Source organism: Lissotriton vulgaris, chromosome 3_1, assembly GCF_964263255.1.
Source record: "Lissotriton vulgaris chromosome 3_1, aLisVul1.2, whole genome shotgun sequence".
In the NCBI taxonomy this organism is placed as follows: Eukaryota; Metazoa; Chordata; class Amphibia; order Caudata; family Salamandridae; genus Lissotriton; species Lissotriton vulgaris.
Genome location: NC_141689.1, coordinates 1015970775 through 1016042863, shown reverse-complemented (window position 1 = coordinate 1016042863; position 72089 = coordinate 1015970775).

Genomic DNA, 72089 nt, shown 5'->3' with positions numbered 1-72089 from the left:
TTTAAAAGACAAGCACAGTTTCCTGAACTTGTTTTTTTAAGCCGTCCACATGGGTCAGGTCCCAGGGAAACATTAAAATACATTTAGGAGAGAGGGGCAGAAATGGTCTTCCCCCACAGTCCGATTTCAGCCTCAGACCCCCCCCCCCCATACCTGGACCCTGACCTCTCAAATAAATCGGGGAGTTGGCACACAATCCCCACCAGGGGCAAATTTGGCCCTGGAGACCCCATTCTTTGGGCCATGGCATTTCTAAACTTGGAAGGGGCATACGGCCCTCCTCCCTGGGCCAATTTTGGCCCTGGAGACCCATCTCCCAGCACGCGGGTGTGGTAGTAACGGTGCCTACCTCCTGTAGCTATAGGGACCCCATCCCCCTGGGATTGCTCCTGCTATGTCCCGTGGTAGCGGTTTCTCTGCTGACAGAGGAGCAGGCAGGGAAACCTGTGTTTGCTCTCACTTGGCAGTAGTAATTTCATTGCTCCCGGCAAGCGTGAGTAAACATGAATTCTGCTCCTAGCTTGTGGGAGCTTTAAAAATGCTCCTGCCAGCTGGGAGTGGGCTTCAGATCTATTTCCCTGCCTTAAGTGATGCGGACAGGAAAACAGATATGAATATTGTTCCTGCCCCAAGAAGCAGCAGATTTTTAGCAGGTCCCTACAGGTGGGAGCAATGCCAGCTCCAGGAAGAATGCGGGGAACAGGCTAGGGCCACTGGGGCCTTGGGGTTCCCTCGCAGCCCCAACCAGGATATGGTGGGTACTCTGGGTGGGCACCCACAATTTGATTGCCGGGCCCTGGGAGATCGGATCACTGTGGCCAAACTCGGCCAGGGGAGGTTGGCCGTGCAGCACCACTCCCCCTTTAGGAGCTTGCCGGGCCCTTGAGGATGGGGTCCCTGGGGCCAAAATCAGCCCGGGGAAGGGGGCTGAGTGCCTCCCTATTTAAAAAAGGTACTGGGCCCCAGGGATGGGGTCCCAAGGCCCAAAAACGACCCAGGGTAGGAAGATGCTTACACCTTCTCCTTTAGAATATGGTCAGGCCCTTGGAGATGAGGTATCTGGAGCCTGAATTGGGCCAAGAAGAGAGTTACATGTTCCCTTCCCCCATAAATACTGTGGTGCACCCAGGAAGATGGGGTGCCTGGGGCCAAAAACAGCCTGGGGAGGTACCCCCTACCCTAAAACTTTGCACCAGGCCCCTGGGGTTTTGGTTCCCCAGGGCAATAATTGGCCCAGGGAGGATGACACATGCTCCCCTCTCCCACAGAATGTGCTGTGCCCTGGAGGATCGGGTTCCTATGCTGAAATTGCCTGAGGAGAGGGGTTGTGTGTCCTCCCTTAAATATGTTGCTTGCCCCAAGGGAAGGAGTCCCTCTGGCCACAAGCATCCTGGCGAGAGGGGCCCCATGCCCTCTTCCCCTTAAAAAATCCACCAGGCGCCGGGGATGAGGTCCTTGGGGCCCAAAGCAGCACAGGGAGGAGGCTCATGGTAAAGCTGCTTTTTGGGGGTTGGCTGTGGGAACTGGCTGCAGACCAGGCACTGTGGCCAACCAGTAAGCCCCCTCACAGCACAGCGTTTGTCCCAGGGGAACCCCTCCCCTGTATCCTGGCTGCAATAAAAAAGGGGAGGGGGTCACTGTGCTGGCAGGGAATCCTGTGCTCTCATTTGGCGGGAGCAATTTCAAAGCTGGCAGGAGCTTGAAAAATACCAGCAGGGTCCGGACTTCCGATCTATTGCCCTGTCTGCTTTGATCAGGGCAGGAAAACAGATTTGAATATTAATCCCACCTAGCGGAAGCAACAGTTTAGCTCCTCCCTGCGGGCGGAAGCAGTGCCGGCTACCACTGGATGCGCGGAGCCGGCTGAGACCACGGGGACCTTGAGACTCCACCCAAGATATGTAGGATGCCCTGACTGGTCAGCAGGGTACCCAAACTTTGTTGGTACGGCCCCCGTGGTTCGGGTCCCTGGGGTCAAAATTGACCCAGGGAGGGAGCAGCTCCCCCTACCCCTTTTGTAATTGGCCATTCCCCAGGAGTGGTGAGGTCTTCAGGGGTTGAAATCAGCCCAGGGAGAGAGGGGAATACATGGCCTCCAGCTACATTTACTAATTGGCTGGGTACTGGGGCATGGGGTTCCCAGGGCCAAAATCAGCCCAGAGGCCTGCCTCGCCCTTTAGAATATGACCAAGCTAAGGGAATGGGGTTCCCAGTGCCAAAAATGTCTGGGGAGGGAGGGTCACATACTCCTTCCCCTAAAAGAATGCACTAGGTCGCGGGAATGGGGTCTCTGGGGCCATATTCAGCCCAGGGAGGGGGACATGTGCCACCCCTCCCGTACAAAATGTGCTGGTTCCCCCGGGACGGGGTCCCCAGGGCCGAAGGCAGCCTGGGAAGAGGGTCCACAGGTTGGCTGCCTTTGGGTGTTTAGCTTCAGGGCTGGCCATGCACGACGTGGGGTTGGCTGCATGCCGGAAGGACAAGCACTACAGTAGTTGGATTAACGTATGGTAATTAAATAATACTTTATGTTAAAAAAATGTCATTCACTGAAAAAAAACAAAGTTTACAGGGATGTTAGAGTTAGGAAATAGAATTCAAAACCATAGAATTTCATTGAAAAAACCAATGGTTGCAGGAACTTTTAAGTTAGGAAATATAATTAAAAAATCCTTAGAAATTCACAAAAAAAACAAAGGTTACAATGATGTTTTAGTAAGGTTCAGATTTTACACACACAAAACCATAGAAATTCAGCAGTTATAGTTAAAGGTATCTCAAGTAACTATAACTCGTGCCCTAAGGCAACTATAAATTAAGTTTGAGTTTAAAATATTTCTTAAGCGCGCTTACACCGAGCGGTTTCATGGCGCTGTAAAGTACTAAGAACCTGAGGGGCAGAAAGACCAGGGACCAAGAGGGACGTTATGGTGAGAAGGCTTGTGCAAAAAGGAAGGTTTTGAGGGTCTTACGAAAGAGTGTGTACTGGGAGCAGGATCTCAGATGCGCCGGGAGGGAATTCCAGAATGCAGGAGCGAGTGTGGAGAATTTGGAGCCTCCCCATTTTTTACGTTTAAAGCGAGGGACAACGAGCCGTTGTTGGGTGGATGAGCGTAGCTCCCTGGGAGGAACATAATCATGAATATCGGACGTGATGGAGGCAGGAGCTAAGCCGGACCGGGCATTAAAGATGATACAGCCCAACTTGAACTGGGATCGTTCCTGTATGGAGAGCCAGTGAAGGGACTTGAGAAGGGGCGTGACGTGGTGTGATTTGGACAAATTAAATACCAGGCGGGCCGCCTGGTTCTGGACCAGCTGAAGACGTCTCACGCTGTATGCGGGCAAGCCACAGTAGAGGGCATTGCCGTAATCCAGGCGGGAAATAACCATCGCCAGAACTATAAGTTTGAGTGGGGAGAAGGAAAAAAAACTGGAAACTTTGCGAATAGTACGGAGGGAGAGAAAGGATGAGGACACAACAGAGCTGACTTGGGAATGGAGGGAGAGTTGATCATTAAGTTTGAATCCAAGGGTTTTTACAGAGGAAGTGGGGGTGGGGGGAGGACCTAAGGAGGGGGGCCAAAAAAGAGAAGACCAAGGACTGGAACAACCACCTGTCAGCAGCAACTCCGTTTTGTCGGGGTTTAGCTTCAGGTGGTTGTGATTCATCCAGTCCTGGATGAAGGTCATGACGGAGTGAAAGTTGGAAATTGGCTCAGAAGAAGAAGATAAGGAAAAGATACGCTGGAGGTCATCCGCATAGTTATAAGCGGAGACCTCCCGCTGTTGAAGGGCGAAGATGAGAGGGGCGATATACAAACTAAATAACATAGGGGAAAGGGAGGAAGCCTGGGGAACCCCGCATTGAACCGCACGGAAGTCCGCAGAGAAGTCACCCAATCGCACTGCTTGGGTGCGGTCACGGAGGAAAGAGGACAGCCAGACCAAGGCCGAACCCTCGATTCCCGCCGCTCTGACACGGGAAAGTAAGATGGTATGGTCAACCGTGTCAAAAACGGCAGAGAGATCGAGGAGGACCAAGACCCCGTTTTCCTCTTACCTCTCCTCCACGAAGGTACTCAATGTTCTGGTTACATGACGTTCCAGTACCTTCGCCAGAAAAGGTAAGAGGGAAATGGGGCGATAGTTAATGGGATCCGAGGGGTCGGCGCCAGGTTTTTTCAGGATGGGTAAGATAACAGCCGATTTAAGAGGTGGAATGACAATGCCCTGTGAAAGTGAACTGTTAAGAAAGGTAAGGGGTAGCGAGGTACAAGCAGAGAAAATCTGTTTCAGGATGTGTGCTGGGCAGGGATCTAGGGGGGAGCCAGACTTAACCAAAGGCAAAAGAGAAAGGAAGGAATCTTCTGTAAGAAGAGGGATGAAGTCGAGGCCAGCTGCGACTGGGGGGCACTGAGGGCTGATGAAGGAGGGGGAGGGGGAAGGGATGTTAACTTTGATAATGGCAATTTTATCAAGAAAGAAAGAATTGAGGGAATCACAAAGGTGCTGGGAGGGGGAGGGTTTGAGGGTGGCCCTGTCAGAGTACGCAAGGTCGTGCACAATTGCGAAGATAAATTACACCCTCATCATGCACTGCTAATTACCCCACATACTACATCACTCACAACATCTTCTATGTCATAATTGATACATTACTGTAACATTTGCTGTCAAATTATTGAGTAAACTGTACCAGCGAGCCTGTTGCTCGCCCTCTTTTTATTGGCTCAACACTGTGCATCACCAACAAAAGGACGATCAGCCTTTTCTTTTGAATTACATTTTTTGCGGACACTGGGGCATATTACCAAGCAATAGCGATAATTATCGCTATTGCTTGGTTAGCGGGAAAAAAATATCGCCGAGCACCGAGGATTTTTACCTCTGAGATACCTTGATATTATCAAGGTTTATCTCAAAAGCGGTAAAAATCCTGCGAAATGCATGAATATCGCAGAAAAATCAGCAATATTCATGCATTATCGTGACAATGCTCTTAGCCATGTTATCCACCTTCCATTGGATAACATGGCTAAGAACTGCTTTTAGCAGGCGTTAGCTTTTGGAGATATTCGCGCTTAGCGCGAATATTTCCAAAAGTTTTTAATAGGAGTTAGAGATGTTAGCGACGGTTTTCAGTCGCTAACATCTTGGCACGCCCACTTTGCATGTCATTTGCGATAATTATCGCTGACATGCAAAGTGGGCCCCTAAATGCCCGCTATCGCCTACCAGCTGTCGCTAACGGGTGTTAGCGACAGCTTGGTAATAGGGCGATAAAATTATCGCCGCATTAGCGGGAAAAAGTCCCGCTAATGCGGCGATAATGCCCTTGGTAATATGCCCCACTTTTTGTAAAAATTGTGAGATCCTAACAAAAGTGAAGATTCGTGATTTTTTTTGCTAATCATGATATGTGGGAGGTCTGAATAAGTTGGAATAAAATGGAATTTCTCGATCAGAACTTCTTCTCATGCTAAAAACATGTAGACCCCTTCCTTATTTACTAGAATTTGGCCTCCTCCACTGTAATAATGAAACCTCACCACGCTGACCCTGCCTTCCTGTGTTTTCTTTTTTTATTGTTTGGCAACATAAAACAATCTTTTTGGTTCACAGGGGAAATGATGAGTGAACTTTTAGGCAAACCCCGTGTACATCCATGACTATGAAACTGATCACTTCTAACAGAAAATAAACCACGAAAAGTTTCATTTTCATTGAAAACATTTAAATTTAAGTTGTTTCGGTTGGTTAAGAGTGTTCTGGAACACATTGCTCCCATGACTGCAGTAGTTTGTTTTCTGAATCATTGAAGGGGATCCGCCAATATTTTGCAAAAACAGAGTGAAATTATTTTTCAGAGGATGAAGCATGAGCCAATTTTCAATGACCTTGTAAAATAGAACTAATCTGCTAACTATTTTTTCCGTATGTTTTATGAAGATCTATTGTCAGTAATGTGGAACTATGAGTCATTCAAGGAAAAAAATACTAAAAAAACATGAAACCGACATATTTTCGTGCTGGCTTTCTTTATATCAAGAACATTCATTTTTTACTTTCTTTAGGAAGCACTTTAATCTCTGGAGAAGGAAGACGTGCCTGTCTGTCTTGGTAGTCAAGTTCCATTAGAGTTAGAAACAGTGGGGCTTATTTACAAGCCTCTTGCGCCGCTGGTGTGTCACTTTTTCCCATAATAAAGGTGACATGATTTTCGTTTGCTTATCTAAATATATATAAGCGGTTGATTATTCTAATGAACCCATCCTGATCTTAAAATTATAGACATTTCTGTTCTGGATTTTTCTTGGAGTCAAGGAGAAAGCTGCACAAAACCTGGCGGCCTGTGTTTGCTCTTTGTTATTTTTTTTTACTCTGAGAGTCTCCATCAGTGCTTAATTTGAGCCGGTGGTTTTCAGGACTCAGCACCAGCACTTAATCACAAACACACTCTTTTCCTGAGCACCAGTTAAGAACACATTCATTTACGGGGCGACTGAGGGACTTGCCCAGAATCACAGGATGTTGATCTGAGACCGAGATTTAAAACTGGTTCTCGAGCTAAAAAGTCAGAAGATCTGACCATTACAACACTTCCTCTCCCCAATTTCATGGTCAGTAGTTGGTTCTGTTTTAGGAGGTGCTAGCAGGAGAAGTGGGCTTGTGCAAGCTGCCTCCTGATGAGAGCCCCCGCATTTATTGTTTTGCAAATTAATCACTAGTATCCATTGGGAGTAAAGATAATGAAGGACATTTCCTCCTAGCTGAAAAATGTTACTGAAGAAGGTGTTGGGCTTGTGGTAAGGAAAGCCAGCCATATGCAAATCAGCCTTGGTCCTGTTCCAAAAAGACCAGTCCAGCACCGAACAGCTGGGTTTGCGGCCCAGATTAGTTGCCAGTGATAAAGAGTGATTGAAGCAATCCACCTATCACGTTTTTTTTTCTTCTGTGTGAGATCAGAAGTGCAAAGGGTATGGCCAGATGTGGGTACTGGGCTCACTATGCCACATGGCTCAAGCTGCACAATACTCACAATGCCCATTTAGGGTCCGGCGATTGTGGATGAAATTAGAAGATGGACTCCAGCAGCATGTGTGAAAACAATATGTAAAGGTGTCCTGCAAACAACCCAGCTGGTGGCTTGGCCTAGGCTTAGCATTTTCTATTTTCACTGCTGTTTATATGTCTATTGTGAGTGTCAGCTAATACAACTAATACCCTCCTGACTCCCCCGAGTAGCTCAGGCCATGGACAACCACGCGTCTTGTTCAATCATACCTGTACCATAACCTCCCGAGAATTGAAATTGGCCCTTCATTGTCAACCAAGAGATCCCAAGTTGATTAAATCTCTTAGATTTAATTTTTGAAAAGCCCTCTCTGTCAGGAAAGCAGAGCTACAAGATGAGGCTTGGTATGATTTATCTTGGGCTGCTGATACAGGTAAAAATAAACTATTCAGGGACACTGTTAATTCACCCTTTTTAAAGAGCGATTCTTACCCTGAGCTGCTATCTCACGTTACATATGATGCCTGTGTCTCTCACTTCACAGAAATTTTTAGGTTATATGTTATAAGGGAGGAGGTTAGATTATGGGAGATAGATGACACTTGACCTACTCTTCCACTGAATATCACCATCGAAGAAGTCCTTCTAGCAGTGAACGGAAGTGCAGGAGGCAAAGCCCATGGACCTGATGGGGTACCTGTGGATGTTTCTAAAACTGTCGTTGACTTGTGGAACTAAAATGTTTGATATGGCTGCTATTACAGAGTTCCCATCATCATGCAGAAGATCTATTATAATTCTAATCTATAAGAAGGGCAACAAATCTGAAGCAAAGAACTACCATCCAATATCACTCTTAAATTCCTCTGTAAAAGTGATGAGTAAAGTGTCACTCATGAGACTGCAAGATTGAGCAAGTGAACTCTTGATACTTTCCCCAGCACAGTTTGGGTTTAGAAAAGGAGTGGGAACCATAGAGCAATGTGTGAACCTAGATTTATTGATAGGTAAATATACTCGGGTCAAAGGTGGTAGACTGTAGCTTTGCTATGCAGACTTGAGCAGTGCATTCGACTTAGTCGACCACACATCCTACGGTCAACCCTGCTCTCTATTGGTGTGCCTAGACCGATTATTAATTTTCTTTCTAGACTATATGAGAAATTATCGAGTACCATCCGCTTAGGCCCACTAGGCGAATGCAGTGAAAATGTCAAGGCTGAGAGAGGTATTCAACAGGGCTCTGTTCTTGCCTTTTTGTTGTTTTCTCTGTTCATTAATGGGGTGAAAAGGGCCTAAAAGCTATAAATGCAGATACCCCCCAAGTTGCGGGAGTCTAGTACCAGCCCTATTGTATGCAGATGATGGTGTTTTGCTGGCCAGGACCCTGGTGGGCTTACAAAGTCTAATGAATACTTTTGGCGATTTCATAGCAGCAAGAAGAAAATTAGTGGTCAACAAGAACAAAAATGTGGTAAATGGAGGATCCTTGGAGCCAGGTATATAAAACAGGTTGGATTTATTTAGGCTCAGTTAAAAGGTAAATTCATTAGAAGAAGATAGGTAGATGGAAATACAGACCCACCAGGAGCAGCCTCCCTGCCACTCAGCCTGCATCTATCAACTGCCACTCCACATACCAGCCCGGTACTCAAGCACTCCAAGAGGTCATCAAACAATCTAACACTCATTCTAGCTGAGCAGCAGGGAAGACACATCTAGAGAAATGAAAGACACAAGTCAATTATAACAAAAACCTATACTATGATCTGTGGAACCAAGCAAAAGAAGTGTCAAACATTTTTTATGGATAATACCCCAGTAGTCACAGTCAACACTTTTTGCTTTGTGGGCATTACCTTTGCAGAAAATGGCTCATGGTCACATAAAAATAGCAATGTTAGAAGTAAGATGAGTAGGAGTATCCACAGAATTTTCAGGTTCTCAGCAAAGTTGGGCACCCGGCCCATAGAAGACATACTTGCAATCTATACTGCTAGGGTATTACCTATCGCCACATATGGGGCGGGGGTATGGGGTCACTATAAGAGTAAGGTTATACAAACTGAGGAAAATAGCTCCCTCAAATGCTTGTTGTGTCTACCTACCTCCACCTCTACAGAGGTAGTACATTGCGAGGTTGGGCTGCAGTACTTAGAATATATAACTGCACTTCGCCCTGCGCTGCTCTCGCATGCTATCTGGACTTAAGAAGAACCCTGTTTTACTGAGCCAATTATTGAAGATTGTTTATCTCTGGATAAAGCACTGTGCATCCCCAGGCTAAATTCCATCAATTCCATCTACATTGAGCTGTTTAAGATGCCAATAAAGTTTAACCCCCGATTTATAATAATACTTTCTAAATGGTCTATCAAAGATAACTTTATGTTTCATAAAAGGGAAGCCAGGGTGAGGACCGAGGAAGGGAGATCTATGACAAAATATCGATTGCAAAAATATCTACCTACAAAAATATCGCAACAAAAATATGGATTACAAAAATATCGACATCCTATCTCTAACAAGGTAAGTACAAAAATATCGAGAAAAAAAATATATAGATGTCCAAAATATCGTTTTAAAAAAAATATCGTTTTTTAATAAAAAAAATGTAATATAAACAAAATAATACTTATAATACTACTTATAAATGTAATAAACATAGTTAAAAATATATTATAATATTTAAAATTAATAAATAATTTAATAAAAAACTAATAATAATATAGATTTAATACATAGTATATAATTCATTAATAATAACTCTAAAAAATATTTTAATAACTTATAAATAAATACAAATATAATAAATTACAAATACATTTATACACATAAAATAATAATATAAATACCAATTAATAAACATTTAACAAATTTTAAAAAGTAAGCAAATGTTGGATAGGGTAGGGGTAAAAATTACTATTCCCACTCCAGAGAGTGCAACAGTAGGGAAAGTGTTGGATAGCATAGAGTTCAAATTACTATTCCCACTCCAAAGAGTGCAACAGTAGGGAAAGTGTTGGATAGCGTACAGGTAAAATTACTATTCCAGCTCCAGAGAGTGCAACAGTAGGGAAAGTGTTGGATAGCGTAGGGTTAAAATTACTATTCCAAATCCAGAGAGTGCAACAGTAGGGAAAGTGTTGGATAGCGTAGGGGTAACAATTACTATTCCCCCTCCAGAGAATGCAACAGTAGGGAAAGTGTTGGATAGCGTACGGGTAAAAATTACTATTCCAACTCCAAAGAGTGCAACAGTAGGGAAAGTGTTGGATAGCGTAGGGGTAAACATTACTATTCCCACTCCAGAGAGTGCAACAGAAGGCAAAGTGTTGGATAGCGTATTGATAAAAATTACTATTCCAACTCCAGAGACTCCAACAGTAGGGAAAGTGTTGGATAGTGCAAAGTCAAAATTACTATTCCCACTCCAAAGAGTGCAACAGTAGGGAAAGTGTTGGATAGCGTACAGGTAAAGTTACTATTCCAACTCCAGAGAGTGCAACAGTAGGGAAAGTGTTGGATAGCGTAGAGTTAAAATTACTATTCCAAATCCAGAGAGTGCAACAGTAGGGAAAGTGTTGGATAGCGTAGGGGTAAAAATTACTATTCCAACTCCAGAGAGTGCAACAGTAGGGAAAGTGTTGGATAGCGTAGAGTTAAAATTACTATTCCCACTCCAGAGAGTGCAACCGTAGGAAAAGTGTTGGGTAGCGTACGTGTAAAATTACTATTCCAACTCCAGAGAATGCAACAGTAGAAAAAGTGTTGGATGGCGTACCAGTTAAAATTATTATTACAACTCCAGAGAGTGCAACAGTAGGGAAAGTGTTGGATAGCGTAGGGTTAAAATTACTATTCCAACTCCAGAGAGTGCAACAGTAAGGAAAGTGTTGGATAGCGTAGGGGTAAAAATAACATACTTATAAATAAATTAATATTTTAAAATAATAAAAAACTTAACTATTAAATAAATATAAACCATTTACACATATCAATACATAATTATTAAAAACATTATAAGCAATAAATAATTAACTAAACAAATTAATAATAAATGCCAATAATAATAATTAATTACCAATCAATAAATAATTAACAATAATATAATTAACAAAAAATTATGAAAAAACATTATTACTTAATTACATTTAAATTGCTTCCCACTCTTTTCTCCTATAAACCCACAACCCGCTACAGAACATAATTATCAATTAATCAATTCATTAAAAATAATTACCAATTAATAAAGTTAATTACCAATTAATTAAAATAATGTATATGTCCTAATAATTAATAATTCATTTAGTATAATTAAATTACTTCCCACCCTATTCCCCTATAAAAACACAACCCGCTACAGAACATAATTATCAATTAATCAATTAATAAAAATTAATTACCAATTAATTCAAATTAATTTATAATTCCTATTAATTAATAATTAATATAGTATAATTAAATTACTTCCCACCCTGTTCCCCTGTAAACCCACAACCCGCTACAGAACATAATTATCAATTAATCAATTAATAAAAATTAATTACCAATTAATTCAAATTAATTTATAATTCCTAATAATTAATAATTAATATAGTATAATTAAATTATTATTTATTATTATTATTTTAAGAATTTGTAGAGCGCAAACTGTCGCCATTGCAGGCATCCTGGCGCTGGGGGAGTTGAGGGGTGGAACAGAGGTGGGCGTGGGCTAGCCCGGGAAGAGCCAAGTTTTAACCTTTTTTCTGAAAGGTAGGAGTTCCTCTGTGTGTCTGATCTCAGTGGGGAGGGTGTTCCAGAGTCTGGCGGCGGTGACCTCAAATGATCTGCCTCCAGATCTGACCTTCTTGAATCTGGGGGTAACTACCAATTTGGCATCAGAGGAGCGGAGATGTCTAGTAGGGGCAAACCACACAAACTTGGATTGTAAGGGGGCTGGGCCGGAGCCATGGAGGGCCCTAAAAACAATACAGAGGGCCTTAAATTGCACTCTCTGTCTAAGAGGGAGCCAGTGCAATTGTGCCAAGGCAGATGGTCCATGGGATCGCCTCGGGAGCCCCAAGGCCAGTTTTGCTGCCGCAGATTAGACTCTTTGGAGTCTGTCAAGTAGATACTCCGGGGCCCCGAGCAGGAGGGCATTGCAATAGTCCAACCTGCTCAGGATAGTGCATCTAACTACTTGAGCACGAGCCTGGGTGGGTAGGAGGGGCAGAACCTTCCTTAAAGAGCGCAGAATGGCATAGCAGCAGGCAGAGGTTTTCTGAACATGGGTTTCCATGCTGAGCTTGTGGTCGAGCATGACCCCTAGGTTGCGGACAGAGACTGCGGGCTGAACATTAGAAACTGTTTCCAGGGGCCAGAAATTGCCAGGGAACGGACGGGGGATCCTCAAGCCACTGTTGAAAAGCACCTCGGTTTTCCCGGCATTGAACTGAAGTGAATTATTCTTCAGCCACCTTGATGTCTCCCGCAGGCAATTGTGTAGGATCTCTATGGAGATAGAGTCCTCTCCTTACTTACTTACTTACTTACTTACTTACTTAATTACTTCCCACCCTGTTCCCCTGTAAACCCACAACCTGCTACAGGACATAATTGTCAATTAATCAATCAATAAAAATGTATTACAATTAATTAAAATGAATTACCAATTAATTAAAATTAATGTATAATTCCTAATAATTAATAATTAATTTAGTATAATTAAATTACTTCCCACTCTATTCCCCTATAAACCCACAACCCGCTACAGTACTAAAATAAAAAATTAATTAAATTACATAAATATATATTAAAAACATAATAAATACATAATAATATACATAAAAATAGTATAAAAATCGATATTAGTAATATCGAAATTATTAACATCGATATTACTAACATCGATATTTAAAACATCGATATTACTAATATTAATATTAAATCTATTGATATAACTTACCTTCTATATTATGTTCCTTCGATATTTAAACATCGACATTATTGTATGTCGATATTTAAAAATCGATATTTTGTCATACCGAGGAAGGGAAACCAACTGTTGCACTTTATTTCTCACTTGCTCTGAAGGAGCACTATCAAAGTTATTTAACTATGCTGTAATGAACCCTATGGAGACTGGTTGGCAGCCTTTAGTAATTTTAAGTATGTCCCTCTGGTAGAGACATCTTTGATTATAATCAATTGTCATTGCTGTTGTTTTTATTTTTTTATTTTAACTATGCTTGATCATTGTACTGTTACTGGTTGTATGGTTGTTTTTTAACACACCGAATAAAGACTTTTGAATATTAATTTGAGTGTCAGCTGCTGTACCCAACAGCAAAATGTTCTAATAATAGAAGCTTTTTCTCAAAGTGATATGTTGTAAAAGCTTAAGTAACAAAAGACATAAAATATTTTCACATTTGCCAAATGTTGGTCACAATCGGCTTGCTAAACAGGCATAGCATTGCTGAGAAGTATGAACAGCCATGTTAAGGGACTATGCACATTCCTTCCTTCCCTCAAGAAATTTGCACTATGAGTCATATTTTGTTATAATCTCATTTTCCCTTCCGCCCTTTGAAAAAAGAGTCAAGCTGCTGAACAGAAAATACTGACTTGCCCTTGCAATCAGAACAAATATATGTTGAGATTGTGTCCAATTGCAGGTGGCCAAATTAGTAGCTGAAAATAAATCACATAGAAAATGCAGAAAGCATGGTTTTACAGCGTGAAATGTTTCTCTGGAAGTACACTAGAAAGTCTGCAGGACTGAAAAATGTTAATCACTGCTCTCTCTGTGTGAGGGAGAAGGAGGGTTTACTTTGAACCAAGACTTCCAAGAATCCCAGGCACATGCCTGTGTGTTTCACTGCTCATACTGAGTGAAACCCACAGGCAAATCCACTGGAAGCCCCAGAACAGACTACCAACCTTAAAATGCGACACCCCTTAAGATACACCCCTGAACAAAGATACCAAGGGTATCATAAATGCTAAATACAGGCAGATACCCTATGTATGAGTCTTGCACATTACTCTGGAAAGAGATGGGTGTTTCCATCTGTTAGTACATCCAAAATCTACAGTGATGTCCTGACAGATGCACAGATCTTAAACACTAGGGGGCAGATTTATGAAGGGCTTGCGCCACGTTTACGCCGCCGTTGCGTGACGCAACGGCACGGAAACGTGGCGCATCCCTGCGCCCTATTTACAGCGTGACGCATCTAGGAGATGCGTCACGTTGTACAGCACTGCGCCCTGAGGAGGCGTTCCTGCGCAGGGGGGGCGTTCCTGCGCAGGAACGCCTCCTGAAAGTGGCTGAGTAAAATCTATGAGATTTCACTCAGTCACTTTCTGGCCAATGCTGCGTCAAAACCCTGCGCCTGCTTGAAGCAGGCGTAAGGCTTGAGGCAGCATTGAAAGAATAGCCCCCCCCCAGAGCATTGCTGGAGCTGCGTCGCGCTTGAGACGCAACTCTAGCAATGCGTCACATTTCCGGCACAGATGCGTCACGCATCTGTGCCGTTTTTGCCCCATGGTGCGCCGCATCATAAATGCGGCGCACCATGGGTGGCGTAGCTGTGGCGCACTGTGGCGCATGTTAACTGGCGCATCCCTCGGGATGCGCCAGTTAACATAAATCTGCCCCTAGGATTCCATGACCTTGAACAGAAGTGGTGCTGAAATATCCAAAAGCTAGAGAGGGTTCGAATTAGGCCTAACCAGCATGGCATACTGCATATCAATACGCTTATGCGCGCCATAAGTACGATCATACATAACAGCTAATTGCGTTCTTCTGACACGCTCTAGTCACTTATATTGGTGGACAACATCTGCCATGCTGTTAAAACGCAGACCCTTGCCACTGTACGCATGAAGTTGATGAGGGCCAAGGTTATGTTATGTGCATTTGTAATGTCCACTATCACCCATGATGGTATCTTCACACTGAGAAGGTGTGTGTGTCTACCCTTGTCTATGGTAGGTTGATTCATTATAAAACCAGGCCTTCGGTTTCTTGGGGAATTCAAAAAGAGAGGGGGGGGGCTCCGCTACGAAGTGGGAGGCCGTTTCATGCTTTGGGAGTGATGTAAGAGAATGCCCACCACCCTGGTCTGGTTCTGTGAATGCCAGAAAGAGTCCAGAGGAGTGGGGGTGTCTAGAATGTTGGTAGAAAGAGATGCAACTGTTCAGGTAGGTTGGACCTGAGTTGTGTAGTGCCTTGAACGGGTGTGAGGAGTTTGAATTAAGCACATTTGTATATCAGAAGCCAGTGGAGCAAGCTGTGGTGGGATGTGAATTCTGTGTGGGAGGTTGAGGGTGAGTCTGGCTTTTGAGTTCTTGATGGTTTGTAGTCTTCTAGTGAGTTGCATGGTGATCCCAATGTAGAGGGTATTACCATAATCCAACTTGCTGGTTACGAGGGTGTGAGTGGCAGTTTTTCTAGTGCTGCTCGGGAGCCATTTGAAAAAACTTCTTAGCATCTTCATGGTGTGGTAGCAAAATGCAGTGACAGTGTTGGCTTGTGATGTGACTAGTTGTGCTTGCCCAAAACTTAACTTTTCATGTAGGGTGCAGCAAAGTATGTATGTTTTGGTATTTCTAAAGCGCGAACATAGCTGATTGGCAATGGAGTGCTGTTCAGGGGAAACCCCAGCAATGGCACTGATCGTTACCTCACTTCCAAGCTCATTCATAATTCGTAAGTTCCTTATATGGATCGGGGACTTGCGTGCTAGGGGCAGATTTACAAGCTACTTTTGTGACGCATCGGCGGTGCAAAAGATGCGCCATGGTGCGGGGTATTTACAACGTGACGCATCTCCCACATGCGTCACGTTGTAAAGCCCTGTGCCAGAAGAGGTGTACCATCGAAGGGGGAGGCGTTCCGTTGCAGGAACGCCTCCTGAAAGCGGCTGAGTGAAATCTACAAGATTTAACTCAGTCACTTTTGGGCCCATGCTGCGTCAAAACTCTGCGCCTGCTTGAAGCAGGCGTAAGGATTGACTCAGCATTGTGCGCATAGGGCCTTGCTGATCATTGCTGGAGCTGCATCGCGGTTGCTACGCAACTCCAGCAATGCGCCGCTTTTACCGCACAGATGCGTGACGCATCTGTGGCCTTTTGCCCCATGGTGCGTCGTATTGTAAATGCGGCGCATCAAGGGTAGGGGAGCTGCGGCGCACAATTACTGGCGCATCCCTGCCTATATGCAGGGATGCGCCAGTAATTGTAAATCTGCTCCTTGGTTCTTCCCAGTTCGGAAGCTGTCACTTAACAGACTTTAGCCCTGCGACATTTGCTTTGTGATTTGGTGATATTGTCTGACATTCAATGGTGAGGCTTATGTTCGTGCTTCCTAGTGTTTGTAGATGTTTGTCCATAGGTTGACTTTTCAATTATCTTAACATGGCTTCCATGCCAAATAAGAGTTCAGAGTTGGCCTATCAAAAAGCAATTTTGTCAGTATACAGCCGGCCAGAGTTTATACATATATGATTAGATACTTGTTACGTCGACGTGACGCCGTTGGAATCGGTCGGTAAAAGGGTTGGTACTTCTCTCGCATTGGCTAATTTGCAACCGGAAACAGAAACGCACTGCTCGTGAAGCGAGCAGCAATTTCATGTGTGACCAGAGCAGAGAGTACGTACGAGGTCTCTTTCCAGCTGAAGAGTATAATTTGCTCGATAAAAACCAAAACAAGAAATCTGAAGCTAGCTCATGTCTGCTGTACTTAGATTTATTTAGGTAATATCCGTTTTATTGTGTTCAAACCGCGAAAAATGTACAGTAGGCCAAGTGCTAGCGGTAGGTATTCCAGTCTCCCTCGGAGTATAGTTAGTCCGTTATATGAAGGTTTCAGAGAAGAGCACGGACACGAAGGATTAGCCGCCGCAGCGCTCCCGAGTACAAGGGGCCCTTTACTGCTGAAACTCGTGTAATGTACTTTACAGATGTGCAGGTCCGAGCTTCCTCAAACTCTGTGCAGGCTTTGTGAGGAAAGTGCTTCTGCAGATGTTTGAAAATCCTGTCCGATACGTGCAATGTTTTTATAAAAGTTGCAGGAAAGTGGGAATGGATCCCTGGCTAGTATTAATATTTTAATTTAGATGGCTTGATATTGCTCGGTCACAAGAGGAGAGTGTGGATGAAAAGCCTTAACTGCTCATTTAGGGCCTGTTTTATTCACTGCTTGGTGTTTATGTTACCCACTCAAGTGCTTTTTGACAGCAAATTACATATTCAAATGGTGCGTTACTCCGTTCATGCAGTGGCCAATGCTGTTTTGCGATACAAAAAACTGTTTGTATTTTTCCTCCATGTACAAAATTACAACACTGATATGGGATTCTGTAAAACATCACTGACTGCAGTAAAAAAGAAATGGAGCAACATAACGCATCATCAGTACAATGTAGTGCCAAATAGCTTATTGGTGCAAATAAGCACCAGCCGGACATATTACGTAAATTCCATGTCTTTGCAGGGATATTTAAAACTTGATATAATTTCACTCGCATCAATGTGAAAAAGTACGTTTGCTATGAATAGCTTTTGGGAAAATGAAAGGACCATTAGCGTCTCATAGCACGACTACTGTTTAATTTGTAAAATAGTGTTTTTGGCCCTAAATTCTGCTCATAAGCTTGGGGCTGGCGTTATTAAAGTTTAGCGTGCCGAAACCAACGCTTCATAGTCTTGATTACACGCATGCCTCTTTCATACATTGCTAGACATTCCCTGCCTCTTTATTTCACTCTTGCAGGCTCTTTTTCGGCCCTGATTCTCCCTTTGTCACTAGTTTTCTGTCTTTCTTTTCCTCCTTCTTTCGAAGTTTATGTGTTCTAACTCTTGCTTTGGCTCAAATTTAGGCCTGGTAGAAATTTTAATTATGCCAGAGTAGTAAGAATAACTTCAGTAATTAATTATGCATTACTCTTGTGATATGAAATTATGCAACTATGCCAGCTAGAGTAATTAAGAGTAATTTGGGGCAAAAACCCTACCGCAGGAGCACATAAACAAACAAGCATTTGCATAGCCAATAGGTCTCGCTTTTGGGACCTCATTAGTATTTAATTATGCAGCACAATATCCTTGATGCAACAACATAAAATGATGCATGGCTAAACACATAAGGTTCCAAAGGCGAGACCTATTGGCTATGCAAATGCTTGTTTAACATGACATGCTTGTCCCCACTTTCCCACCCTGGTGACAATGCCACGCGTGAACTAAGAGGCAAGTTAGTGGTCATGTGTACCCTGCACATGACCTAGATTATTTTAAAACATGGAGCAACAATATTACCTATGGAAAGTACAACGTCTACTACACGAGGTTTTTGTGCAGAGCACATCCCGAGCTCATGCATTTAAACTCGCTGTCATTTGTGGTAATGAAGTAAAAGGAGCTTGCTTAAATTAAATATTTCCCTAGATCACACAATTTTGTCAAGAGTGGGAAGCAGGGATTGATCCCAAGTTTTCCGGTTTATTTATGCAATTCACCAACTAATAGGGTATCCCTCTATATCGCATCAAAGGTTAATAATTTGACATCAATTCTTGGCATAAAATCGGAGCAAAGGATGTTTTGTTTTAGCTGAGCAGCAGGCCCGGACTGGCCGTTCAGGGCACCGGGCAATTCCCCGGTGGGCCGCATGGTTGGGGGCCGGTTTTGGGCCCCTGGGGCCTTTTTTGTTACAGGGCCGTTATGCTGCAAAAACGGCCCTGTAACAAAAACGGCCCTGTAACAAAAACGGCCGAAAACCGTCCCTGTCACAGAGCGTGGTCGCACCTCTCCCCCCTCCCCTCTCCTCCAGGAGGGGGGAGGGGGGCCGGCCGAGCACTTTGCCAGGGCCGGTTCTGGTTCCCTGTCCGGCCCTGCTGAGCAGCTCATATGCTGTACACATAGGACAGGCCTGGAGTCCAGGCTCTTAGAGACACACAGGAGGCCTCGCTTACAAGCACTGTAGCCTGAAGAACGGGCGGGAGGGGGCTGCTTCTCATTACAGGTGAGTAAAAAAATATATAACTCGTGTTGCGTGCTTATTCAGATTTCCCGGGAGGCGTACCAGTCTCAAAATCGCGAAAAGCCTGCTTGACGTACAAACTAGCAGGGCTATGGTCTCCAGGAACATGCAGACTCTTGGGGAACACCCAGCTGCACTCAGGAGGCGAGAGAGGGGAGTCGCGATGTAGAACACACATCCCACAGGACCATGTTACACGAAAGGGAACGAGTTAGAAGTTACCTCACAAGACAATAACCAAAAACATTGAACGTCTGCTGAAAGTGAGAGGAAATTGTGAAATTGAAGTACAAAAGCGCCGATGCATATCGCTGCCAGGAAGAACAATATCTAACTCCCTACGGACATATTGATTACGGTTGCGTACAATGAAATGACATCTGAAAGCAATACATTAATAAGTGCACATTGTATTGAACAAAATCGTACTGCGCCACTCTCGGGAGTTGGACAGGAAATGCAGATCATATGTAATCATTTGATTAGTGGGGGTCTAAATGAAGAACATCAGACACTGAGATTACAAAAAAAAGCGGCACACAACTTTGCAGTGGTGTTTTAAAAAGTAAGCAGCAATTAAACGGTGAACAGTCTAAATATTGAATCCTAAATACCGACCTACGGATATATCGAGTTGGAAATATCGAAGGTAAAGAATTTCGAGGTCAAGAATATTGTTGGACAGAATATCGACCCTAAGGTAAGTAATATCGATTTTTTTTATATCAATGTAATTAATATCGAAGTTAGTAATATCAATATCAAATATATCGATGTTGCTAATATCAATATGTATAATATTGTTATGTATTTTAATATGTATTTAATATGTATGTGTTATATGTTTTTTGTTAAGTATTCTACTTGTTTTAAATTATATGTATACTATTTTTATAGGTTAATAATGTTTTTTAAGTCAATTTTGTATTTTAGTACCGGAGCGGGTTGTGGGTTTTTAGGGGAATAGGGTGGGTAGTAATTTAATTATGCTATATTCATTATAATTTTTTAGGAATGATGAATTAATTTTAATACATTTTTGCGTTTAAGTTCTGTAGTGGGTTGTAAGTTTATAGGGGAATTGAGTGGGAAGTAATTTAATTGTAATTATGTAATGATTTATTTTCATGTATTGATATTGATAGTTATTTAATTTTTAATTAATTATTAATTGGTAATTAATTTCTTTAATTGCTAATTCATTTTTTAATTGGCAATTATTTTGATTAATTGATTAATTGGTAATTATATTAAGTGTATTAATGTATTAATGAGGTGTGTTGTGAGGTCATAGGGTAATAGGGTTGGCAGTAATTTAATTGTTTTAGGTAAAATAGAAAATTATTGCTGAATATTTCTTATTAAATTATTGTTAATCAATTATTAATTGGTAATACATGTTTATTAATTGTTTTGTTTTTATGAATTGGTCATTAATTATCAATTGGTAATTACATTTTCTTTTTTATAATGTATTTGTGTTAATCAATACATTATTGTCAATTAAATATTAATTGCTAAATGGTTTTTAATAATTATTGTTTTTTGCTATTTATATTTTTTATATTTATTTGATTTTTATTTGTTAAGATATTTTTAATAATTATTATTTAATTATATTTATTTTAATTGTTGATTAATTATTAATTGGTAATTGTTTTTTGATTATTTCTTGGCATTGTTAATTAATTTGTTGTAAATTATTAATTAAATTGTTATATTTTACAGAAAAAATATTATTTTAATTATTAGTAAGTTGTTTTGACCTCTATGCTATCCAACACTTTCCCTACTGATGCACCCTCTGGAGTTGGAATAGTAATTTTTACCGCTATGCTATACAACACAAATCCTACTGTTGCACCCTCTGGAGTTGGAATAGTAATTTTTACCCCTACGCTATCCAACACTTTCCCTACTGTTGCACCCTCTGGAGTTGGAATAGTAATTTTAACCCTTACGCTATCCAACACTTTCTCTACTGATGCACCTTCTGGAGTTGGAAAAGTAATTTTAACCGCTACGCTATCCAACACTTTCCCTACTGTTGCACCCTCTGGATTTGGAATAGTACTTTTTACCCCTACGCTATCCAACACCTTCCCTACTGTTGCACCCTCTGGAGTTGGAATAGTAATTTTAACCCCTACTCTATCCAACACTTTCCCTACACTTGCACTCTCTGGAGTTGGAATATTAATTTTAACCCCTACGCTATCCAACACTTTCCCTACTGTTGCACCCTCTGCAGTTGGAATAGTAATTTTTACCCCTACGCTATCCAACACTTTCCCTACTGTTGCGCCCTCTGGAGTTGGAATAGCAATTTTTACCCCTACACTATCCAACACTTTCCCTACTGTTGCACCCTCCGGAGTTGGAATAGTAATTTTTACCCCCACGCTATCCACTACTGTTGCACCCTCTGGAGTTAGAATAGTAATTTTAACCCCTACGATATCCAACACTTTCTCTACTGATGCACCTTCTGGAGGTGGAATAGTAATTTTAACCCCTACGCTATCCAACACTTTGCCTACTGTTGCACCCTCTGGAGTTGGAATAATAATTTTTACCCCTATGCTATCCAACACTTTCCCTACTTTTGCACCATCTGGAGCTGGAAGAGTAATTGTTTCCCCCATGCTATCCAACACTTTCCCTACTGTTGCACCCTCTGGGGTTGGAATAGTAATTTTAACCCCTCCGCTATCCAACACTTTCCCTACTGTTGCACCCTCTGGAGTTGGAATAGTAATTTTAACCCCTAAGCTATCCAACACTTTCCCTACTGTTACACCCTCTGGAGTTGGAATAGTAATTTTACCCCTATGCTATCCAACACTTTCCCTACTGCTGCACCCTCTGGAGTTGGAATAGTAACTTTAACCCCTAAGCGATATAATAATCATTGGTTTAATTAATTTAGTGTGTAATTTATTTAAAATTATTTTTTAAACTATGTTATATATAGTTTTGATTTTTTTATTTATATTACTGTTGTATGTATATGTATGTATTTATAAATTATAACATGTTTTTTACAATTGATAAGTTATTAGAGTAATTATTGTAAATAGTATACCTTATATTATATATATGTTTATTTATTTTTTATATTATATGTATTATTTATAATGTTAAATATATTTTTAAGTGTGCTTATGTTATTTATATGTATTATTTATTTAACTTTATATTATTTGTAAACATAAAAAAACAATATTTTTTTATAACGATTTTTTTCCTATATTTTTGCACTTACCTTAATGTAGATAGGACTTCGATATTTTTGATGTCGATATTCTGCCTCCGATATTTTTGTTGTTGACATTTCCAACTTCGATATTCTGTCAGTGATTCAATTATACACTTGTTGCAGTCACTTTTCTCACTATACCATCATTTCAAGCCCTCGCTCCAGTCTTTACAAGTATATATAGTGCAAGTGGCTTAAATTGTTGCACCAGGGTAAAAAGAACAGTTAAAAAGAAACAAGAATGAAAGGCAACGAACAGCTTTGCGAGGCGAGCACATCAAAAAAAGTCGAGGGTACTCTATCAAAAAAGATGGGTATTTCCATCTTAAAAAAAATGTTTTTCATTGTATCGCATTAAAATAAACTTTTGGCTTTTTACCAACCCACATCAGAGGTGCCAGTCGGGTATCGCAGCAGCGGTCACCCGTCCAGGGAATGTCACCCAGCACTGCCGTGGACCAGAGCTGCATTTACCTAAAACGACGAAGCAGCAGCAAATTGTGTCACCACATCTCTCTACTGACAAGGTGGAATAGTTCCTTCCAGGAAGCAACTTCCCACTGTTGTTAAAGCCATTTGTACTTTTTCCACTGGTTGGTGGCAAGACCTTCTCTGCAGCCTCCCAGACACCACCGTGGTCTCTTAGGGGTTCTCCTATACACCACAGCACATATCATCTATGACCTGATAAAACAAGACAAGAAAACCTCACTTCTAATGGAACTCAACGTACTCCACTTGCTGAATCTCACTACCTTTAAAGCTAGTTTCATTATCTATAAAGTCATCATGAGCAGCACTCTGCCTATGACTCTCGGCACATCAACAGTCAATATAAGATACCATCAGAATCAAGACTAAGAATCGTAAGAAAGAAAATACTGAACAAAAGGCCATTTCTATCTACATGTCCTGGATCGGTAACATACATCTGTATCTGGGCTATGTTTCTCCATATAAATGCCACATACAAAGGCACATTTGTGTCAGATTTCCAAAAGCTGGATAGTCCACTGGTGAGAACTCTGCAAGCGTAAATTGTAAGCATGTCAGTAGTTCTAGAAAACTGTTTAAGCTTATTCCTGCTGCAAATCCATCTCACCCCTTGTTTCCACAGAGTAGTGGGATGGCTTTGCAGCGGGACACTGATTGGGAGGAGGAATGAGCAGTAGCAAGTTGAGCAAACCACCAGAAAGTGCATCCATTTTAAGAATAATGGTAAAGGAGGGACCACCAGCATTTGAATGATGGAAGAGGTTGAGTATTAGACAGGTGTTTGGATTGCCGAATGGAACAAATATAGAGCACATGATGAGAAAGTATAGTTTCTTATGGAAGTCACATTTAACTTTGGGTAATTAGACAATTTTGAGGCAGACTATGTGCGATATGTGTCTAATGGGAACAGCGTTTATAACTCTGTCATTACATTGCGTTACTATTACAATGCAGTTGTTATAACAACCTCATTGTTAGTATGCGATGCATTTACATTGCAAGTCATAACAATGACTTGCACTAGGGGCTGCTGAGGTATTGTAAATGAATTCCAGCACCTTCCCTACTGTTGCGCAAACTGGAGTAGGAATAATAATTAATACTATTCCTAAGTCCAATAAGCCCTCTAGTGCAAGTCATTGTAATGACTTGCGATGAAAATGCATTGCTTACTAACAATGCGGTCGTAGTAACGACCGTGTTGTAAAAGCACACAATGTAATATATTGCGATGTAATGAGCCATATTCGTGTCTGGTGCATAGAACTACAAAGTTTGAAGCACTCAATAAATGGAATCAGATGGCAACAGAGAAAGGGAGAGAGAGAAAAAAGAGAAAAGTATTAAGAAGCCCTTTAGGGGCTGGTTCAAAGAAAGAGTAGATGATGACAAGAAAGCAAGGAAATTAGACAAAATGGAAAGTTTTAAAACATTCCTTGCTAAAGTCACGGAAACAGTACAGATCAAAGCAGATAAAACAAAACAGAATGGGGAATCAAATGATGATACATTCTTTAATGAGTCACTAAATTCAAGAGCTCCTCCATACACAAATATACAAGCAGAACCAACCCAGACTACTGTCAAAATTGGTTGATGGGGGAGATAAGGCAGCAGTGCAAGCTCCTACTGGAGTTGTACCAAGTGCTTCGTCATAAGTTCCAACTACAATGTCGATGCCTAGTGCAATTGTGACAGATCACAGTGCAGAGGCAGTGGTGTTAGAGCCACCGCCTAAAGAGGTCTGTATTGGAATCCTTAAGATAGAATTTGCAGAGCTGCTTCGGGATATTTTGGATTTGAATAGACTACAGATGTATAATGCCGATGAGATGAGATACTTGAGAGTTGTGCCAATGAAGCACATAGCAAATTAAATGAATTGGTCGATGAATTAGATGTTGAAATAGGAAAAATGAAAAATAAATGAAATTGCAAAATGGATTTAACACATGAAATTAAGGAGATGGGTCTCATTACATTGAGAGCTCATATTAAGGATTTGATTTAGAAAACACAAGACTAGAGTGATTTAAAGAAATATCAAGAAAAATGGAAAAATGAAACTGTAAATAAAAGAAGATGGTGAATAGTGAGGCAAAAGCGAGGAAAATGATATTAAGTAACTCAGATGTGGTAAATACTATAGTGACGGAGTTTCCATTATTTGAAGTGCACAAAGGGGATTTGGTGCACGTTCCTTGGATGATAAGGGTCATAAAATGACACATCTTTTTCCAATGCCCTAGACAGATTAGAATTTGCTGTTTGAAATTGTTGTTTCAGGAGATTTGTGGGAGGAGTGTACGGTGGATGCAGGGTGGTAGATGCTGGAACCAACTAGACAGTGTCTTTACAATTACCTTCAAAAAATGTGGCTGTAAAAATATCAGTCAATGATTGAGCATTTTTAGAAATTAATTATAGAAAAGGATATAAATTGGGAAAAGATTATGAGGACAACACAGGAGCCTAAACAGTCAGTCTATTCTTAGAGGTAGTCAGACATCCAGAGAAAGATACTGTTGGAGGTTTTGATTCTGCTTTTGTGAATGGTACGAGGTCAGAGATTTGAAATCACATTGATCAAAATGAATTGTTTTTTCTAGCAAAGGGAATTGATGAGATTTTTAAATTAGCTAGAATAATAGTGATTATCTTGAAAAGAAGCAAATATATGAAAGAGAAACTGATGATTGCTCAGGCAAAGTGATGTGAAAGAGGTCAACTGTGTTTGAATACAAACTTTATGAAAAACATCCCACATCGGGAGGGCAGCAGAAGGCGCCAGTGTGAGTTTTCTGTGAGCCAGCTGCCACACTACGAGCTGCACGTCGGAGCTCTGCCGGTCGGTGCTCGATGAGTTGACCTGCAATTATCCTGCGGTAGACCGAGGCTGATCGAGGTGGATCGAGGCGGATGTCTGCTAATTGTGAAGCCAAAACGCCCGGTTGCTTTGTTTTATCCCTAACCAGCAAAGGGACACGGGCTGGAACCTCTGCTTTACTGCATTTAAAGTGCTACATTTTTAATATCAGGATCAAAGGACACGTGACAGCTACTGTAGCAGACCGGGTTCGAGCCATTTTGCTTGGATTTCGCTTGCAACACGCCATTGCAGGAGGAAGCTCAACATGACGACCCAGGGGCAGAAAACCATTAAGCTGAAAATGGCCCTGAACCAAGGTGCCGCAGAAAGAGATAATGTGGAGAGACTGCCTGAAAAAACGGATCCCCTCCCTAAAGGTAAACGAGATGGGGGAATACTAAAAGAATGCTGGGAAGACAGCAGGACATAATGTGTTAAAAGACAGTTCAGTAGTAGGTTCTGCAATTTCACCCTCCATTACCAAACACTTCCCTGTTATAACTAAGTCCCCTCACACTCTCACAGACTCTAGCACACCTGATGGGAGGGGCACATCAACCCAAATTGGGCTCATTTGAGTCGAGGAGCCGGATCCTACGCCACAAACTCTGCTAACTCTGCAAACTGCCTCAGTTAATTCCTCAGGCAATTCCTCAGACAAAGTTGCAAATAATCCCGGGAATCAGGGGACTGGGGAGAGGCCGTCAACACCCATGCAAGCTCCAGAGGCATCAAAAAGTGTCCTGGTTGGAACAGAGCACCTAGCGGCACCCCTGTCATTCCAGATACCGTTACCAACTCAGTAAACCCTTCCCAGGAGGATAATGAAACCCAGGGCAGTGATTATCTTAAGGAGGGTGGCTGCCCTGGCCTAATAGACCCGCAGTCCCCGGATCTAGCTACTGAAACATTTTTGTCAGTCTCGGATGGGTCATTGTCCGGTACGGAGAATGAAGATGTTCTGACCAGCTCTTCAGAGAGTAAACAGGAGGACAATGAATCTGATCCAACATCCAGAACCATTCAGCAAAAAAAGAAAGCTAGGAGTAGAAGACGGAGTCAGCTGAAATGGGACTATTCAGACTCTCACAGGCCATTCCCCATGGGGGACTCCCCCACTCTGTTGACCGAGGAGAGTCAACAGACGATCACTGGAAGTCCGGCCGAACCTTCCCTGGCTTCCATTCTGGAGTCTATTAAAACTTCGTGACGAAGCAAGATCTGACAGCCATGCTGCTAAGGGGGCCTCTAAAAAACTCCAGGGTGGGATCAGGAAACTGAATAACATTTGTACCGATATTGGTGATCGAGTCACAGTGGTTGAAGCCCAGACAGAGTCTCTGGAAACTGACATGGCTAATGTGATAAAGCAACGCTCAACTCATGCGGTTTGTCTTACTGACCTGATGACCAAAATAGAGACGCAGGAAAACAGAATGTGGAGAAATAATCTAAGGCTGCTTGGGATCCCGGAAGGTGTTGAGGAAGATGATCCCAGAGGGTATATCGTTAAGCTACTCCGTGCTGCCATTCCCTCAGAGTCCAGCTTGAATTGGGACCAAGCGGTCTAGAGGGCACACCATTTTCCGTTCAATTTAAAGTTGCGAAGGGATGGCAGCCAACCCGGAAACGAGAAACTCAGGGTGTTTTTGGTTTTCTTTGGAAACTTTCTTTTGAGGCAAATGGTATATGACCAAGCCAGACCGAATTCTCAAAAGGAAGTCAACGGTATAAAACTATTTTCTAAGCCTGACTTTGGCCATGCAACAGTTGAACGTAGGTGGAGGTTACGTCAATTGATCACACCTTTTCAACAGCAAGGTGCCCAAGTATATCTCATGAATCCGGCAAGGCTAAAAGTAATATTTGAAGACACCCCACAGGTTTTTCTGTCAACGATCAAAGCCGGAGAATATCTGAAAGACATTGTGGGAAGAAAAAGACTGAATTAAGTTCATTTGATCCTCGGGAACTAGTTGAACCATCCCTATATGGGCTTTAGTTATTACTTGCCTTTATTCTCTTATAATTGATATAGATGCTTTACGCTCTACATGAAATATTGCACCCACAGACTTATTTTTCTGTCTCTCTCTTTCTTGGAAAATTATGGTTCCTGCTTAATCTTGTCTGCTTGTACTACCCAAAAAAAATGTGGGTAAAAGCAGCTAGGAACCGGGGAAAGGGAAAAAAGGGGGGTAAGAAAGAGACTGCCGACCAATTGCTTAAATTAGGTGTGGTCTGGTGACCAGAGCTCACACATGTTCACCATCATTCAGGCTTTTCCTGACTGCCTGTTTTTGGGGGCGGGTGGGGGGTGCAGTAAGGAGTCTAGAATGCAAGCAGGGGTAGGAGAATTGTGGTTTTGGTTTAAATCTTTTGCCGATTATGTCTGGAAAGGATTCAGGAAAACTTTTAGGTCTGAAGAAGGATAAGGATAATAAGGGGATGAATGAGCCAGGAGGTGAGACCAGGGAGGGAAAGGGGGAGGGGTGGGAGACGGGCGGGGAGGACAGGAAAAGTATATTTAATTACATTCATCGTTTAGCGGCTGGCAAAAGGATGATCACTGCTGACAAAGCTATCGGGTTAATGTATTTAAAATCTAACAATTAATATGTTGAATAAACTTTAGAATTGTCTCGCCTAATTTTTGCGGCCTAAACGGTCCAGCGAAAAGGTGTAAAACTGCTCAAGTCTTGCGAACAATGGGGGCGGACATTGTCTGCCTTCAGGAGACCCATGTAGAAGGAGCCCAGAAATCTCTGCTGAAAACTCTGGGTTACAAGGTTATTGGGGTGACCTCGCAAGGGGCCAGGGTCAAAGGAGTTGGGATTTTAGTCTCAGTCTTAGAAATCGCAACTGCTTTAGCAAGTCTCCCTGATGGCAAGGCTACAGGAGATGACAATATCCCAGTTGAATTTTATCAAATCTTTTTGCAACAAATAAAAGACTGAGCTCGTCATCAGCATCGAAGGGGTTAAAAAAATGAATTACAAAAATAATACATACTTTTAACACATATACTAACACTTAAAACACTATCAAGAAATCGATATTTTCAACAACTATATTATGACTGTCGATATTACTAACTTTGATATTATGAAAATCAATATTTCTTACCTAAATTTCGATATTCTGCACCACTATATTTTTGCAATTAGATATTCTGTCCATTCTATATAAGAAACTCGATAGTCTGTCCAGTCAATATTTTCTTTTTCGATACTGTGACTGTTCACCGTTCCTAACCTATCCCTCTCAAGAAGAAAAGTCCAAGTTTTGGGGATCAGTAATAAATAAATCAAGTTTCAGCCAATGAGCAGGTATAGGACAAATGCGGACTAAATGTCAGTTTATTATATGGGATTCAAGCCCAGTTTATTTGTTTTCCAAGATGAATCGTATTATTTATTGTACATGGATGGTGTTGCAGTAGGAACACTAGATGAGGAGTAATTTTTTGAACTTTTTGATTTTTACTTTTCAAAAACCTTTATTGAGAAAATTGCACAGCAATGTTACAAGATTCCACTGTTTCAAGACATTGAACACAGTCATACAATACATCACAGCAAAATCTACCTTGAGCATGTGACACTTGGGAACAATGTCAGGGAGAGATGCCGTGCAGCCTCAGAGAAGGTGAGGAGAACAACAGAAAGAGGCACCATGAGCAGGGGAGGGTGGCAGACGGAGCAAAGAAGAGCAAGGGCAGAAAGGGAGTTGCTCATTGACCTTCACCGGTGGCCGCCACGGGCGGGGCACCAGCGGGGAGCACTAGAGAGGCCATAGGGCGCTGGGAATTATGACTTGAGAGATAGAATACAAGGGGACCCCATATGTCAATTGGGCGAGATCTGGCTGGTAGAGGTCCCACAACTCGGACAGTAGTGTCTGTCAGCGGGATGCATCCTCGAGCCAGAGGGCAACCTTAGGGCAGGCCTGAGACCGCAACACATGGAGACCCTGCGCCATGCGAGGACCAGCAGCATGGCAATCTAGCGGCGGGAGATATCTGGACAAAATTTAACGAAGCCTGAGAGGCAGAGCAGAAGGTCGGGTTGGACCAGTGATCAGGGGATTTTAGAATTGGCAGCGCAGACCTCGCGTCAGTATGCGAAGACCTGGGGGCACAGTCAAGCAAGGTGGGAGAAGTCAGCCGTGGGCGCAGAGCAGCGCAGGCATTTGTCACTTGCAATAAGTCCTAACTTGTCCATTTGGGCTGGGGTCCAATATAGCCTGCTTAAGGTGAAAAAAGCACAAACGATAATTTGGGGATAGACGTTTGATCTGATTACAACAATACAGTCAGTCGGCTTGAGAGATTTCGACTCCCAGGTCCTCGCCCCATGCAACACAGGGCCGGTCAGTGGAAGTGGAAGACGCTGCCAGTGTGTAAGCATAGATTTTGTGACCAATTTCTTAGGAGAGGGGGATGCGTAAAGAAGATCAAGAGTGGCCATTGATGAGGGGGGTTGGGGAAATGAGGGGTGAAGCTTCCTACAGACAGCCCTGAGTTGATAGTAAAGCAAGGTGACAATGGGGCAAGAGTCAGCGGAAAACGAGAAGAATGTGTTACCAAGGTAAAGGTCTGACACTGTGGAGAGCCCCAGGCGAGTGGCATGTTTAACCATCCCAGAAGACTGGAGTGGAGGAAAAGCTGGGTGGTGAGCGATTGGCATCATGTTTGCAGAAAGCGTATCAAAGCCTGAAAATTTACGTAGCCCATCCCAGGCCCAACGCAAGGTCTCAACTGTGTCAATTACAGTGCGTAAGAGTTTCCCTGGGGCGAATAAAGCAGTTGTGAGTGGCCACAGGGCCTCCACCACAACGTGAAGCTGAAACAGAGTAGGGTGAAGCCAGAAGTGAAGAAAACTGGCCTGAGCGCTTTGGGCATAAAGCTTGAAATCTGGGGTGCCGTGCCCACCAGGCAACATCGGGAGATTAAGGATGTTATATGCGATCCTGGGTGCCGACCGGCCCAAATTAGGGTGATTAGCAGAGAGCGAACCTTGCGGAAGATGTGGGCAGTGAGAGGGATGGGGATATTGATGAATAAATATAAAAACTTTGGGAGTGCCACCATTTTGGCAATGGCTATGCGCCTGGCAAGAGACAGAGGCAGCCAGCTCCAGAAAGGGATCTTGAACTCAAACCAGTCCATTGCGCGGCCAAAGTTAGCTCTCCAAAGTTCATCCACATCCTTACTCAGCCCAAATATCTAGTGGGCTCCGATGCCCACACAAAGGGATAGTCTGGAGCAAAGGGCGCCGTGGCATCTGTAATAGGGAATAATACAGACTTATTCCAGTTGACCTGAATTTCAGAATAACCTCCAAAGCATATCACCTCATGACCCAGTGGGCTGAGGTTCTCCTGGGGATTGAAGACATAAAGAGTAACATCATCCGGCTACATGGAAACTAATAGAGCGTGAGCCGCAAAGGCAATGCCTCTGTGGGTATGATGTTGTCTGAGACGAGCTGAGAGAGGTTCCATTACAATGGCGAATTGCATGGGGGACAGCAGACAACCCTGCCGAGTACCACGCCCAATGGAGATGAGATCAGAGATTTGGCCGTTAATCCGAAGACGAGCAGTAGGAAGGGTGTGGATGAGTAACACTGCGTAAAAAGACCGGGCTGAAACCCAAGCAGGGAAGGAGATAAAACAGGAAAGGCCACTCTAAGCTAGCAAAGGCCTTGGTGGCATCAAGCAGGGCAGTCACTGCCGGAAGCGCTGGATTTATTTGATGGAGAATGGAGAAAAAGGTCCAGAGGTTGTGGGAGGTCGCCCGACCCGGAATTAAACCGGACTGGTCCGGGCGGGTAATGAGCGGCATGAGAGGAAGGAGACGGGAGGTGAGTAAATTGGCGAAAATGTTATTGTCCGTATTGATGAGATATAAGGGATAATAAGAATCTCGCAGCTAGGGTGGTTTTTCCGGCTTTAGGAGTAAAGTGAGCAATGCCTCACGTAACGACGGGGGGAACTGACCTGTTTCAAAGGACTCATTATACATGGCGGCTAAATGAGGGACCAAAAGTGGGGCAAAGGCCTTATAGAAGGAGGCCGCAGGTCATCCGATCCGGGGGCCTGGTCACCGGGCATACCGGTAATCGCCGCAAGGATTTCTTCTTTAGAGAAAGGCTCATCGAGGAATTCCTTTGGGAATTGCCAAGCCAAAGGAGCTGAAGAGTATCAAAATAATGGTCGAGATCCTCACGTGGAGGTACCGATCCGCCCGTGTAAAGTTGTGTGTAGAATGTAATGAAGCACGCTTTAATTTCCTCAGGGTAGGTGGTATGTGCAGGGCCGCCATCCTGAAGGACGGTGATGTAGGATGCGGCCTGAGGCGGGTGGAGGAGATTGGCGAGGGTTTTGCCAGGGCAATCACCCTCACCAAAGCGGCGCGCCCGTGCCTCTCTACTGAGAAATGCAAGTTCTCTGTTGGCCTCGTCGGCGAAATCAGTAAGTTTCCCTAAGATCTGGGCAAGCGCGTCAGGGTTTGAGTCCCGGGTGTGAGAAGAGTCAAGAATCTTAATCTCCCTTTCCAATTTGTCAAGAGTGCCGCGGATAGAGCGTAGGACGCTGGACTGCTTGAAAATACATTCCCCACGAATGACGGCATTAAACCCTTCCCAAAGCGTGGATGCAGAGTCAACGGAACCCTTGTTAAGCTCGAAATAGTTTGTGATTGCGGTTTGTATCTCACCACGGAAGACCGAGTCGTGTAACGCATTGGGGGGAAGCCACTAGGAGAAAGCACAGCAGGGGAAGTATGAGAGGCGGAGGCATAGGCAAACCGGAGCATGATCTGATAGGATGAGCACCATATGATCAACGGAGATGAGCCAGACCTAAGCATCCAGAGTAGTGATCCATAGGTCCAGGCGGAACCAACAGCCATGAGAGCCAGTGATGCAGGTGCCCTTCAGCGCAGCAGGGTGAGCATGGCACCACGCATTGTACAGGGAGTTGTCAGAGAAAATGGAACTTAGGAGTGAAGCAGCGCGCAGGTGAGGGGCAAGGGGGCTGGACCGATCTAAAGTGGTGGACAGTGTTGCATTAAAACCACCCCCCCAGAGGAGTGCAGCAGGGCCAAGGGCCGAGATGTGGTGCCAGACTTTGGGAAAGAAGTCCAGGTCATCGCAGTTGGGACCGTACAGAGCAGCGAGTGTCAGGGGCTGGGCCAGCAGGGTGCAGTGAAGGATCACAAAACGCCCCCAAGGGTCAGTGATCATCTGAGAACTCTGCCATAGGAACCCTTTGCAAAGCAGGAATAGCCGTGAGTAATTTGAGTAGAAGGAAGAGTGAATTTTTCCCCTATGTCGAGAAAGGAGTCTGGAGGTATCAACTTTTTTTAACTTAGTGCAGAGGACTCTAGAGTTGAGATTTACTTTCTTTTGACAAAAGAAGAACTTCTTCCACATTTAAAACTCACTGTCAGAGAGGAGGTATGAGATTTTTTAGGAAAAGATACTGGATTGTTTGAAACAGCAGAATCAGTGAAAATAAAGGTGAAACCTGATGCAATACTACCCAGAACTTCACAGTGTAGTCTAACTAAGGAAGTTGAAGAGAGAATGAAACCAGTGATTGAGAAAATGACGTGGCAGGGAATCCTTCTACAGGTCTTCGGCAGTCCGTGCAATTCTCCTGCAATGTGAGTTAAGCAACTGAGTGGAAAATTGAGGTTTGTGCAGGGCCTGCGAAAGATTAATAAAATTGTGCTTCCTTGCTGTCCTGTTGTACTGAATCCAGCAATAGTATTTTTCTAAAATCTATCAGAGGTAGAATAGTACACAGTCATTGACTTGTTCCAAGCATTCTTTTCAACACCATTACATAAGGATTCTCATTTCCTCTTCGCATTTCAATTTTGGCATAAAGTTCTCGTGTGGTGTAGAATCCCACAAGAATATACAGAAATCTCGTAGATTTTCCCCTAAATTTTTTAAAAAGATTTAGAAAAATGTAAATTGCCATTAACTCAGTCTTGGTCTAGCATGTTGAATATCTTTTGTTGGCATCCAAAATGAAACAGGATTGCAAACTTGATACCATTGCATTTTTTAATCATTTGGTGGAAAATTGTCATAAAGTCTCTCCAATAAAAATGGAGCATTGAGGGAAGGAATATATCTATCTCAGACACCATGCTGATAAGGGTTTGTGAAAAGTCTCAAAGAAACATGTTTCTGCATTCTTGAAATTGAATCCCCTTACCCCCAGAGTGAAGTTCAGATGTTTCTGTGAATTGTTGGTTAGTGTTGTCAGAGGTATCCAAGTTTTTTTTTCCACAGATTGCAAAGCCTTTAGTAAAGCTGGCATTAATGATGTGCAAAATCTGGTACCATTTGATGACGAGTGCCATAAATCATTTAAGAAACTAAAAGAGATTTTGTATCAGGCACCCAAATTCAGGATGCTGGATTACAAAATTATCTTCTATTTGTTTTACCATGAAAAAGCTGGATGTGCACTTTCAGTACTTGCTTAGCAACAAGCAGGGTTCATGTGCCCAAGTACTTATCTTTCAGAAGTATTCGATCCAGTTGTTGTAATCTAATGATTAAAGTGTAGGAATTGTAAAGGGCCGTACTTTAATTGTCTATGTTCCACATTTTTGAAATCCTTTTAACAAAGACAAAAACACAGCACATTACCAACAGCAGGTTTACCTGTTATGAACAAGCAATACTTGGAGAGGAGGACATTTCAGTTCATAGGTGTAATATCCCGAACCCTGCAACACTTCTTCCGATTTCAGACAAATGGTAAGCCATGGAAAAAATTGTTGATAAAGAGTTGGAGCATGACTGATTTGCCATTGCGACCTGAACTATGCTCAATTGGCAGGATCTATTAATATCATGTGCAATGTGTCTATAAAACCTTTGGGTTTCTGTCTTTTGTGGTATTTGTTTCTGTAGGAAAGTAGAATCTGCTTTTATGGTTACCCCCACTTTTTGCCTGGTGCTATGCTGCTTCTGACTAGTGTGACTGGGATCCTGATAATCAGGACCCCACTCTCTGTGCTTTCTCCCCTAAATTGGTTATGGTTAGTACTTAGGTACCTACCAGCTTGGATATTGGTGTACCCTTATAAGTCTCTAGTATATGGTGCTGAGGTACCCAGGGCGTAGGTACCCCAGGGGGTCCTTCATGGGCTGAAGCATGCATTATGCCACCCATGAGAGACCATGCATAATGGAACTACAGGCCTTCCATTCGAGCCTGTGTAAGATGGTGCATGCACCACTTACTAAATATATAGGTTTACTATATCTAAAGGTCACTGCATTAAAACCTATAAGTCACCCCTAATGCAGGCCTTTCAATCCTGAAGGCAGGGTGCTCGGTTCTACGTGTGAGGGTGCCCCTGCATAAGCAGGTCACCCCTACAACTTTCTGAGTCTATTCTCTTGGGTTGAAAGTCCATCAGCTATTATAAGACATAGAGTGGCCATGCGTCATTATGCGATGGCCATCTCTAAACAGGCTGTAATGAACCTTGTCATATTTGGTATCAAACATGTTGGAATCGCACCCCCACACAGTGTGGGAGGTGTGATTCCATGCACTGTAAAGCTCCTCTGGGAGGCCCTCAGTGTTCTCGGTACCAGTCTTCTTGACCTGGGCAGCACAACATCACTGCTGCTGACCAGAGACACGATTCTGCCCTCTTGCTGCTGAGCCAAGCTTGAGCAGGGGAAGGCAGAACAATAGGCATCCTATCACAGGGAGGCGTGACCACCTCCCAGACCGGGTTTAGTGTATTGGCAGCGCCCCTTCAGTCTGCTTGAGGGGCACATGTAGTACCCTTCTTGCATAGTCCAGTTCAAACCAGCTCAGGGAGCCATTGGATTACGCTCTGGTGCGAAACTGGACAAAGTACATGGGAGTATCCTCCCTACTGTCCGGCCCCTTCCCTGGGAGGAAACCCTGAATCATCCTGCCCCTTTCCTTAGGGTACCTAAGGGCTTACATGTAGGTGGGTCCCTAGATTCGTATGGGACAAGATTTATTTCAAGACATCACTTCTTCCTCGAGCGTCTGGGCACTCTGGACTTCGCTGGACTTCACTCTGGGCATCAAGACTGCAACAAGGAAGACTCCTGCTGCTCCTGGTCTCATTGCTCTTCTCATCTGCTGCACCGTCCATGTCTGTGCTCCATACAGGAATCTTCCAAGGCCTGTGAACATCCAAGACACCTTAAGGAATCTCCCTTGAAGTGAAGGAGTAATTTCTCTGCATCTGCAGGCACCGCAACAAAGCTGACTGGTCTGCTGAACTGGGCTCCCACAAACTCCAAAAGGCTCTGAAAAACAGGTCGTGGTTTTTCACATTGCATGAGGCCTGTCCTGTCCTGTCACCAAGATTGAGGTCAGTATCCCTCGTCAGAGCCGCAGTAACCGAACTCCTGTGCACTGTGCCGACTTGCTGTTGTAAAGGCTTGTTGGCTTCCTCCTCCAAGATCTTCGGGCTCCAAGTAGCCCCAACCTCAAGCATCTCCTGTGACCAGGATCTTTTTCCTCACTACATCACTTGCACCGTGGGCCTGCATCTTTAGTGAGCTGCTCGAGGTTAGCTTGCGGCTCCAGTGCCTCCTACCTGTGGGTCCTCTTGAGGGTCTTCTTTGAATTCAGTGGGCTTTCCTAATTTCTTGGGGCCTTCTCTGACTCCCCTGCTACTCCCCTGGACCTTGCTGGTCCCGACATTGCACCTACTTCACTTTCCACATTGGTTGCAGGTGCCAAAGCTTGTTGGTGCTCCCGACAGACACTGGCCCCTCAACTCTCGGCATCCGATGTGGGACAGCTCATGAATGGCTCCTGGTCTTCCACAGCATCGCCTGATCTACACAGTTGCAGCTCCGAGGTCACTGTCAGCTCGCCTGCAACACCCAACATTGGTGGGCATTCATCTTCCATGGCTCCTGGTCGCTCCTGAGTGGCATAACCTCTGTCCCCTCTGCTTGCAGGTACTTCTCATCTTGAATCTACCTTTGGGTTTCACCGGACACTTTCACCTTCTCCAGCAGCAGCATCTTCCTGAAGTCCTCCTTTGAGTTCAACAATGGTTTCTGACGCCACTTCACACCTATGCACCCGGCTTCCCTGGTGTAGGTATCCTGGTTCCTTGGGTATCCACAGGTGGGGTGGCTCTCCAATTTTCTGTCTTTCACTGGATTTCTTCAGCGTCCAGAGGGAAGGGTCCTTCTTCTTTAAAATTGCAACTGCGACTTACCCATTGAGTTGTATTGAGCCTGCGGTCGTGTTCCCACTCTGCACATGGCCTCCGTGGTGTTCCTGTTTACTTACCTCAGGTGGTTCCTTGGGTCTCGGGCACTTCTACGTCTTTTGGGTATAGTCTTGACTTGAGTCGTGGTTTGCATAACTATTTTAGTATATGATTTGGTCTACCCTGGTGACCACTGTGTATCTGTGCTACTTACCTGTTTCTAGTGCAAATTATTGTGTGCATATGTGTTAGTGAGTGTCTTATAATAAATACATATTTTTTTAAATACACTGTGTAGTACTTTTTCACTTAATCTATACCAATACCAATATGCTCTGGTAAAACAAGCTGCTTTACACTCCTTCTGGACTCAGCATGAAGGCTACTCGCCACAGCTACCACTTAGAGAGCTTTCTAAGGTTGTCTAAGATCACCATCAAGGTTGTCTGGATTAGTGCATGGTGCCCACTTACATAAGGGTGCACCATATACTAAGCTAGCTTCTCACCGTTTCTCATTATTTTTATTGGGGATTCTTTTACTATTTTGCTTGCGTGCAACTTGTCATGCTCCCATTTTCCACTTAGACCTGCTAATGTGATGCTGTCAGTACTCTTTATGAGTATATTTACTCAGTTCTGCTTAACTAGGGATTATTAAGTTTCATGATTTTGCATTTATATGTCTTCTGTAATTGAGCCTTCATGGCATTCCATGCATTTTTTTCTGTACCGCATTGCATCTATTCTGTAAGAAATTCAGTGTTTGCCACATTTACACTCAGCTTTTTAATTCTTCCAATATTTTTTCTGTTTAACTCTGCAAAATTGTGTTTTCCTGTAGGGTAGTGTAGTCTATAGCCTCTAGATCATTGGGAAACACTGGAGCCCAATTAGTTTTGGCAAAATATAAGAGTGATCGAATATTGGGGTTCAGATGATTATTGGGGTTCAGCTCCAGCACACTTGTTTGTACATATTTCATTATATTGAAAGTACAATCCGCCTGTATAAGGTCATATTCTGTGTACTTTTGCAAGTACCATTTTGTACAGCACAGAACCAAAATGTTTGCTTAAGTAATATTGTGATAGATTTACTAACATCTCTGTGACTGCTGGCGTGATACAATACACTGTTGCACTGTATTTGCGGACATTTATAATGTACAAGAAAGAAGAGCAACATATTGCTTCCCATTGTATCATTGAGTCATACCAACACCAAACAAACATTTAGTAAACCTATCCAGAGTCGCAATTTTAAAAGGGTGTCTCACTCGGAGACCTACAGAACAGACCTACAGAACCTCCATTCAGCTTGAGAAACTTTAGGCCTGAAGGTGTTTTTCTCAATACAGAAGATCACTGAAAAGAGATAGGAAATCATAACCATATCAAGCCCGAAGCTGCCATAACATTCACTTGTAATATACAATAAACAGCAATTCATAAACAAATAGGCTTTCTTTATGAATGAAAGAAGCAGTCATGTGTCCTATTAAACCAAAACTGAATGTCTGCATGGCCCTGTAGCTGCTGAAATTATATTTTTCATCTGCTGACACAAATTACTAAATTATTTTGTGTTGACAAGGAACAACTGTTTTCTAAAGCTAAACAGATTGAGAAAAACAAATGATTTACTCAGTAATTAAGCAGTAGCATTTAGCATATTTGTTGTCTTCATTTTTTACCTGTAGGCTATGTTTTCCTTGGGAGGGGAGACACGTCAAGACATAAGGATTCCTAGCAGAAAATACAGATCTTCAATTAGTTTCATAACACCACTGAGACTGCTTTAATTTATAAATCCACACACCTGCTCTGTGAAACATAGCATGCCTTTTCTGTCTTCCATGGGTTTGAGAGCTTTGCTTTATGGCCTTCAGCTGTGATCATGACATCCCACTGATCAGTCAGTTGACCTGGTGAAACATATTCAAATACAGATGGATCCATCTCAACATAATGTTATGTGCGAAGTTTCTTTTAATGATTGTCATACAATATCCAGCGAATATATGCATCATTACTTTCCATGCTTGCTTTGTGGTGGAACCAAATGCAGGCACTGGCCAGCCAAAACTTTGCATTTTGACAAAGTCAGGAAACTTTGCCTGCTTTCATCAAGGCTGAAGATTCTCAACTTCACCATCTAATCAAACATATTAGCAACTTTCTTGCTTTAAGAAGTACAAAAGATTTTTCGGAATCAAAATATTTTCATGTTTTTCCTGCTTCGTCTACTCTTACAAAAAAAATTATCTCAAATTTAGTTTGAAGGTTAGCTGTGAACTGATGGCTTTCCCCATTTAAAATACATATGAACTTCTTTAATGCTACATATTGCAAATATGTACACAGTGGTGGATGCCACATTGAAAAAAGTGATGGGGTGGGACGGGGCGGAGCATGGAAGGAGGAGCACATGGGGGAGGGAGTTTAATAATAACATTTTTTTTAAAGTTAAATTTACCGCTGACGGCCACCTCCTGCGTCGCACCTCCATGTTGGTTCTTCCTTGTGCCAGTAGACACTGGGACTGCTTCTTGAGAGCATCTCCAGGATTGGCCTGAGCAGACTGAAAAGAAACTTCGCTCAGATCAGGGAGTTTGTGGGGTTACTCTACATTGGCTTTTCAATACAGCCGGATTAGAGAAATCTAAGTGCACATGTGTGTTTGCCTGGCAAGAAATGGCCGGCCAAAAACACATGGGCACTTAGAGAGTGCACATAGCACTCCTACTCCCCCTCCCATGCTCAGGCCCGCCCCTCTCTGCACAGGCTGGAAGAGTCAGTGGCTTAAAAATAAATCGATAATGAAACATCATTTTATTTTTTAGCTACTGGCTCTGAGTCAGTGTGGCGACGCTCCTCCGCCATTGCAGAGGGCCCACCCATGGAGTCACACAGTCAGTGCGCACCCAGCAGCTTCTTTGTCTCAGTGCCCACACCTGTAAAGCACTGCCTGTGCAAAGACAAAACACTTCCTCATGTGCATGATGCTAGCCTGCTTAACAAATGAAGGAACACCTTCTAGTGATACTACTGACACAAAATTTGAGCTAGAGTGATCTATATCATAGAAGGGGCTGCACATGCATGTGAGGCCAAAACTGTAATACCTAGATGGCCTGGGGTCATAAGATGCAGATGAAAATGGCTGTTGTGAACCTGGGGCACTTTCTGTAATAGGGCTTCTGTAATTCATCTAGTCCCCTTTCCGCTATATCATACTTTCTCCTTCACTGATGCAATGAATAGCTCCCCTAGAATAACAATCTTATGTGCTCGTCCCCTTACACCTACTTCTTTCACTGAGCTTTTGTTTTGCATTGTGTGCAGAATCAGGTCCAGCTTTAGAACTGGTGGCGCTCAGAGCAACAATCTTTGTTGGCATCCTCCCCAAACACCATCCCCATGAATTCCCTCACTACCACGCTCCACCAGTGCCCCTCATCTCTCCATAGCCCCTCTGTCACATTCATTTAATATGTTTTATAGTGGTACTCTTATCAGGATACAGTGTCAGAGCACTTTACACCACACACACATTATACAGAGCCAGCCTATCATACAATCATACATGTGTAAAACAATCTATAGGAAATGTTACATAAAACAATGAGGATTACAAGGTGTAGAAGTCACGTCGGTGTGTGAGATCTGGCAAAGCTCAAACTCAGGCTCTGAATGCATTTCAATCCAAATAAACCCCCTTTAGAAGCATTAAGAGAATACAAATCTGGGGAAAACATATTGTTTAACCTATATAATGCAGTTTGCATGCAGCTCTTTGATGACAGTGTTTAGCTCACTGTGCTATATTAGGATTGTAACTTATCAACTGAAAGTAACAAAAGGATGTCTGTGACAAAAGAAGTAACCTACTAAGCGCCCCACATAAAATGCAGTTTGATTATTTGCATGGTACTCTTTTTTCAGCAGGAATATAAACACTGTGTGCTTCTTTATCATGATCGGAAACTGCCACTAGACAAAATCCGGATTTCTCTCCAACAGGAACATATATCACCAGAATTATCTCGACATTTTTATTGTCAAAACTGCTAAACAAAAGAAACTCGGCAGCAGGTGTTTTTTAAACCTGTGTTATCTTTAAACACGGCCCCCCACACCCCCTCAGCAGGTCAGCACAGGTGCAGCTGCACCAGTCGCACCACCCTAGAGCCGGCCCTGCTCAGAATGAAAGAACAACACCTACACAGAATAAATCGCTCTCTAGGCACTATACATTCTATTAGCACCTTGCACTCCTAGCCGGCTGGAAAGACCATTCACCAGTGTCAGGAAGGTGCCATTGCTCATCGGAGAAGTTGAAGAAACTTCTCAGGCCTAATTGAGGGATCCTCAGGATCCCGGCTCCTAGTGAAGGTTTTCTTTTTATCCACTTGTTTCTTGATCTACCAGGTGTCATAGTACTTTTAATAAATAAATGGTGTAGCAACTGAAACAAATCAAGAAAGGTCTAGCGAGCAGAAATCCACAATTCCAAAGCTTTAGCAAGAAACTTGTACCAAGGGCAGGTATTACCACTTCCATGCAAAATGACACCCAAATCTCATCCACTCAGCAGAAAACCGAAAACAGGCACACCATGATTTCACAATTAATTAAACCAGACCGACATTGATCAACCCATAGCATGTCCCTTCTTCATTGGAACAGCCATTCAAAATAGTACTCACTCAAGCAAACAGTGTAAATTGATTCTGTGAGACCACTAAGGGTATTGATTATAGAAGAGCCCAGTGGCTCCAAGAGTTCTGTTTTCCCATTTTCTGCACTATGAGGACTTTCATATAAGTAAAATTCCACTGACAATTAGGGCAATATTTATGAAAAAATGGCACAGCAAGTCACCTAGCTGCACTGAGCCACTAGAAACGGGTTGGAATGCGCCACATTTAAGGCAATACAGTGCATTCATGTCCTTTCCTCAGCTCTGGCACACAATGGTCTGCTTAGCCCCAGTGCAATCAGAGAAAAAGGAGGGGTATGGCCCTGTGGGATAGAGGGTAGGTCGGGCCTGTTACAATATCGAAGGGGAAGTTTACCTATGCCTCTAAGGATAATTTCACAAAAGCACTTAATGCCGAACAAATGAAAAACCACAATTGATTAGTTCACCCAGACATTTAATTTATGTCATTTACTTTTTCAGTTGTGTGTTTAGCATCTGGAGGCAGAAGGATACATTATCAACTTCACATTGAGCCCCATATTGAGCCAAGCATAATTGTTTGCAAAAGAACAAGCAAAAAAAGAATATATACAGTTAATGTGTAGACACGAAACAGAACATGCCAAATAAATGTGCATTCAAAAGAATTATCACAGTGAAATAGAACAGTTGCCACAAAAACAGTACGCAAAAAACAAATATCATCAATTTGTATATAGCATTTCCGGGGTGTAACCCTTATACATTACCACCCCACATTCCTGTTACCATATAACTAAAGTTCATGTATTTTCACAACAGGAATGGAGACAAAGTCAATTATTTCCACAAAAAAACAGAAGTGACTTAATGCCGACGCGTTTCGAATCCCAATGTCTTAATCATCGGATTCTCATCAGGGCGGGGAATTATATCCGCAGGTACTGTTTAAACAAAAAAAGAGGGGATAATTTGAGTGAGATTCATCTCTCATAGAGAGCAAGATTGCTTGTCAATTTTGACGCATCAAAGGATGCAGCATACCTTAAATGACCATTGGATTTTTGGTCTTGGAGTCTCTTAGTCGGAATGTCATCAGAACTGTGGATGTCAACCTGCAGGAGAGCGGGATTGTAGTCATCAGTTTTAACATAAGGGTGTGGGGCTGCCCTTAACTACTTAAGAAAATGGAAGGGTTGGTTTTACCTTCAAATCCGGTGCTTCCGCACCAAAACTCGAGAGGCGCCAAAGCAGTTGAATTGAGTTTGTGTCCCAATGTCCAGTCCCTTGTCAGAATCTACAAAAAGGAAATTAAATCGCTCTTAGTGTGGGGGCTGTTTTGTAACAAAAACACACCCCCAATAAGAAGAAACTTAAAAGGGCTTACTTGTATATAATTGTGATCTGTGTACAAGCGATCGGTTGCGTCAAGTTTCCTGAAAAAAGTAACGCAAAATTAGCGGTGTTGTTACGTGTATGGCATGCTCATCTACACGTATGCTTCCGCGTTCTAGCATTACTATAGACCCGCTGGGCATCTTACCGGAATAAAGAAAAAAGTCGTCTCCGCACCCATGGTTGAACATTTCACGAGTTTTGAAGCAATTCATCCGCGGACGCTCTCCGCTGCTCTTCATCGCCGCTGGTATCCAAACACTCTGGATGGGTGATTACTGGTAAGACCTTGCCCAGCAAAGGCAACATAGAAGCAATCACTGCCTGCACATCGGGTAAACAAACTGACTTTCTCTCGCTGGTTTGTTTCAGAATTAACGCTGGCTCATTGAAACAAGCCGTCCCTTTGTTACTTAAAGAAAACAGACACCGCGTCAAGGGCCCACCAACCGGTAAGACGCCCAGCGGGTCTATAGTAATGCTAGAACGCGGAAGCATACGTGTAGATGAGCATGCCATACACGTAACAACACCGCTAATTTTGCGTTACTTTTTTCAGGAAACTTGACGCAACCGAACGCTTGTACACAGATCACAATTATATACAAGTAAGCCCTTTTAAGTTTCTTCTTATTGGGGGTGTGTTTTTGTTACAAAACAGCCCCCACACTAAGAGCGATTTAATTTCCTTTTTGTAGATTCTGACAAGGGACTGGACATTGGGACACAAACTCAATTCAACTGCTTTGGCGCCTCTCGAGTTTTGGTGCGGAAGCACTGGATTTGAAGGTAAAACCAACCCTTCCATTTTCTTAAGTAGTTAAGGGCAGCCCCACACCCTTATGTTAAAACTGATGACTACAATCCCGCTCTCCTGCAGGTTGACATCCATGGTTCTGATGACATTCCGACTAAGAGACTCCAAGACCAAAAATCCAATGGTCATTTAAGGTATGCTGCATCCTTTGATGCGTCAAAATTGACAAGCAATCTTGCTCTCTATGAGAGATGAATCTCACTCAAATTATCCCCTCTATTTTTGTTTAAACAGTACCTGCGGATATAATTCCCCGCACTGATGAGAATCCGATGATTAAGACATTGGGATTCGAAACGCGTCGGCATTAAGTCACTTCTGTTTTTTTGTGGAAATAATTGACTTTGTCTCCATTCCTGTTGTGAAAATACATGAACTTCAGTTATATGGTAACAGGAATGTGGGGTGGTAATGTATAAGGGTTACACTCCCCGGAAACGCTATATACAAATTGATGATATTTGTTTTTTGCGTACTGTTTTTGTGGCAACTGTTCTATTTCACTGTGATAATTCTTTTGAATGCACATTTATTTGGCATGTTCTGTTTCGTGTCTACACATTAACTGTTGTCTTGGCAGGGTTTTTGGCTCTATTTAGCAGTGATATAGACTTTAATCTTGCTCACATCTAGGATAGGTATTCCTAGCTTGTGTTGGCCCTTTTAAGCCCTTTCTTCCAGACCTAGAAGAGGCCATCTATTGGCTATTGGCTTTGGGCTGTTATTTTTGCTTATAGTAGAGGTTGGATCCTGTGGTCCTGACTTTATATTACACATTAGTATGGTTTATGTAGGTATTCTGACAGAGCTAAGGGGTATTTCATCCCTTTCAGGCCTACAGGCCTAGAACTAGAGGGAGTCCATCTTGATGGAGCTGAGAGGCTTTTAGAGTAAAGGTAAAGTTTATAGTTAAAGCTGTTGTTCGCTTGGAGAGAACCGGCTCAGGCTGGCCCTTATCGAAGGAATGTATTTTTCTCCACTCCGAAGACACAACTTCAGGCTGGCCAGCTGGGAACGTGTCCTTGGTACGGGGAGGTACAAGAATTTGGTGGGCGGCAGGTTACTGGCCGTAACTTTCCATGAAAGGACAAGCTTCCATATTAGCGAGCTACAGGAGAGGAGGAGTGTTCATTCCAGCTTGTGTGCAGTTCAGCTTGGAGCTCAGTTCAGCTTGGAGAGAGAACAGGATGTCTGCTGGAGCTGCAGAATAGAGTGCAGTTCTGGAATGGAGAAAGAAGGCAGACGATTGCTGAAGATGAGGAGAGAGAGCAGTGCAGAGAGCATCAAAGAAGGCTGTCAGCTGGAGCAATTGAACCAGAGGCGTGGTGATGTGGTGAAGGAGGGAGAGACAGAGAGAGCCCTAATCCCACCAGAGGCAGAGAGAAATCTTCCTTCTAATAGGTGAGGTAGTCTGAACTAGTCCCCTTTACACTTACACCTTAATCTTGTTCTTATTCCCTAGGCTATTGTATGTCTAATCTTTTCCCTTTCAGCGGTGTGTTAAAAGTTCCTGTTACCCCGCAGATAAATTGTATGTCTAATCCTTTTCTTTCAGCGGTGTGTTAAAGTTACTGCTAGTTATAGAGACCCCATAGTTTTGTGTATGTGTACTTTATTATTGTTACAATAAACTTCCCCATTAATTAGTGAATTAGTGTGTATGAGTTTTTTATGATAAGGCTAGCCTGTCTTCTAACAGAAGGGAGTAGGAGCGCTTAAATCAAGGAATAACTCAATCACATAGTGTGTATATCTTTGTCCCCATACAGTGAGGGTAATCCCCTTTCCTAGTCAGGTATTACTGTTTGAACAGATGCTACCCCTGATCAGGTAAGTAATAGTGAATAATTAGGGAGATAGGAGACCTGCAACTAAGGGATAAAGTTAGTACACCATCCCATAATCCTGTAAACAGCGTCTTCTGTTCCAAAGCATAGGTAACCTTTTTCTCCTAGTCAGATGTTACAGCCAGAACAGATGCTGCCCCTGATCCGGTAAGTCTGAATAAATAGGGAGAACAGGGAGCCCTTGAGCTAGGGAATTGTTGACACTAAGTAATTCGGCCATCCCATAATATTATTGTAGTAGCAGACCCTTAGTGAAGAGACAGAAAACTGAAGGTGTTCATAGGAAAGTGGTCGTCGTTGATATACGGCGTTAATGAGAGCGCTGGGGAGGATACCAGCGTGTAGGTTTGCCGGATTGTGAACCGTGTGTAAGTGAGAGCGCTGGGGGGGATTACCAGCGTGGAGGTCTGCCAGATTGTGGACCGTTTGGAAAATGAGAGCACTGGGGCTGCAGACCCACGTGTGTAGACACGCCAGATTGTGTGTCATATCTGCCCCAGGGTAGATTAGTCTGGGTCTGAGTGGCCGCGAGACTATAAGGTATGAGTGTGGTGTAGGGCATGGATATCCTTAGTAATCAGTGAGTATTCTTAGTATCCCTATAGATTTAGTGGTGTTTCTGATAATATGAGCTTGTATATTGCGAGTTCCCCATCCTCAGGTAGGTACCCAGGTGCCTGGATAGATGGTCCTGAGGAGGGATGTGGTTACGTTCTGGCTGGGTTAGAGGGGCCCCTAGGGGCTGATCCCATCTAAGCAGAAAATCCGGCCATTACAACTGTATATATTCTTTTTTTGCTTGTTCTTTTGCAAACAATTATGCTTGGCTCAATATGGGGCTCAATGTGAAGTTGATAATGTATCCTCCTGCCTCCAGATGCTAAACACACAACTGAAAAAGTAAATGACATAAATTAAATGTCTGGGTGAACTAATCAATTGTGGTTTTCCCTTTGTTCGGCATTAAGTGCTTTTGTGAAATTATCCTTAGAGGCATAGGTAAACTTCCCCTTCATTATAGCCCCAGTGCAGGCACTCTTGTTCCATGGTGCAAGGATTCCTGAATTGCATGCAGGATTATTTTTGTGAAGGATGGGGTACCTTCCTGAGCAAAATCAATCCTGAGAGGATTTTTTCTCTTTCCATATGTGACACATTTTGTTTTCTCTTGCGCAACATTGAGTGGTGCAATAGCAAAACAAAGGGGCTCATAAGTATGTCCTTTATCTGATCCTTCTATAATTGCATAATTGTGCAATGTCATGTGACGATCTCTCATTTGTAGCTCAGGTATTATGGCTCAGGACCAGCCAGAACCCAGCAAATGCTGCCAAACCCAGACATTTCTCAAAACTAGGCACCTAGAGGAGTCAAGGGTGGTATGGCTTGCATAGATACCTCTATTTGTTGCACCTCAGAAAGCCCTATAAATGGCAATCTTTGGCGAGGATTGACAAAAGTTATACCACCCAGCATTCCCACACTTCCTTCAATAACAATTTTACCAAATATGTATGAGTGAGCCTATCACCAACAACAGTAAAGGCCACAAAATGGAATGTATAAACGGCAAGATATTTACTTAGAATTTCAATCTTTCTGGGGATATGGTAGCTGCTGTATTTTGTCCAGGAGTCAGCCAGCACTCAAGGAAACATAATAAACCTATACATTTCTAAAAAGTAGACACTCAGAGTGGTATGGCTTGCATGGATCCCACTACTTTTTCTTACCCAGAATATCCTATCCTACAAAAATCAAAAGTTAGCTAAAAGTACAGCTTTCTCTCACTTTTCTAATAGAGGAAGTTCAGGGCACTACCATCCATCATTATCATACTTCTGTATTAGTACTGCACGTGTGTGTATGGGTCTATCACTAGGGCCAGAAAATTTCCCAAATTTACACATTGAAACATCAACATTTTTCCTTTGAATTTCAATTATTCTCATGGTACACTCAGAAGTGGTATTTGAGTCTGAGATCAGATTGTACTTTGGGAAACCTACCAATTCGAGACATTGCTGAAAACGAGATACCCAGTTGAGTCCAGGGTGGTTTGGCTCGTGGTTTGCTTGTGTGCCTTTAAACATCAGTCTTTGGCTAAAATCACAGATATTCCTCAAAATTCTGTGAGGTAAGCCTGGAATCTGCAGGAATTTACAAAAGACCTACCATTCTTTGTTGTCCCATTGCCCAATTTAAAAGTACCTATTGTATCAGACAGGAACTCATGAAAACTGCGAGTGTGTTCAGTCAATGCAGTGACAATGACACTTTCATGTGGTCACAGTTTTGACCTGTTCTTGTCACAAAGCATAGGCCTGCCTACTTGCGGGCTACACATGGGCTACTGTTTTCAATAAGAGAAGAGGAGTGGTGGTCATTTTGTGCCTTGTTTTATGTTCTCAAATTCTTCTGATAGAAATGTAAAAAATGTAATATTTATTCCATACTTTGACATTTGCAGTGCAACCTGGGTAATAACATGTGCAGGGATCAATTCAAATCACACCACCCTGGATTCTATTGTGTCTCACTTTTTCGGAAATGCCCCAGTTTGCTACACTTCCCTAGGTACTGATTGACCAGACAATAATATACTGCAGCCATCTCACATGGAAATGGAGAAAATTGTGCTAATTACACATGGTTTCTATGTTGGCAGGGCATTCTGGACAAGAAAACATTGTGGAAACAATGCCAGCCACACAACCCTGTTTTCCCTAGGTGCCCAGTTTTAAGAGATGTTTGGGAATGGTAGGTTTCCTTAGGTGCTGGCAGGCCATTGATCCAAATACACAAGCCATCCCCCAAGGAAAGTGAGAAGAATTTTTATTTTTTTACATAATTTTGACATTGGTAGTACATTCTGGGTAAGAATATAAAGGGTTCCATGCAAGCCAAACCACCTTGGACCTACCCTTTTGACTAGTTTTCAGAAATATTTGAGCATGGTAGTCTTCCCTTTATGTCAACCGACCAAAGACTCAAATGTTGTAGCCAAACCCAATGTGAAGTCAACTTTGACAGCTTACTAGTGCAGTTTCAAACTTTTCTCTCCCATACAAAAAGCACACCATTACGTCAGGTATAATTTTAGTTAGGAGAAGTGTGATGGTGTGAAATAGTATAACAGTGCTCATTAGCAAGCAATTTGAGACTGGGGACAGAGACACAGCAATTCCACTAGGGATGCACACATTCATTTCCCCTACTTCTTTATTGTGTGTTCTTTTCTTGTCTTGCCTATGTCATAATAATAATAATAATAAAACCACTTATAAAGCACCTGGTTTCACCAACTGGCCACTCTCCAGAAAGGCTGGAAGGAAAGAAGTACTATAGAACAGGGTAATGATGTGCGCAAACCTCACAACTGAAAGAGCCAGGTTTTCAATCTTTTCCGGAAAATATTTTCCGATGGCTGAGTTTAGAGAAAGAGGGGTAGTGCGCTTCAAGTTTTGGCTGCCAGGTAGCCAAATGAGTGCGCACCCATTCTGGCTCCTAAGACTTTAGGGACTTTGACCAGGTGGGCGCCCGTTGACCTAAGATGGCAGGCAGGGTGATGAGGAATGAGAAGATGGTGGAGATAGCTAGGGCCTTTGCCCTGTAGACTCCGATGTCAAAGGCTAAGGGCTTCGAAAATAATTATTTTCTCAATAGGTAGTCAGTGCAGGGCGTCAAGGGTTTTTGAGGACCAGGCTCTTCTAGGTGAGTTAAGTGCCAGGCTTGCCGCTGCATTCTGGATACGTTGCTGGCTGTGGAGACACGTTTTTGCTGCTCCTAGATATAGGACATTTCCATAGTCCAGCTGGGAGATTACAAGAGTATGAACCAGGGCTTTCCTGGTCGAGACAGGGTGAATGTCCAGGGTTTTTCTCAACATTTGGAGAATCCCAAAACATTTTGCTGTAACCTTCCTAGTGTGAGTTTCAAAGGAATGTTTGGGGTCCAGCCAGACGCCTAGATTTTTGGCTTCCTTCTTTGGGATGGGCATGGGGCCCAGAGTCTAGGGCCACCAAGCTGAGGACCAGATGGAGGGAGACTTATTTATGACCAGGACCTCGGTTTTGCAGCAGTTGAACTTGAGGCAGTTACTTGACATCCAGGAAGTGAGGTCACTCAGGCAAGAGGAGAACTGGGTAGATGCAACTTCAGACTTCTGGGACAAAGTAACAATAAGCTGTGTGTAGTCCGAAAAAAACCAAGATGGTAGCATTGTGTCTTTCCACGGTCTGAGCCAGGGGTCCGATGTAAAGATCAAATAGAGTTGGGCTTATAATTGAGCCCTATGGAACCCCTTGAGAGAGTTGGATGCATTTGGAAATGTATGGACTGTGCAACTTGGAAACTGCAATCCTGGAGGAAGGATGACATCCATTTTAGGGCTGCTCCCTCAAGCCTGCAAGACCTAAGATGCTGCAGGAGCAGTCTGTGAGATACCATGTCGAAGGCTGCGCTAATGTCAAGTAAGACCAGAGCTGTAGTCTGACCTTCATCTGCACACCTATGTAGTGTCTCCGTGGAGATAAGTAGTGCTGACTCCGTAGAGTACCCAACTCTAAATTCTGATTGCGTGGGATGGTAGAGGTTGTGCTGATTAATGTGCACAACCAATTGGGAGTTCACTGGCTTCTCTGCTATTTTAGAGAAGTAGGGCAGGAGTGAGATAGGGTGCAGGTTATCCAATAAGCCCGGACTAGCAGAAGATTTTTTCTTCAAGGAGAGGACAACCGCCTTTTTCCACTTACACAGGAACTCCCAACAGCTGAAAGAGAGCTTTAGTAGTTGCTTTACATAAGGTAATATTACATCTAGACCTTCCCTGATGATTTTAGGAGGGGCTAGGTCCACTGGGGAGCCAGATATGATACTTATAGGTGTGCCTTTTATATCTTCCAATGTTAAGAGGGGAGAGGACCAAGAGGGGATAGCCCTTAACTATCAGGATACTCTCAGGTTAAGGAAGTGTGCCATTACGATCCTCATGAGGAAAGGAGTCATATATTTTGGATACCTTTGAAGCAAAGAAGTTGGCAAGCTGGTTGCACTCCTCTGGAGAACTAGCGGCAGGAGCCACGTTCTCTCCAAAGAGGATAAATCTTTAAGGATGGAGAACAGTTCTTTGGGAGAATTATGCACTTGCTCTATTTTGTTGTTGTGATACGCAGCACAGATTTTCTTGATAAGGGTATGACAGTTCTTTGATTCCAACTTGTAGGCAGTCTTATTTCTATCAGAGCAGTGTTTCCTCCTTTGGCGCTCTAAGCGCTTTCAGGATTTCAGGATTTTTTGCTATCAAGAGATCTTCATTGAACCATGGTGCCAATTTGGTTAGTCTCTGAGGAGTGTTATTGATCCAGGGGCAACTACATCCAGTGCTCCGACAATCCACTCATCCACTGCTGTGTTGGCAACATTAATATCCTCTCTCAGTTAGGGACGACTCTGCAGAAGAGCTTGAGTGAAGCTCACAGTGTTAATTTTAGTCCATTTCTTGTGCACAGTGGTAGGGGAGGTTCTGGCCATGGGAAGGGTTAGCCAGGGGAATAGAAAACACCAGGGGTTGGTGATTGGACCAGGGGACTGCTGTCTGGGCTTCAACCTCCAACTCTGAATAGTTGGAGAAAATGGGGTCTAATGTATGACCCAGCTGATGGGTAGGGTGCATGGATTTCAGCTCTAGCTGTAGAGCGGCTAGTTCCTGGCAGAGCGATTGAGCTTCATTTCTCGTAAGGTCATCAAAGTGTAGGTTAAGATCACCTAGAACCGTCAATTTATTGTGGTGCAGCGCTGGTTGCCCCACTGTTTCCACTAAATTCGAAATAAAATTGGTGGCCAGACCCGGGGGCCGGTAAATCAAAAAACCATTGATTGTGTGATTGTCAGTTGCCGCTAGAGAAAAGAAAGCTGCTTCACTGTTGTCAATATTGCCCATTTTCAAAGTACATTTTAGGGATAGTTGATAGATAATGGCTATCCCTCCCTTGCGCTTAATAGGACGATCCTGCCATAGATATTTTGTAGTAAGATAGACAATTACCCACAGAGTATAGTCTTCCTCATCATTAGATCCTCCATCTAACACTTTTTTTGCCTTATCTGGCATTTGTCCACCACACTACTGCCACTGCAGCGGAGTGATTACAGGCGAACCTGTATGTGTTGCTGGAGAGGTGTGCGGTTGTACAGTTGGGTGTTGGATCTGTGAGGCACTCCTACCCTGCAATTGTGCCTTCTGCCTAGGCATGAAAAGACTACAATTACAAGTCTTTGCTAACCTCTGAATGGTTTGTGTCACTGTGAAACTTGATGAAACATGTGCAAATGAGATAATAAAAATGTATTAATGCCTCCCAAAGGCAGACTGGATAGGCTCAGAAGGACTTTTTATTCTTGTGCCATTAGCATGTTTACTGTGCTTGACTGGCAGTGTGACTGTCAAAAATTCAGTCGACATTTGGCAAAAACCAACCCCTTCCTCTACATGTTATAATGGTTGGGGTAGTCCTCAGATGCCTCTGTGACTTAGCCCTCGAACAACCAAGAACCGCAGTTGGCTCTTTTGCTTTGTGGCAGTATTTTTATTGTCAAATTTAAAAATAGATTTCTTCAGTTTTGTCATTCAGGTATCATTTTATTTATTAAAATCTTCTCTATTTTCTAAATTGGTTCAGGAGTGTTGTGTTTTCACTTTATTACTGCTACAGTGCTGCATAAATACTTTACACATTGCCTCTAAGTAAAGCCTGACTGCTTTTGTGTTAAGCTACCAGAGGGAAAGCCTAGGTTTTATTTGCGTCTTTTGTGGTTCACCCTGACAAGGATTGGGATTATTATTTTAGGAGATTCTCCCCCCTTCAACTAATACTCTGATTTCTTACAGTGGCCCTCTAATCCTGTTGCAGTATCTGGATCTAGCTTCAAAGCTCTCCACAATTATTAGAAATAAGGCCTGAACAGCAAACAAACAGCAAAATGCCATGTTTTTTCTGGTGTGAGATGAAAGTGAAAATGTACTGCAGTGCAATTGAGGGTAGTATAAACAACATGAAAACATGACAAGTAATTTGTCTACAAAACTTAAGATTGCCTAGAAGAAAGTCAACATAGGACTGTCAGAAGCAGCCTACTAAGAAAAATATAATCCCAAATACAATACTTCAACTTCCAACACATACATCAAAAAGGCAATGTGAAGTGTAATTACATTTACGAAAATTGAAACATAAAGCTGACAATCAAAACTAGATAGATTTGGCAAGGATCTCAAAATGGACATTTTCAGGCTTCCACTGGTCTATCGGTCCGGGTTCTCACTGTACATTTGTATACTTCTATTTTTTAGGATTGAATAGCATGTTTTAATTCAGTTCAGATCAGTTTAAAGGTGGTTAAATAAAATCATCACAAAACATATGATCATAAATATACATAGGTAAAAGTCACTAAACATGATAAGCATATATAAAATTATGTTGTTGAATCATTAAAATCATTATTGAAAGACAAGAAGTTAGGTCCAAATTTTTTTAAAAGTATGTGGATCTCTCCATGCACATAGACTTCCTCAAACCAAAAGCTAGTCAATGAGTTAGTCAACTGTAAAACATAATAGCCCCACAACCATACCCCCCACAAAACAGAAACAGTGTCTCACAATAGTATGCCTAATGGTATTTCAGTTTATTATACATCGCTCCCTGCTACGTGCTTGTAAGAAATTGGGTTACTCGTGGTGGGAGGTGGAACGCTATCTAAGCAGCAACCACACTCCTTCTCAGGGTGAGGCACAAGCAAGCCCCAAATTAACCTGTGCTCAATCCTCTTGTAGTTTTGCACAGAGCAGTCAAGCTTAATTTAGAGGCAATGTGTGGCAAGTATTTATGCAGCACTTCAAACAGTAATACAGTGAAAACGCAACATATGAAAAATCCCACACTAATTTAGGAAAATAGAGTAAATTTTTAATTAATAGATCAAGGCCCAAATGACAAAAATCCAAGCAGTAGGACCAGAGATACGCAGTTTTAAAGATTTAGGTGAATATAGAGCCAAAAAGCACAAAGCGCTAACAGTCGATATCTTTGTTATGGTGCGGGGGCTGGCTACAAGGACCCAGTTGAGCCCATTGAACAAGAGTAGCTTTAATTCTGGTTGCGAAGCAATGCAGAGTCCTGCGTCAAGGATGCATCATGAAGTTAAGGTGATGCGAGATCCTGGTCAGAGATATCTCATGCTCATAGGATCCAGGGAACTGCAGCACTGCAGTGCTAGGCCCTAGATGAGGGTTTGGCGATGCAAAGTCCTGCGCTGAGGATGGGTTGCTCACCAGCTGGTTCCGAGGAAGCTGCAGGGCTTGCAATGCAGAGTCCTGCTTCATAGTTGAAGTTGTCCTCGACAAGAGGCTTGCGATGTGAGGGGATGTTTCAGGGATGTGTTGCGCAGTGGCGGTTCAGAAGGGGTTGCAGGCTGAGATGCAAAGTTCTTGCATCTGGGAAATCAGTGCAGCAGAGGTGATACATCGGATCTGCTCAGGGTTACGCCGTGCAGCAGAGGAGATGAGTTGGTTCTGCAGGATCCACAGATGGGCTGGCAGAGCACCTGAGGTCGACTTCCAAGGGTACAGGACTGGGGTGGCACCACTTGACAGGGTAGGACTCAGAGATGACAGAGTCTAGGTGCTGAGTTCAAGGTTTATGGAGCATTCTGTCCCTGAGGATCTAGTCAGGAGTCACCCAACTAGCCCTTGGAGTCACTCTAGTTTCCTGGGTTTAACAGATGCAGGTCCAATCGTTCTCACCCAGGCAAGAGGGTAGCAGATCAACAAAGCAGGGCAGCAGCCCTTCAGAGCAGCAGTCCAGCAGGATGGTAGTCCTTTCGGCAGCACAGGAGTCCCTCTTCCTGGCTGAGTCCACAGTTCTAGCAGTGTACTGAAGAGTTGGTGTCTGAGGTCCAATATTTATACCTGGGGATCACTTTGAAGTGGAGGCAGTTTCTACGGGGTTTCACCCTCCTGAGGTGTCAGCAATCCCCTTCTTCCCTGTCCTGGCCCCAACATGTCAGGGGTCACAATAGACTAATGACAATCCTTTTTTGAGAGTGCTCAGGCAGTGCCTTAATGATGTGCAATTGTGGTAAATGACAGTTCCTTCCCCTCATTAACTCAGATTGGCCTGTCCTGCCAATACCTATCTTCCATTTGTCGCACTGTTTGGGAGCAACACACAAAGACCAACTGCCAGCTACACCTAGTCCTGTGAGCAGGTACAAGTTGCAGGCACTAAATGGTTGGGACAAGAAAATTACGACTTTCTAAAAGTAGCATTTTAAGACTTGTGATTAAAAAAATTGATTTACCATTAAAAAGGGCTTTTAATTACAATTCATTAGACACCAAATTCAACTTGTCTGCCTGTTCCCAATTGGAAGTTAAGTGTATTAAATGTAATTAGATACCTCCAATGTTATCCTAGGGGAGAGGTATGCTTTGCAGAATTGAAAAACAACTATAGGGGTTTTTCACTACCAGGACTTGTAAAACTTAAAAGGATATGTCCTACTTTTTAAATACACTGCACCCTGCCCTTCAGGTGGTTCACTGTCTACTCTAAAGGTGACATATCTATTAACAAGCATTTACAATGCAATGGTCTCGGCATTATTAAAGGTAGAGCTATTGGCACTGCTCATTATTTTTCTTTATTTTTTGTAATCAAAAATAAAGGGCATTGTCATTGACATTGCCAATACCTTAATCGTTAAATAAATGGCATTGTCATTTACAATGCCAATAGCTTAATCGCTCGTAAATGCATGACTTATTGCATTTACGCCCACACAGAGCCACACACACAAATCCACCCACACACACACACACACACAGAGCCACCCACACAGTCATTCATATAGAGCCACCTACACAGAGCCACTCTCACACAGACAGAGCCACCCACACATAGAGCCACTGACAAAAAAAGCTATCCACACAGAGCTACACACACACAGAGTGCTACACACACATGCACAGAGTGCCACACACAGAGCGCCACACACACACACACAGAGCGCCACACACACACAGAGCCAGAGCGCCACACACACACAGAGCCACACACAGACAGAGCCACACACAGACACACATCTTCTCACCTGCACAAAGGAAAGGACAAAAATGCACACAGGCTTCGATCAAACACCTTCCAGACTAACTGCCCAGACTGCAGCAGCACGCCCAGCTTCAGACCCAGCACTTACCCACCAAATACACTTCCGCCACAGAAGCAGCACTGGCTGGTGAGACTAGCCACCCACCAGGGTAAAACCAGACAGAGCAGATGTTCTGAAGTGGCCACTACCCACAAGACAAGGAAGCCACCAATTTCCGGGACATGGGTCACCAAGACTAACTATTAGTCAGTCAAAGCTCTAGCCGGTAGAAGGGGCAATCCAAAAACCACTTGAAACCCAACCGTGTCCTCTCACAGCTCTCACAGCCCACACAGCCCACACAGCCCTCACAGCCCACACAGCCCTCACAGCCCACACAGCCCTCACAACGCTCACAGCCCACAAAGCCCACACAGCCCATACAGCCCACACAGCCCATACAGCCCACAGAGCCCTCACAGCTCTCGCAGCCCACACAGCTCTCACAGCCCACACAGCTCTCACAGCCCACACAGCTCTCAAAGCCCACACAGCTCTCACAGCCCACACAGCCCACACAGCTCTTTCAACCATCGATTTCTTCGAATCATTACTCCATTGTATGCAGACAATACAGTTACCAACAAGAGTACAACAACTCCCAAAGGTGTGTTTTGGGGGGAGGAGGGGTGTAAACAATGCAGATTAATATCCGGGATATATGACACGCGCCTTACCAAAAGGTGGTATGGCAACAAGGTACAGCAAATCCAGCACGTAATAACTACCTCAACAAAAATCGCTTGATATCCAAACGAAACCAGTCGCCCACGAGGGAAAGGGCACGGCTCGCACAGAGCCTGTGTCGTTTACAGTGAGCCATCCAAAGGAACCACTTCTAAGGAGCAATGCAGTAGCCAGACGGACCAGGCAAAGGGAATCTACAGGGCATCTTTTTTCTGCTGGTCTCAGCAACCACTTGAGGAACGGATGCATATATACAGGGATTAAAGAGGTTTCAGTGAATGACGGATGTGGTAGAGCCGATGTTAACAGCAAGTCCGTAAATCTGGCCAACGGTATTACGTAAAAACAAGACTGGCAAATAATGGCAGTTACAACTGACTATTATTGGCAGGGAGGCAGTGGTCATCACACGCACTTTCGTGGCAGGGCGACAGAAATGCCAAACCCTAGACCATAGGACAAGTTGAGTGAAACATTGTATTTAAACTGCCTCTGATAAGGCAAATTACTCGGCAAACCAAGTATAACTTAGTTATGGATCGCCAATTAACTGGGAAAACGTAGGGGCACAACAATAACATCTCATGTGCGCTATAAACGGATTTGTTTTATTGGTGGGTGGCAGCAACCGGCCACGGGGAACGGCCACTATGTACCGGTAAAGGAGAAGGTACTAAGCGTGCCGTCGCACACTAGGTAGAGACCACGCACGTTGCAAACGGGAAGCAGCGATTCGCCTCCCACAATATCAACACACTTGAACAAACAGGCAGACACACGTCTTTGGAGAGGTCCGAGCTTCTCTTTTAACGAGGTATATGGAGACTCGCTGCACCATGCCACTTAAATAAATAAAATAAATCAAGAGAGAAGCGCGATTAATGCAAATAGAGCACAACGGCAAGCTCTCTTTGTAAGTGCGTGGGTCCGGAACTGAAGCAATCAGGGGACTACAATACAACGGGGATTAAGGTGGGATCGCCCCCGCCACATCGGCTTTTGCACCCGAGCCGGACACCAACAAAAAACAAGCAGCAGACAGCCAAATTAAACCCATTGTTGGTTTAGAACATCGGGAGGTCCCGCCTGACTCGGGTATATTGGAATATATGCTCATGTTACAAGGATAATGGTGTCTAGGACTTCTCAGACACAGGGGGCACGCTCTCGGGAACCATGGATGGTCACGAGCCGCTTTTACCTCACTGGGCCGCCGTAGCAATCACTCTGCCCGATCAAAGGCGTTTTCAAAAAGCTTTTATTTGACGTAGATGTTTTGCTTCTCTAGGTTCCCCGTAGCGGCGCGTTGCCCTGGAGACCGACTTGGCAATCTCAGCTGTTCGCTGTGTTTTCGCCGTTTCTTGCCCTCCAAACAGCCATACTCCCTTGTTTTGTTTACCCAGTTCGCTGAATGTGACTCTTTTTTTATTATTTACTGGTTTTTGGGGAGCGGACTTCCGCGCGAGCCTGTAGGTGCTTGGAGAGACAGCTGCGGAATCTTCAGCGAGGGAGGCAGCGTTCGTGCATTTGGTAGCGATTAGGGGTCCTTTATAACACCCTACCTTGCGTTGTGGTTAAAGGTGTGATAGTCACGGGGTTTGTATCCCTCTCCTACGCAGAAGAGAATATCCTTTGTGATATTACCATAGGAGTATCTCTACCACCGCCTCTCCTGAACGTTATGCAGTGTCCCCGACTAAAGGGAACTTAGGGGGAACTATTTTCAATACTATTCTTGCCCTTTGTTAGTGGGTAATAAAAATCAATGATGAAGATTCAGTTCTCACCTGCTAGCGCCTCGGCCATAGCCCCTCCAAAGCCCCGCAGTCGGCTCTCGCTCACTCGACTACGAAGCAACGAGGACAGGAAGCCGGCGGCAGCAGTGATCTCCAGCCGCTGGGTAGAAGAGGCGGCGGCAGGATCCTGCGGCCAGTGATCTCCAGGCGCTGGGTAGAAGAGGCGGCGGCAGGGTCCTGCGGCATGACGGGGCATCACGGAGAGGACGGAGACCAACAAAAAAAACAAAAAACAAATGGCGGCCGGCAACTTTTCGGATTGGGGGGCGTGTTCGTGCTCTTCTAAAAAGGGCGTGGCAAAAAAGTGGAAAGAAGAACACGAACACACCCCCAAATCCAAAAAAGACGGAGCTTATTTGGAGGGACGGCTCTCTCCTCCAATAGCTGGCATCCGTTTAGGAAGCCAGCCAATGGAGAAGAGACAAAAAGAGAGGCGGGATAAAGCAGCCACTCTAAGAATCAATAAATCTCCGGACTTCCGGTCTTGGCCTACGGCCGAGGCTACGGTCCCTCGACCTAAAAAGGAAGGGTTAGGTCTGGCAAAAGGTGTATTTTTATTATTCTCACAAAAATATGTATGGGGCAGGTAACAAAGTGACAGAGCATGAACAAGTGCGGACACTGATGGGCTAAGAAGCACTGCTGTTTAAAGACGAGTACCCTCCCTCACCCTAGGGTGACATGCTTCATCATTGGGTCCCTTTTCACACTGGGACTGCATGGTGCCCAGTGAGGGCTACAACTCCCCCATAGGGGAGGAGCAAAGGGATATTTTTAGTATGGCATACCCTAATATCAAGTTTGTAAGGGCAGGAGGGACAGAATGCAAACAAAAATGCGTGGATTAAAACTATCTCTTGGGTAAAGACAAATTTTAAGTGGGTACCCCCAGTGGATAGGATTAAAAACAAAGTATGTGAAATAGTGATATATATATTCTCCTGCTTCATATTATGCTCAACATGTTTCTGCCTAGATTGACCGACAGGTTCATGGCATTCGTCAGGATCAAAGGTATAAGTCGCTCTGCTTGTGGTAAAAGTGAAAAGATAAAAATTATACTTTCAATCATCTGGTGGCTATCCTATGGTACCGTCATCTAGAATGGTCCACAGGTTGCATTTATAGTCTATACACGAAGCCCACCTTCATCAGTCCCTTAATGGCGGGTCAGAGCTGATTAATCTTGACCGCCGCTTACAGTAGGACCGGAAGGTTTATTTTGCCAGGTAGAAATGGCAGTTTAAAAATGGCAGATACAGACTGCAATTGTAGGCCTGAAACATGTTTGAAGGGCAACTTAAGTGGGTGGCACTATCAGTGCTGCAGGCCCTCTAGTACAACAAGGAACAGTGGGTCCTGTGGACACTATACAAATTATTTGATAATTATTAGGCTCAATGGCACATACTTTTATGTAATGTGTGTAGCAAAGTATTTAAAAAAGGTGCTTATAGTCCCAAGTGATTAGAACCTATTTTTCAAGAGTGACAATTTGTGACATACAGTAGGTATCAATTTGCACAAATCGACCACGAGTACATATATGCAGAATATTGACAGCCTTCTTACACAATGTTAAGGGCTGGGAAGTGGTTTGTTTAATATACGTGTCGACTGTGTTTTGACCCCACAAGCAATAGGGGGTATCATCAGGCCATAACAATGCGGGACACCTGAAATACAATAATAAAAAAAGTAAATAAGTCTGCTAGATCAGAGGGAAACTCTGCATAAGAGGTAAGGGAGCTGGGGGATTTACCTGAGGCAAGAACAATTGACTGTCAGTGTGGAAAAGTGCACACCAATAGAAATATGGTTCAAGACAAAGTGTAATGTAAGAGTGTACTCACATGGGGCCCAGCTGGGCACTAACAAGAAGAAAAAAGGTTAAAATACTGTTTTGCAGTGGCAAAGTGTACAGAGTCCTAAAGTCAGCAAAAACAATGTCAGCAAAACAGCAGGGCTGAAGGCAAAAAAGTTAGAGGAGAACTTCGCCAAGGAAGCCAGGTCCAACAGGGCTGCATAGAATGATTGCATTAAATGTAGGTCAGCATATGCTAAGGACTGAATTGTTTTATCAATACATTTTGTTGATCAACAGTCCCTTCAGTACTGCAGGGCATCCAATGTCTGAAAAGTCAGTCTTAGATTGTTATTAATCAAGAGCAAATTGAGATGAAATGGGAAATAGACTCTAATTTGCCACAAAAAGGCATTCAGCAACTGCATGGATGCTTTTGCTCTTGTTCCAACTTGCCCTGATATCTGGAACAGAGAACAACTCAAAGTGAAACCTCATAACTCTAACACTTATGCCTATTTTGTATTTGACTCCAGAGGACACTGAGTCCTTTTACTAAATCTCTCTAAGTTGTTCCTGTAGGAAACAAGTCTGCATTTTTCCTTCATCCAGTTTTTAAACTCTGTATATGAGATGGTGATCTAGTCTTCCATGATTTCAAGTCTGCATACGATTCTATCGAGGATTAATGTCCATTTAGAAGATCCACCAGACATTTTAAGGGCGACTTAGTTTCATAATAGCATTGTTAATGAACCCTGGTTGGAACCCCTAAGGAACCACAATAGTTCACAAACTGCACTTCTATGCTATAAGACAAATTAACCAATCCAAATTCCAGAATGAGTTGAGCTAGTGCGCAAAGGTTTGGTAAAAAAAGGAAATATATTTAGGTGCTCTGCTCATTGCCTTTTCCAGACCTGTGGTTAATTTGCCCCAGAGGTAAAGGCTCCAAATGTAACTGCGGGAATGTATTTGGCTGTAAGGACTGACATGGAATATTATCACAGTGTTCAAACATGCCCACGTATCTGCTGTGTATAACTGCTGTGTATAATTGATAAAGGAGTGGCGCCATGCTAAGTATCTATTACATCCTTACTCCAGACTGCAGCTGGTACTTATTTTGTTAGTTACTCTTGTACCATCAGCCATATTTACACATATCCAAATGTTCCTGTGTAGATATTGGATGGCCCTAAATAGATAAGCTGAAGTGACCCAAATACTTAGGGCCTATAAGACCTTATTTGACCCACCCACAGAGCTAATGTATTTAACAGGACTATATTAATGGTGGGTTCATAGCCCTCCCAAACTCCGGCCTGGAAAACTGGCAATAGATGGATTTCCACACTAACTCCTCTAACTCTTCAAATAATATTTTCCAAATTGTAAAGAATACGTACTTAGCAGGGCAATCTTCCGATAACTCTTTGGGTTATTATAAAATAGGGTCTAGAACTTATCCTCTCAATGAATCTTGGGTTACTCATTGTTCAAAGTCCCAAGAAAAAAAGCAGTGGGCTGCAGGGTGGAGAGGTGAGATGACCAAGGTCTGGGATGGATTGTTTCTGTAAAGAACAGGGTCAGTACTGACATGCATTAAGTGGGCCTGAGTCTAGAGTGGCACAGTGGGTGAAAAACTGAAGGTTGGAGTGCTACCACAAGCGATTGCCACTGATTAGACTATTTCAGGCATTGCTCTCACACCCTTTGAGGCAGAAGTAGGTTTCCAAGCCTACTATGGCCAATGTTTGTGAATTTTAAAAAGTAGTAAATTTGCATTCATTCAAGGAGTACTTGTATGGGGTAACCGGGTCACCATAAATAATTAAAATTCCGATCTACAAAATGAACCTCTTAGTGAAATGAGAGCACTTTTTATACAGGTTATTTATATTGATTAGTGACACAGAGAGTTCATCATTGTCAGAGTACATGCTTTTTTAGTCAGTTTGATAATACTAGTTCATATCTCTTATTTATCTTGTATACCACACAATTAGAGTCAGGTTTCCTTTTTTACAAGTGTGTAACTTTTATGATGAAAGATCCTGTCCTTTTTAAAAATGTCAGCAAACCAATGAAAATGCAGCTCTAGTTCAATAAAATTACCCTGTCCTACTGTCTCCGGCGTTCGTTAATTGAGAGGATTGCCGAATATCTCTTGATCATTTCCATTTGTTATTTGGTAGCCTTAGAAAATTGAGACATCTTAGCGATTTATTGACCTCTTGACCCCTCACGCTAGCCAAAACTAGAAGCTGATTTATGTGCCAATCAGAAGCTGTAACTTGAGGCCTGTAGTCTCTGTACAACTGATAGATCATGGTGAAGGAAGTAACCTGTTTAAATGCAGCCGGAGTCGTCACAGTGTAATCTAAAAGGTCGCCCATAGTATCAAAGAAATGGCTGGCTCTAGCAGGGGTATCCAGTTATATTCTCCCAATCTGGCACATCAGTGCATTTTATGTTAATGGATCCCAGATCCGTTTGATGTTCCCATTATTTTTCTGAAAGATGAAATCATATTTGGTATGTTCAAAAGTTCAAGATATTGTAATGATTATAAAATTACAGGTTTTTGGATTCCTTAGCAACTGTGAGTCACCATGGTCCTTATTTTATCTTGAGGAATATAAATATTTCATAAAATGACACTCAATGCATCTTAAAACTAAGTTCTAATTACTTAACATAAGCAGAGTCACTTTAGTAACAGCACAGTCCCATCGTGTGGTAATAAAGGTAACTAGACCTCCTGCATGGCGTGATTTTTCTGACAATCTTACCGCAGGTTTACAACGAGCAAGGGTTACTTTTTCTTTTGGACCAGTTTTCCTGTATTTATAAAATGTTCGAAATGTGTAAAAATGTTGTGACATTTTCCGATTTTTCACCATACTCTATTAAATCTAGAGTGCTGAGGGCCCGATTCACAGAACTAACTTAAGACAAATCCTAAACTTACTACTTTTGATATTCACAGAAGTAATAACCCATTTAGCAAATGTCTGGCTGTGGCCCTGACTATTCATTGGGGCAGTTGATTTCCATGCTACCTCCGGCTGCTGGGTACAAATTATACTGAGGTGGTGTGTCACTAGGGATGAACACCTCAGTGCCAATGTTCGCTGTTTTGAGCGCTGCCACTGCGGCGATAATTTCAATATAGAACCTCTATTTAGTATAATGCGCCGACCTTCGCTTACATTATCCTGGGGTGAAAATTAGAATGGGCTTTATTGATTCTTCACCTGTACGTCTTGCTGTTATTTTTCATTCACTAATGAGCAAGTATCAACACTCTAAAATGAAAATACAAAGTGAGGAACTGCTCTGGCCACTGTGTGTGGCAAGGCCAGCTTCAAGTGAAGATGTGTCCATTGGAAACCAGTATTCTGTTTCTTAGGAAGTCTCTGAAAACATGGCTGTTCTCTTCCTATTAGAGGTTCCTGTTAAGCTTTACTCCGGTTGCGACTAGCAAGCGCCAAGGCGCCCACGGGCATTTGAGCGCTTTACAAAAATATATAACATAACATAACAAGGTACTGAGTAAATCACACACACAAATACTAGCATATGTTCAGACAAGCCATGAATCCTGCATCCTGTTGCAATCACATACTGTTGCAATATCCTTCCATGATATAAAACAGATGCTTATCAAATGCATTCTTATACAACTGCAGAGAATAAAGGACTAAGCTGACTGGGAATATTGCTGTTATTCCAAAGTAGAAAAGCTTGTGGGAGATCCTCTCTCATTCCAAAGCAACCAATGCTGCATGGCTTTCGTACCGTAACTATGTGCCTGGGGAGATAAAGCATCAAGGAAAGATTGCCTTTATTTGGGGTCAACCAAAGAGGCAAGGATAAGATTGCAGCACCTCAGACAGGAATAATTGTGGGAGAGACTGCGCCGGAAACTGAAGTCTCTGTATCTCTCAAACTTATTCATGCTTAAGAACTATGATGACAAAGCATGTTAATTTCAGGAGACCCACTAACGACCTCCGAAAAGGATGCCTGCTCAGAGAGGGGAGTTTTCTTGCAAGCCCACAAATGGCATTCTTTTCATAGTGTCAGTGTGCAAGCAAACAGGGTTTCCAAGTACCGCATGTGAGGACGTGGGTGCCACATTTTACTCTTGTAGAGGTAGTATAGTGGGCATGTTGGTCTGAACTGGAGGGGCTGAAAGTATATCACTTAGGCCCTTATTTGGGTTGGACTGCAAAGCCGATTGTGGGTGTAAAACTCCTATCTTTGCTCAAAAGGGAATTATGAGACAGGTGCCAATTTCACCAGACACTGAGTTCCTACCCATGACTTGCAGCAGGAAAATTATGAAACACACCTAGTAAAGAGTAGGATGCTTCACAAATTGATATGATTCCCCATTCATGGATATGCAAACCGTAATCAGTTACAAATGGTGCACTCACTCAATTGCATAACCTTTATATGTGTTTGTGCCTTGGTAATAGTACCCAAGTTTTACAGCACACCAATAATCACACCCATAGAAGTTGAAAGTGTTTGGGTTTCACTGTCACTGAAGGTGTTTGTGTTTTAATGTCATTGAGCATGTTGTCCTTCACTGTCCACCCAATCTTTCAGCAGGAATCTGTCCGGGAACTGCACCATTGCCTCTCATTTAATATTCCATGCCCGGGAGGGGGCCTTTTGTGCTTGGGCGCATAGAAAAAAACATACATCTACCATTTTGATGGTTTGCAGTTACATTGACCGTCATCCATCTGTACAGTAAAGGGCGTCAGTATATTTCCCATTAACCATCTGTACATGAAATAACATCTCAGGCGTACAGCCAAAACTGTCTTTAAACCTAGCATGAAAAATCTATAAAGTAGCGCCACACAATTCAGCGAACCTTGGCCGAAACCCTGTAACGAGATTTCCATGATGAATGTATGTTTTATGTGTATGTTTATGTGTATGTAAAAACAATAAAAAACTTATTGAAATAAAAAAAATGAGGAGGCTGTGGCTTACAGTGGCTTGGAGAAATTTTCAGAAAGCTTCGAGATAAGCCCATTGCCACTCCTTACCAGCTCATTCCCGGGTTGGAGACAGGTAGGCCATGCACATTCAAATCCCTGCACAGGCACTTTCAAAACTAAGCACAGAAATTAAATCAAGCTCTGCTGGGCATTTTATTCTGGAATTCGATCTCCATGTTGGTAGGCTATTGTGCCCCACCTTCTCCATGAGAGGTGGGCACACAGCTACCTCTCCTACTATTCATTGACCATTGACTTTATGATTGTTTGTGTTCACACTATATCAATATATATCTCTATCTATATATATCTATGTCTATATATATATTCACTGAAAAAACCATAGGTTATAGACCATATATAGTTAGGAATTCGCATTTACAAAACCTTATTTTACTCACACAAAACCATTGAAATTCCATATATAGTTAGTTGCACTAACTATATATCGCGCACCCGCAATCCACGGCTGATGATGTCACATATTACATCATTCATGACATGGTCAGTGACATCACTGATGACATCACTGATGACATCTCAAATGACATCACTGATGACATCTCAAATGACATCACTGATGACATCACTGATGACATCTCATTTGACATTACTGATCACATCACTGATGATATCATTCATGTGATAATACGATGAACCTCTTCAGACTCTAATATAACCTTAGATACAATCAGTGTAAACAGACACTCACAGACTGTCACTCATCCATGGAGTTACTCACACACCTAGTCAGTCATGCAAAGAATCAATCACACCTCCATTTCCTCAACTATACAGTTATACAAACTTTACTTATTTAAACATATACTAACACATATTTACTCTCTTATACAATCCCTGATACAAGTTCACAATGATCCATACAGCCACTCGCACATTCACTGGCTCTTATGCACAGTTATTTATATATGTCAACTCTCACATTTACTGTGTTTTACATATGTACTTACTTTGACATGTAGCACTGAGATATCCATTCACTCACCAATACACTCATGCACACAGTCAACCGCCCATACAGCTGTTTCCACATGCACTTTTGAAACCATACATCTAGTGAATCAACTGCTCACACATCTATGCACAGAGTCATACACCTCCCAGCCACCCACACACACACTCAGTCTCCCATACAAATACTTGGGCAACCAATCAATAACCCATATAGTTACTCATATAGCTACTTATCAACACATGCAACAGTTTACAGAACAACAGACATAATGATGCACAAATTAAGACAGTTTAGTCACTAACCCATGCACTCAGTGAGACACATTTAATCACTCACTCATACAGTCAGTCATGCACCTACTAAATCCTTCATCCAGACACTTATACATCCACTCATTCTTCAATATGTAAGACATATTTTAACTTTACAGAAACATACAGTCACTGGATGTTGTCATCAGTGATGTCATCAGTGATGTCATTTGAGATGTCATCAGTGATGTCACTGACCATGTCATGAATGATGTAATATGTGACATCATCAGCCGTGGATTGCGGGTGCGCGATATATAGTTAGTGCAACTAACTATATATGGAATTTCAATGGTTTTGTGTGAGTAAAATAAGGTTTTGTAAATGCGAATTCCTAACTATATATGGTCTATAACCTATGGTTTTTTCAGTGAATTTTCAAGGTTTTGTAAATGCTAATTCCTAACTATATATGGTCTATAACCTATGGTTTTTTCAGTGAATTTTCAAGGTTTTGTAAATGCTAATTCCTAACTATATATGGTCTATAGCCTATGGTTTTTTCAGTGAATATATATATATACATACATATATAAACATATATCATCTGTATATCTATATAAATACAAACATAAATGCATGCATACATATACTTATATGCATTTTAGGGTTGTTAGGGCGTTTTCGTGTGTATTATGTTGCTTTTTTAGGGCTTTTGGGTCAATTAAGTAGGGTTCCCGGAGCCTAGGGCTGAGGGGCCAGTTCAGTTTCGTGCGTATTGGTGTTGGCAAGGTTTTGAGGGATTTTGGCGGTTTTTGGTCGAGATTTGGCCGTTTTATGGCTTTTTTTGTGTTTGCGGGGGGCGCGTATTCGGGTTGAAATTCGTCCCCGTTCCAGTGGATGGATTAGGCTGATTTTTGGTGAGATGTTAGGGAATCGCTAGGACTAGTGTCCAGCCAAGTTTGAAGCGGATCGGAGCAGTGGAAGTGCTTTAAAGAGCAATTTTTGTGCGGAGTAGCGAATTGCCATGTTATTCAATGGGAGTTTTTGGTGCGCATGGAGAAGGTGAATTTGGGGTGTTCCAGTTGCGCTAGAGGGACGGGGCTTGGGTGAGCTGTAGGGAGAGTGGATCGGCAGGTGTGCCGAATTTTTGGGATTTGTTGGCCGAAGGGAAGATTGTGCTTGGGCAAAGTCGATTTGGTGAAAACGGTGCGTTATTTACATGAAAGTTGAAAAAACACTAATAAAAGCAAAGCTAAAAAGCCACCTCATTACAAACAGAATGGCTTTAACTTAAACGAGGGCGAGATCTATTGCATTTTCAATGCTTGTTTACTTTGGTTCCATCAAGAAGGCATTCAGATGTGTCACACATTTGCCATAAATTCTGAATGTTAGCACTCTAGTTGCGCATTAGATCACTGTAGTAAAGCTACTGCTCACCAGGGACGTCTGCTGCTGGTATTCAAAGTGCATGTTTCAGTGTGCATGTCAGAATTTTTTTAATGAAATAGAAGAGGATTTGAGAAGTCACTCAAAATGATCCCTAATTTTTCTTTCTGAAGCACTAATCATACTTTCTATGGCAAAATTAACCCCCTCATGTTGTTCCTTTTTAAATTAAGTGTTTTCAGACTTACCACTTCATTCCAATCAAGATGGCTTCTGGTGTGCCATACTTTTGTCATAAGTAAGACTGTTAGCGCTCTAGTTGTTCTTTAGAACACTCTGGGACATTCTGTCATTGGGCTATACTTGGGGTACATCTGGGTGATATTTGGGCTACATTTAGGCTCTTTTGTCTCTGGTGGCCATCTTGGGAGACTATGTCAGAATTTTTTAATGAAATTGAAGAGGGTTTGAGAAGTCACTCAAAATGTGCCCTAATTTTTCTTTCTGCAGCACTAATCATAATTCATATGGCAAAATATACCCCCTCATTTTGTTCCTTTTTAAATTAAATGTTTTAAGAGTTACCACTTTATTCCAATCAAGATGGCTTCAGGTGTGCCATACCTTTGTAATAAGTAGGACTGTTAGCGCTCTAGTTGTTCTTTAGAACACTCTGAGACATTCTGTCATTGGGCTATACTTGGGCTACATCTGGGTGATATTTGGGCTACATTTGGGCTCTTTTGTCTCTGGTGGCCATTTTGGGAGAGTGCATGTCAGAATTTTTAATGAAATAGAAGAGGATTTGAAAAGTCACTCAAAATGTGCCCTAATTTTTCTTTCTGCAGCACTAATAATACCTTCCATTGCATAATATACCCCCTCATTTTGTTCCTTTTTAAATTAAATGTCTTAAGAGTTACCACTTTATTCCCATCACGATGGCTCCAGGTGTGCTATACCTTTGTAATAAGTAGGACTGTTAGCGCTCTAGTTGTTCTTTAGAACACTCTGGGACATTCTGTCATTGGGCTATACTTGGGCTACATCTGGGTGATATTTGGGCTACATTTGGGCTCTTTTGTCTCTGGTGGCCATTTTGGGAGACTGCATGTCAGAATGTTTTAATGGAATAGAAAAGGATTTGAGAAGTCACTCAAAATGTGCCCTACTTTTTCATTCTGCAGCACTAATCATACTTTCCATGGCAAAATATACCCCCTCATGTTGTTTCTTTTTAAATTAAATGTTTTAAGAGTTACCACTTTATTCCAATCAAGATGGCTTCAGGTGTGCCATACCTTTGTAATAAGTAGGACTGTTAGCGCTCTAGTTGTTCTTTAGAACACTCTGGGACATTCTGTCATTGGGCTATACTTGGGCTACATCTGGGTGATATTTGGGCTACATTTGGGCTCTTTTGTCTCTGGTGGCCATTTTGGGAGACTGCATGTCAGAATGTTTTAATGAAATAGAAAAGGATTTGAGAAGTCACTCAAAATGTGCCCTAATTTTTCATTCTGCAGCACTAATCATACTTTCTATGGCAAAATATACCCCCTCATGTTGTTTCTTTTTAAATTAAATGTTTTAAGAGTTACCACGTTATTCCAATCAAGATGGCTTCAGGTGTGCCATACCTTTGTAATAAGTAGGACTGTTAGCGCTCTAGTTGTTCTTTAGAACACTCTAGGAGGCTGCAGTAGAACACAAAGGAATCAACTGACAGTCTCTGTCCTTGTTGGATGTACATGTTTTACTGAGAATGTCAGACTTCATTTTCACATGACTGAGAAAGATAATGTGAATTTACAGAAAATATGCTTTCAGTTTAGCTTATAAATCCCCTTCCAAACCACTGTGGGAAAATCATGAGATATTAGTTTTCTTTCAAACAATATTCATGATATCACAGCAGAAGGTTTTTTCACATGGTAAAATCACCTTAGAACCCACCACAATTCCTAAAACGAGTATGGTACCATCAACAAATGATTTATAATGTAACTAAAGTCCTAAAACCCTCTATTAACTACAATGCTTTTTAATGAGGTGCTATCATGTATATTGGTCCCAAGATGGCTGCCAACACTTCTTGGATGAAGTGTTGACAGCCAATCAGATCAGATGTGTGGTTAGGCTCCGCCCAGATATATATATTTTTTTGAACCTAAATTACTCAAAATCCACTGGAGCACATATATTGAGACCTAGCAAAGGCACATCGGGCTAACAGTCCCTACAATTTTGCCAAGTTTCGTGCAAATCCATTCAGCCGTTCGAGCTAAAAGTGAGGCCAACCGCCCTAAGGAAATTAACATGGGAAAAACGTGTTTTGGGACCCCCCTTTTTTCTCGGCCCCCCCTTGATGAAACCCCCCCAAATTGTCAGGGGCTGCTAAGAAACAAAATGTTCCATTTTCCTGAAAATTTCAGCCAATTCAGTCCACAAACGCCAAAGTTATTAGACATAGAATTTTCAAAAATCCCATAGAGAAAAAATCCTAACTATATATACCTACTGGCGACCGCCAGTAGGTAATATATATATATATTCACTGAAAAAACCATAGGTTTCACACCAGTTATAGTAAGGTGGAAATTTTACTCGCATAAAACCATTGAAATTCCCACGTTATAGTTAGTTGGACTCACTATAACTTGCGCGTGCAATGCACTGCTGATGACGTCACATATTACATCACTCATGACATGGTCAGTGACATCACTCATGACATCACTGATGACATCTCAAATGACATCACTCATGACAACATCCTTGTGACAAAGTGGCAGACCTCCTATCAGCATAAATTAACCTTTGACACACACATTCAAAAATAGAAACTAACATTTTCTTAAAAAAGGAGAAACCAATACCAATTACAACAACTTATTAGGTAATTCCAACATCTACATACACATCCACTCATTCACCAACAGTTCTATATAGTCACTCATACATGTACTTACTCATCATATGTACTCATACACCTATACATCCTGTTACACACTAATACTCATCCATATAGTTACTCACACACAAATTCACACAGGTAAATAAACTATCAAAAAACCATTTACTTGATTATACTGCTATATACACACTACTACACATACTTCTACAGAAACTGAAACATATTTACTCTCTTAAACAATCAATTATAAAAACACATACTCACTAACCCACCCATACACACAATCATCAACCCATACAGTTTTGCACACATGCTGTCTTCAAAATACATACAAATAGTGAGTCACTCATTCATGCATCTGGGCTCTAAGTAATATCCCCCACCGAACCATACAGACACTGATACTGATACTCAAAAAAACAACTAATAACCCATATACACACTCATGTAGCTACTCACCAACCCATGCAGCCACTTATACACAAAGTGAGACACAGATACAGATATTTAAATATTTAAACATTACTCGCTAATATATGTATTCACTAAGATACATTTAATAAGTCAGTTAACCAATCAATTTTACACAAAAAAACATCCATTTAGACATTTATTTACCCATTTATTCTTCCATCAACCTTTAGATATACATATATAAAAATATTTATTTTTCAGAAAGATACACATTCACTGGATGATGTCATCAGTGATGTCATTTGAGATGTCATCAGTGATGTCATGAGTGAAGTCACTGACCATGTCATGAGTGATGTAATATGTGACATCATCAGCAGTGCATTGCACGCACAAGTTATAGTGAGTCCAACTAACTATAACGTGGGAATTTCAATGGTTTTATGCGAGTAAAATTTCCACCTAACTATAACTGGTGTGAAACCTATGTTTTTTTCAGTGAATTTAATAGGTTTTTTAAATGCTAATTCTTAACTATAACTGGTGTGAAACCTATGGTTTTTTCAGTGAATATATATATATATCCATATATATCTATCTATATATATCTATATATATATATATATATATATATATATATATATATATATATATATATATATATATATATATATATATATATATATATATATATATATATATATATATATATATATATATATATAATTTCTATGGCAAAATGAAACCCCTCATTTTGTTCCTTTTCAAATTAAATGTATTAAGTGTTACCACTTTATTCCAATCAAGATGACTTCAGGTGTGCCATACTTTTGTCATAAGTAAGACTGTTAGCGTTCTAGTTGTTCTTTAGAACACTCTGGGACATTCTGTCATTGGGCTACATCTGGCAGATATTTGGCCTACATTTGGG